The sequence below is a fragment of the Phascolarctos cinereus genome, unplaced genomic scaffold (assembly GCF_003287225.1).
Source record: "Phascolarctos cinereus isolate Bilbo 61053 unplaced genomic scaffold, phaCin_HiC Scaffold_3;HRSCAF=262, whole genome shotgun sequence".
Classification (NCBI taxonomy): Eukaryota; Metazoa; Chordata; class Mammalia; order Diprotodontia; family Phascolarctidae; genus Phascolarctos; species Phascolarctos cinereus.
In genome coordinates this window covers 92,347,223-92,419,311 of record NW_027555736.1, presented here as the reverse complement: position 1 = coordinate 92,419,311, position 72,089 = coordinate 92,347,223, and the positions used below count along the sequence as shown (strand labels likewise).

At 39.0% G+C, this 72,089-nt stretch overlaps 1 protein-coding gene across 2 annotated transcripts; it reads left to right on the top strand.

Moving 5' to 3' along the window:
• The first annotated feature begins 33,449 nt into the window (after nucleotides 1-33,449).
• On the top strand, nucleotides 33,450-61,616 carry KCNK18 (potassium two pore domain channel subfamily K member 18). 2 transcript variants are annotated; one of them, XM_020988253.1, is made up of 4 exons: nucleotides 33,450-33,603; nucleotides 40,333-40,799; nucleotides 44,600-44,746; nucleotides 60,740-61,616. In XM_020988253.1, the coding sequence occupies exons 2-4, from the start codon at nucleotides 40,421-40,423 to the stop codon at nucleotides 61,531-61,533; spliced, it is 1,320 nt and encodes a 439-aa protein (XP_020843912.1). In that variant the 5' UTR covers nucleotides 33,450-33,603; nucleotides 40,333-40,420; the 3' UTR covers nucleotides 61,534-61,616. The 2 variants fall into 2 exon arrangements, with proteins under 2 accessions (XP_020843912.1, XP_020843910.1); XM_020988251.1 differs by having other exon boundaries at nucleotides 33,450-33,681.
• Nucleotides 61,617-72,089: the final 10,473 nt, after the last annotated feature.

The following is a 72,089-nucleotide window of genomic DNA, read 5'->3' as shown; positions in this document are numbered from 1 at the left end:
GAAGCTATTCTATCCCCTAGCTCTCCATAAATCCACCTGCCATAAGAGGGGAAAATTGAAACAATGTCATTTGGTCTTCCTGTATTTAAGAGAAGGAGGTTGCCCTTCTCCAACCATCCAAAACACTAGACAGAGGGGAGCAAGAGCTAGGGGACCTGGGTTCCAGGCTTAGTCTTGCCACAGATTTGGCTTTGTAACTTTAGGCATTGCCTTACTTTTTCCTTGGTTTGTTGTTGTTGTTGTTTTTAGGCAATGGGAGTCAAGTGACTTTTCCAGGGTCATTCAGCTATTAAGTGTCTGAAGCTGGGTTTGAACTTGGGTCCTCCTGACTCCAGCCCCAAGGCTCTATCTAGCTGCCCCTCATCTTACTTTATTGTGCCTCAGTTTCCTGCTTTGTCAAATGAAGGGATTGGACCAGATGGTCTTTGAAAACTATCCAATTCTAGCAAGTTTTCATCGTAATTCTATTGTTATAGATAATTTTAAAATGCTAATATTTTAAATGCTTGTAGATGAATAAAAATACTAATTGGGAAATCTTGGGCAAGTTGCAAATCTCTAAGCTTCAATTTCTGAGCTTGTAAAATAAGTATTAGAAGCTCATCACTATATAGCTGGAAGGGACCACCTTTGAGGCCATCCAGGAAACTGAAACTCAGAGAGATGTCAGGAGTGAATTTGGAACCAAGGTCTGCCTACCTCCAAGTCTAGCATTCTATACAGCCTAAAGAGCAGCTTCCAAGGACCTTTCTATTTCTGACATTCCAAGGTTGAGGACTCACTAGAATGTTCATTGATCATTCCTCATTCTTGGTAGTTAGAGATAACCCCGCCCCCCCTTGCAGTAATTCCCAAACTCAGCTTTCTCCAGCATGAATGAGTGGGTATATGGAGGAGGAAATTCCAGATTCTCTTTTGGTGTTCTGGAGTTTCCTTCAGGTGAAGCTCAGTAGGGGTATGTGGAAGATACCTTCTGCCCTCTGCATTACTTCCTCCATCCCTAGATCAGTCTCTCGACCTCACTTCTGCTCTCAGCTAAGCCTTCAGGGTACTTGCTTGGTCCTAGTGACTGGATACTTGAGGGGTCACTACAGTTCAACAAACGTTCTTTAAAGCGCCTAGTCTTAACAAGGCATTCTGTTACACTCTGGGGGTGCATGGGTAAAGCATTTTGAAGGAATCCTTCCTCTCAAAGCATTTACAATTTAACATGCCCTTTGAGGGGAGTGGGGGGGATAGTGTCATACACTTCCTTTCAGTCTCCTGGGCCAACCATAATTATTATTAATGTTTTGTTTTACAGCAACATAATGTAACATGACAGATATTTATACAGTTTAATTTTTCAAAGTACTTTCACATTAGCTCATCACTGCCTGTGCAACTCTGTATACATATCTATGATGAAACAATAATACTAATGCCTTTGTTTACAAAGAGCTTTAACGAACATTAGCACTTTTGATCCTCCTAATCCTGTGAGGTAAGTAGGAAGAATATTAAGATCGCCATTTTACAGATGAGGAAACTGATGCTCATAGGTGAAGTGACTACCTAATGGTGGAGTCAGGGGTAGAACTCAGGGCTTAAGTTCATTACTCTTTCCCTTGCAATTGGGACACTCAAGAGGGAAATCTATGTGTGGTATAAATTTTATACACACACACCCACACACACACATCTGCATCTGACTCTTATTGCCCAGAACTCTATATCAGATGTACCCTCTCCTCAGAGCCAGAGCTCAAGGCAGTGGAGGCCAATTCTCTCCTTTCTCCTTGCTTCCCCTCTCCTCTCCTGTCCCCTCCCCTCTCCTGTCCCTTCCCCTCTCTTCTCCTGTCTCCTCCCCTCCCCTCTCTTTTTTCCTTCTCTCTTCTCCTTCCCACCTTTCATAAACACACACAGTACAAACCCACAACCCTCTTCTCTACCATTTCATGTAGCACCATTCTCACTTCATCCGCACCTGTGGTTGGCCTCACATGTCTCTACTGGAACTAGGGCTTCTGAAATTCCTCTCCAATGTCCCAGCCTAGTCCGATGACTTCCCTCCTCCTCCCCCCAACTCCAAACTTCTGAGGGCCCAGCCTCTCCTCCTCTCTTTTTTTTCTTCCTTATTTCCCTCTCTTCTCCCCTTCTACTACAACCCTCAACACACACGCTGGGCTTCAGAGCCTTTTGAGAAACTTGAGTTGGTCCCAGGACTGATTTGGTATTTGCAATGCAACTAGAACACCTTGGAGCAAGGTCCCCAGCCTGCCCACCCCGGTACTAATGGGGGCTGTGGGCATCTGAGACCATCCATTTCTTCAGACCTCGGATCACAACCCACTGCCCAAGCTAGGGGTCTCAGCTCCCTCTGGTGGCAGAAGCCAGGCACTTACCTTCCAGCCGTGGTTTAAGTCTTGAGCAAAACAACCTGCACCCTTTCTCCTCCACTCATCCCAAGAAAGCAGAGTCCACCTGGTGCAAAGAGATCCACCTGAGGTGGGTTCAGGCCTTCATAGGGGTATCCAGGGTCATGCCTGGGAAAGCACTGGCCCCACAACACCTGCTACAAAGGCTCCTCTCTGATTAAAGGCCATTGATTTCAGATCATAGACACGACTGTCTTCAATTTATGGGCATTAATCCTACCTAGTGCAGCCTAAGCGAGTGCTGAGTATTTTCCCAATTTTAGGTGGGAAATGGGGAGAAAAAAATAAATCCTGGCAAAGCTAAGAAGGGGGTAAGGGGGAGAGGACTATAAAGTATGACATGCTATATAAATGTGAACTATTCTTATTATTTATATATTTTTAAAAGTTCCATTTTTTTTCCTTTGACCTTTTTTCCTAATTGGTAATTAATGAAATCAAAAGGAAAAGCTGCAACTCAACCAGGAGATAATACCTACAGCCCCATCATAACTATTGCCTCTTTATCTGTCTTTCACCAATCATGGTATAGTTTAATGTAATATTTTAGAATTTAAAGCTAGGTCAGAGCTAGGACAGTGTTATTTGCTCTCCAGAGCATTATCATCATCATCCTTTAGAAAACCTACAGTGACCTACTGGCTGTGTCTGACCCAGGAGACCCTCCAGCCTTTTTTGCTGGCTGGTCCCCATACCTGGAATGCTCTCTCTCACCTCCACCTCCTTCCTGCCTTGCCTAGCTTCCTTTAAGACTAAGACAGCTCACTCTTTGACTCAGCAATGCCAGTTCTAGGTCTGTATCCCAAAGAGATCATAAAGATATGGAAAGGACCCACATGTACAAAAATATTTATAGTAGCTCTTTTTGTGGTGGACAAGAATTGGAAACTGAGGGGATGCCCATCAATTGGGGAATGGCTGAACAAGTTGTGGTATGTGAATGTAATGGAATACTATTGTGCTATAAGAAATGATGAGCAGGCGGACTTCAGAAAAATCTGTAAAGACTTATGTGAACTGATGCTGAGTGAAATGAGCAGAACCAGGAGAACATTGTACATAGTACCAGCCACATTGTGTGATAACTGACTTTGATAGGCTTAGATCTTCTCAGCAATGCAAGGATCTAAGACAAGTCCAAAAGAGTCATGATGGAAATTGCTATCCATGTTCAGAAAAATAATAATTTGTTCTTCTTTTCTTTTGTTGTTTTTTTTTAATATCTTCTTTCTGGGGGTTCCTCCCATTAGTCATAATTCTTCTATACATCATGACTAGTGTGAAAATATGCTTCAGATTACACACCATCTTGGGGAGGGGAGAGGAGAGAGAAGGGGAGAAAATTTAAAGCTCAACATCTTATGTAAGTGAAAGTTGAAAACTAAAAATAAAGACATTATTTAAAATTTTTTAAAAAGTAAAAAAATACTGACAGCTCAAATCTCACGTTCTGCAAGAGACTATTCCCAACCCTTGCCCCTTCCCTCTGAGATTACCTTCTACTCAGACTGTATAAGGGTTTCATGTTGTCTCTACCATTAAAATATGAGCTCTTTAAGAGCAAAAGCCATGTTTTTGCCTTTATTTGTATCCCCAGGATTTAGAATAACACCTGGAACATAATTAGGGATTAATAATTGCTTGTTGACTAACAGGAAAAGTTGAGGGCAAGAACTCCCTTGTGGAACCCAAAATACTTTTTAACCTCTTTGGGAAACATTTATGGGATGATTACGTACGCTGTGTGGAACTTAAGCTTGCATATACAGCAGAATATCCCCTATCTAGCAAAACCACATTCCACTACAATGTACTGGAGTTCTGGTTAAGTGACAGCTGGACAGAAATTCTTTCTTGTTTCAAGTCTGGAGGAAAACCTTTGGAAAACACATTAGTCCACTTTCCAACTTAGCAGGCACTGAAGACAACTGGTTGCTGTTTAGTGAGAAAGCAAGCAGTAGTAGGTAACTGGACTGAGGGGCAGACGACTTGGGTTTTTGTACCAGTCTTGTCATTGCTTTGATGTGTAACCCTTATCTATAAAAGCTAAGTCTTGAGTAGATGCAAGCCAAGGGCCCTTTCTGCTCTAAAGTTAATTTCAATTAAACATTTATTTAGTACCTACTATGTGCAAAGACATTGGGGATCATCCCTTTTGACTTCCAATTTTTGGGGGGCAAGGAATAGGACTGGGAAGGAGGAACTGGACCTGTTATTTCACTGATGTTGGGAATTCCCATTAATGAAAATCCCTCTATCAGTGTCAATGGACATCTGTACTACAATTCTAGTCTTCAAGAATTGTCTAGGGCATCAAGAGATTAAATGGTCTGTCCAGAGTTCCAAGTCAACCTTTTGGCACTCTTGATCACATCCTAACCCTGGGTACTCTGTCCTCCCCTGGCTTTTGTGACTCTGCTCTTTCCTAATTCTCCTTCTATTTGTCTCATTATGTTTATCCTCTGTTCCCTAAACTTTGGTATCCCTCAAGATTCTTGTTGTTGGCTCTTTTCTTTCCTCCTCACATCAGCTCCTATAGAGTCAATTACTATTTTGATGCAAATTACTCTTAAATTTATTGGTCTAGCCTTAACCTTAATCTCACATCATAAACTACCTGCTGGAAATATACACCTGATTGTCCAGATAGATATCTCAAATCCAACATGTTCAGAAACGAAACTCATTGTCTCTCTCCCCATCCCCAATGTACCCCTATTCCAAACATCTCTATTTCTGTTAAGGATACTGCCATCCTACCAGTCACCCAGATTTACTAAGCATAGGAATCATTCTCAACTCTTCTGTTTCCCTCATTCCCATATCCAATCAGTTACCAGTCTTATTGATTCTACCTCCACAAAATTTTTCAAATTTGTCTTCTCCTTTACTTTTGTTACCACTCTGATTCACCTACTCATCACCCCTTTCTTAGACTGTTGAAATAGCCTCCTATTTTGTCTCCTTGCTTCCAATCTTATCCTTATCCAGTCAATCCTATACATAGTTGCTGAAATAATCTTGAAGTATAATTCTGACCATATCACTTTTCTGCCAAAAAAAAATCAGTGGAGGGGTTCCCTATTGTCTTTATGATCAAATACAACCTTCTCAGTTTAGTGTTTAAAGCCTTTGACAATCTGCTTCCAGGTAGGCCCCTTTCCAGTCTTATTTTACATTGCTTACTTTCACACAGTCTACATCCTGGTCAAAAAGGCTTATTTCCTGTTCTCTGAATTGTATATTCCATTTCCTACCTCTGTGTCTTTGCATAGGTTTGCCTGTAAACCACTCTTTCCTCACCTTCATCTCTTAGAATCCTTAATTTCCTTCAAGGCTTAGCTCAGGTACTTAGCTTACACCCTCAAGGAAGCTTTTCCTTATGTAGCCCACCACACGATATGTTCTCTCTCCCCTTTTATTACCTTATATTTACTTATCTGTATAAATGTTGCATACTAATCTCCATACTCATCCCTAGTAGAAGAACATAAACTTCCTCATGTTGGATACTGGATTTTGTTCACTCTCTCACTCTGGGCTTATTTCTTTATCTAAGAAATGAAAGAGGGGGTGAGATAGATTATTTCTACCATTTCTTCCAACTCCACAGTTTTATGCATTTATGATTCAGAATTTTTAATTCTCTTAGATCTGAATGTGACCCACCATAACTAGAGCCATGAAAGTGATTGTGCTGAATACTGGCTAATTTCAGGATATACCTAGAATTTAGATTTTTCTGTTAAATACTCGATATTAGCTTATTTTATTGTCATTTGACTCCATAAAGTGGAAGCTAAATTCTGACTAATGATGGTGCTGGTAAAATAATTGAGTTTCTGCTAATAGGGGTTTTATTGAGCATCCTTGGTTCTTACTTCTTTTAGGAGGTTGGGCCTGTGCACTGGATAATTATTATGTCACTGTTTCATTTTAGATAGTGAATACCATATAACCCACTGAGGCCTTAATGGAGGAAGACTACCTGGTTGGAAGTCAGGAGACCTGGATTCCTGTCCTTTCTCAGTGACAGTGTGACCTTGGAGCAATACCTTCAGCTCTTACAGCCTCAGTCTCCTCCTTTATCAATTGAACTGAAATCCTAGGATTAATAAATTAGCAGTAACTAGCTTCTTGGAAGCTGGCCTTTTCTGAGCCTTCACCTTCAGGGCTGCTATGTCCCTGGGGCTACCAACAATCCTGCAATAACTATGTGTCAAGAGGAGGATGAACCCTTCTTGCCTAGCTCTGTCCTTACTTAGTCTCATACTTAGCCCATTTTCTCTAAAGCTCTCCTGGAGAAAGCCAAACTGTCCCAGGCCCCAAATGTGGCATTTGCACAACAATGGGCATTGAACACACCTATCAGCAAAGGACCTTGCAGAACTGTGTTTAGGCTTATAAATGGTTCTAACAGGGATCAACAGCCTATAATTAGAATTTAACAATCCAAGTGAGGAGTAATATGCACTCTGCAGGAGAAATTGGAGCCTTTTTCTTTACTTCTGCATATTTGGTGTGTAGATTGGCTTCCAACTAGCCTTCTACAATGACTTTCCCACTGAGGTAAACATGTCACAAATAGGAACAATGAGATCAACAATAATATAACACTAATACTATAAACAAAAGAAACACCACCTTCTGCTCTAGCGGAATGGAAATCACACTGTAGACAAACTCACATAGCTATTTAAAAAACAAATTACTTGGCGGAACGCTTCCCAGCTCTCCAAAATGCTATTTACCGCTAACTCCATTACAAGCTGAAGCCTGTCCCTGAAATGTATCCATCTCTGCCATTTCATGGCACCAGTTGTACAAAGCCAAGGCGCTGAGACAAAGAATGGAAGGCCTCTCTGTGTAGGAAGCTCTGCCTCCTTGTTCATTCACACTCCTTTTGATGTGCCAATTCTTTTATATTTTCTCCAAGATCAAGACATTGTCAAGACATTTATTGGAAAATAAAGCTTGTTTATTACCTCCCCAGCCACAGAATTTCCTGACATCTCACATGCCCCTTAGTCCTCTGAGAATGTGACAGACAGTGTGGTACAGTAGATGGAGTCCTGAACTTGGAATCAGGAATACTTGGATTTAAATCTCTCCTCAGGCACTTACTAGCTGTGTATCCTGTAGGTGAGTCATTTAATCTCAAAGAATTATCGTTTCTATCATTAGGGTTTCACTCAGTGACCTCTAAGTTCCCATCTAGCTCTAAATCTTTGATCCTGTGGGCTCTTCCTTGAAGACTCTATTTTTTTTTCTTCTTCTTTTGAAAAGTAGTATAAATACATGCAAGGATTTCAGGACCAAGAGTGACCTTGGAGATGATTTGATTTAGCTTCTTCAATTTACAGAAGAGTTAATGAGATCCACAGAAGCAAGGTGACTTGCACAAAGGCAGAGTAAACTAGCTCCCTAACGCTCAGTTCAGTTCTCTTTCCACCTTACTGCCATGCTTAATGGAATCCATTTGTCAGGGTCCATGCTAAGACTGAAGGATTTTGCAGAAGAGTTAGAGGAGTTGGTCAATGTCGACACTAATAGGCCATATTCAAGGGTAGACTCAAAAGAAAGGACCATATGTCTTAACTGGAGATGCCCAATGAATGGAATGGGAAGTAGAGACAAAAAGACAAGGATACTGGGTCATTCCACTCACACTCTCCATCTTCACAACAGAGCCAGGATTGACATCTCCAATCTAGGTCGACCTACGAATTCTCTCACTCAGGGACAGGGACTGAACCCTCCAGAGAAGAATTAGAAATGAGGAAGGGAAGGGATAAAATCAGGACTATAACCAGGGAGCCTTGGACACAATGGTCTTCAGGTCATGTCTCTAAGAAGAAGTTTCTAATGTTCTAACAAGAGGCTGCTCCTGGAACTTGGTACAAGACTATATAAACCAAGCTCTTGGTGGGACTCCTGGGTCCATTCTTCAGAGTAGCTTAGGTAGCTCTTGATTTGTGGCAACTCATTCAACTCCAAGGTCAAGGCCATTCCAGGATGAGAGAAGCTCGGGTATTTTATAGACACAAATTCTACTTAGGCAGGTCTTATTGGTTTCCCTAAGGTCACAAGGAGAGAGAAACCAGTTAAGAACTGGGAATTTGTAGCCTGGAATAGAAGATTTGGGGAAAGAGGTAGGAGTAGGAACGGGGAGAGGTAGACCCAGAGAAAGGAAGATGGACAGGAGAGGATATAACTATGGAATAGACATCCTGTTGGACAGAAAAGAGTAGGCCAGAAAAAAACCAGATTGTCCCAAACTATGGCACCATTATCTACCACTTTCTACCTGTATGACCTGTCATAAGCCATTTAACCTTTTTAACCTTCACTAGGACATATGGATCATCTGTAAAATGGGAATAATAATACCTCATCTATTTGAAAGCAGAAGTCTAGACTACATGACTTTTAAGTTTCTTACAGCTCCAAAGTTATGACTCTATGAATCACATATTTGAATAACAAAAAGGCTTGGAAAAAATGGCAACCAGATGTGTAGATCTTGGACATCATTTAACCTTTCTGGCCTTCAGTTCCTCATTTATAAAATGAGGGGGTTAGATTAAATGACCTTTGAGGTCCCTTACAATCCTAAGTATACGATCCCTTCATGATTCCAGTATAAAAGATGTACTTGACAGATCACACACTGACTTTCTAGAGACCACAAATGACCATCAGGTAAACAATGAAAGATGGACAGATCCAGTGACAAGACTTTTTGATCAGAGCTGAAGACAGTACAGATGTAATAAGATAAACTTGTACAGTATTGATTATTTGTGCGCTTGTAGAAAAACAGATTAGTATTTAGTTGGTATACTCTGCTTGCTAACCCAATTTTCATGAACACGAGGTCTAGTGGAATTTTTGCATTGTCCCTCTGTGTAATCTTTAAGCAACTTTGCTTTCTTCCTTTAACTTTTTTATCTGTAAAATAGGGAGGAGGATGTCTGATCTATCTATTGCACAAAATTATTACTTCGACAGACCTATGATCTCATCAATGTGGGTATTCTCTACTCCCAGATAGATTGCAACACATGAATCCCATGTAATTTTCCTCCATGCCATCCTGTAAGTGCTTTCTGGTAGGAGCAATAGCCTAGTCTCTAACCCCATGCCAGTTAGGTTAATTTTTGGTTTGCTTAGGGAACTAAAGGCTCGGGCTGTTGACCTCATTTCCTCATCATAGAGCATAGAATAGCCATGAGGGGCTCTGGGCTCTTTGATGCATGACTAGTGCAAAATGATGCTCAACTATGTATGTTTGTATTTTTTTTCTTTAGTGGCAGGTCTGGAAGGCAGGAGGAAAAGAATGTGAATATGAAAATAAATTAAAATTTAATTTTAAAAAAGAAGCCAGAGATTGCTATTAGTAATTTTCTTTGGAGTCAAATTTGGTTAATTACAATTGCAAAGTATTCAGCTTGGGCGGCTAGGTAGCACAGTGAATACAGGGCTTGGAGTCAGAAAGACCTGGGTTTGAATCCAGCCTCAGACACTTACTAGCTGTGTGACCCTGGGCAAGTCACTTAACCCTGTTTGTCTCCTTTTTTTTTTTCATCTGGAGAGGGAAATGGCAAATCACTCCACCATCTTTGCCAAGAAGACCCCTGAACGGGATCATGAAGAGTCATACACATCTCAATAACAAATTTAGTTTAGATGTTTTATTGTTGTTTTTTCCATTTACATTGTTGTACTCATTGTGTATGTTGTTTTCCTCATTCTACTCACTTCACTTTTCATAAGTTTATATCACTCTTTCCATGCTTCCCTGTATGCAACAAATTCATTGTTTCTTACACAGCATGTAGTATTCCAATATGTTCAGAGACAACTTGCTTAGCCATTCTCCAATTAAGGGGCATCTACTTTGTTTACAATTCTTTGCTAGTACAAAAAGGGTTGCTATAAGTATTTTGGTGTATATGGGGCATTTCTCATTGATCTCCTTAGGGTTCTATATCTGGGAGTGGAATCTCTAAGTTAGAAAGTGACTTTCTACTCATAATTCCAAATCCCTTTCCAGAATGGTCAGATCAGTTTATACACCTCTAAGGGTTTGGTTTTTTTTTTTTTTTAGCATATCATGGTTACTAACACAGCACTCAAGCTTTCTGTCTGTTATCCCTTGCTGTTCTTTTCTCATCATACATTTCCTCGATGATATCTTTTTATACCCCTTCTTATATGTGAGTTGACATTGCTGTCATTTACTTACACTCACTACACTCTCTGGGTCAACCATAATTTTCCTGATTTCCATTCTTTGGCAATTATGGTATTCCATAGTCATATCACAACACTAGAGGAATATTGGTGTATTAAAATAATTTGGGGGGGACGGAACAAGTTGGGAATACTGAAAACATAGTACAACTTCCTAAATTCAACCTAACCTGCTTTCTTATTCAATTCTGAAGCTAGGCACAGCAGATGGATTGTCCTGAGACATGTGTATTAATGGAATAAATCACTGGGCTGTCCATTTGCCTGCATCTCACAATTTGGGCAATAGGAATCCATCCTTTCTCATTGTTCTTGCTGTTTGGCTTATTCAGCTGATCTCTGTTGAATGGCAATGGATCTCTCTGAAGAGGATCTGCAGTATTCTGGGGCTTGATACCATCAACACAATGCCATCTGAGAGGAGGCACATGTGATGGACCTCCCCAGCTGTAGAGAATCCTCTTCCATTTGGTCGGATGACTTGGAGATGTTTTTCTCAAGCCTCCCTTACGACATTGCTACGAAGTGTCTCAACACCTCATAGTTTGTTGCTGTTGTTACTTTATACCAACTTATTGAAAGAATGGCTCACGTTTGCATCACCTTTAACCATCTCCTATAAATTATTAATCTCTGACTCTTGGAAGTAAAGGTACTGGCATGACTTCCACACATGGAGGTATGAGGCCCTCAGAGACTGTCATAGATTCTCATAACCGCCCCAAGTTGTAAATTTAACATCATCTTAGGACAGATAAGGGAGGTATAAGATCACATGAAGGGCAACAGCTCCCTATTGACTGGACTGTGAATAAAGTCTAGCTATGCTGTTTGGTCCAACCCCAAGTGGTGCAGAAAATGCATTATGTTTGGTCAACTGAAGGCCAGAGTAGATGGCAGAGAAGCAAACCAGGTATGCCTTTTCAGTCAGATAAAGCTTTTTCCAGAGGGAAGGGAATACTGAGAGTCTGTTTTCACATGCCTTGACTAACTATACCTTCAGCAAGATGCTTTTTAAAAGCAAAAGCTAATGCCTAAGATACTTCAGCTTTTCAAATATTCCCCATGGCTCTGGTCCCATGTGTACAAGGGGAGAGCAGAGTGTCTATCCTTCAAAGCAAGTTATCTTCACTTGTCTTTCAGCTTGAACTCCCAAAGTTGATTTGTGCTGAATGTTGAACCTGGAAAGTCCCCCTGGAGGGTGGCTGTTGAAAATCTCTACCAGGTCATCTATCAACTAAAAAACAGAACCAAAGACTCAAATATTACAGGGAATCTTACTGAATTCTAGTTCCTCATAATCACTATCTCTATACTCTGGAGCATGAAAAACAAATATTCTTCAATAACATAATGATAATGATGAAAATGACAGTAATGATTCAATTTAACAAAGTATTTGTTAACTACATATTATGTTCAAGTCACTCTCTTACCTATCAAGGATTCAAAAGCAATACTCCCTGTCCTTCTAATGGATGGGGATATAACTTGTGCACTAATAAAGAAATGGGAAGCATATATAAAGTAATACAAAGGAATTTCAAAGTTGGAGAGAATGCTAATAACTGGGATAAGGGACAGAAGGGAAAGGGCAGGAAAGAGCTCATGCAGGAGATAGCACCTGAAATGTGATTTGAAGGAAGCGAGGAATTCCACAAGGCAGAGGGGAGAGAAGGGTACATTCCAGGCATGGGAGCCACTTGTATACAGGCACAAGGGCAGAACATGGGATGTTTTTGTGTGAGTAAAAAGAAATTACCATTAAAACTTGTGGCTTCTAACTTTTTTAAAGTGGACTGAGTGATCCAATGTCTGTCCCCTATTGTAAGAAGGGAGATGGCTAGATTTGGGGTCTAAAAGGTCATGCACAAAATATTGTGTAGGAGAAGGTCCATTCCTTCTCTCCATGAATGTCTAGTGGATCTTTTGGAGGCTTGGGAGACCTCATTTCAGTTATCAGACATACTCAGTTTTGGTGAAATAGCTAAGCAGCCATTCATATATTGTACAATTTTCACTTGATGACTCTCAGATTCATGGATTATTTCTGAGCCTCAAACTCTTCTTCCATCTGTTTCAGGACATAAAATGCAGAAATATTAATTCTCTAGAGAGATCATTCCTCCTCATTCAACAACTTCTGCTTAAGAAACAGCTAAATGGACTAGGCTAGGGAATCCTGAATCATCAATATCCCTAATGATTTGACCTTACAGCTCCCTCTTGTGGCAGTTAGTGAAGCAGCCCATTTGAAGAATTTCCCTTAGATTTAGCAGTATAGTAGACAGCTTCTAAGGTACCTTTCAACGCTAACATTCAATGTACTTGAAATCGATGAATTCAAGAGTGCCCTTGCTTGGGGGCCAAGGCCCAATAAATACAGCGAAGATAGAAGTGGACAGCAGATCCCTCCTTTGACCATGAAAGAAACAGGGTCTGGGAATGTGAATAGTAGTCCTAAAAAGAAGACTTTAGGGAAACATGTCAGACAATTTCCCTTTTGGCTCTGCTCCTGACTTTCTGGACATGGATGCTATGACTCAATTACCGTCTCATCCTGGGACTTCCCTCAACCTCTGTAGCCTTTTCACTCTGAAACATCCTTCTGCCATACCAACCCCCTTCTCTAATTGGTGGATTCCTCTCAGGGTCTCCATTTTGGGAAGCGGCCAGGCTGACCAACTCTCATTCCCCACTAGGCTCTGCTTCTGACATCCTTGTGTGTCGTCTTCTCCCCATTACAATATAAGCTCCTTAGGGCAAGGACTGTCTTTCTTTTTGTTTGTGTTTCTATCACCAGCACTTAACAGAATGTCTGCTATATATATATATAAAATGTGTTTAATAAATGCTTCTTGCTTTGCCATAAGATCATAGATATTGAGCTATATGGGGCCTGAGAGACCATTTAGTCTTATGTCTATCATTTTGTAGATGAGAAAACCGAGGCACAGAGAATCATAGAGCTACTAAATACTTGAGGCAGAAACTGAAACTAGGTCTTCTTGTAAGTCTGGTGCCTTATCCATCACTCTGTCTCTTGTGCTTTCCTCCTGCTCTAGGACTGACTTCTTGGCTTGAGAATCTGCTCTGGCCAGTAGTTTGCTCAAATGTTTCAGGTCCTTGGATTTCATTGTTTCATAGATACCTTGTTACCAACCTGACCCGACTTTTCAGGTTATATTCGTTCCCCTTCCAATTGGGTCCCATCACCTCTACCCCCAGGCAGAGACTCTTGTTACTCCAACTGAGTATTTATCTCATTACCCACTTTAGGGATATGATAGCTCCATAAATTTGGTACAGGGAAAATCCCTCCCTATACTGCAAACAGAGGACTCCATAGAGTCCCGCACAAAGCTGCAGCAAGTACAGACCCAGGCCACTGAGAAGCTAGCAATACCTTTGCTTCTCAGAATGAAAGAAACTCCGGGTTTGGGTGGCCAGTGGAGTCAGTCATCCTGGTGCCTCTAACTTTTGCTGATCAGGCAGGTGGCTCCCTAAGATTTCTAGCTAGTTCCAGCTTTTTATAGAACTCCTCCCACAGGAACTCCTCACAGACCCTGGTAAGGTCACCTTCTTGGTGTTTCACGCAGTGGAGTAAACTGCTCACTAAAATGATTCCCCACTGGACAATGTGGAAAAGTTTTATAGGAACTCAAGAAGAATTCCTTCCCATTAGAGAGTAATACACCCTCCTCCATTATTATCTTTCTTTTACTCTACCTTTTCCTCCCCAAATTAACCAGTCCTTTTCCAGTTCCAGTAAGGAACTGTGATAAGAACCAGAAAGAACTGATATATTCCAAGTCAGCACTTGGCATAGAATATGGAATATCTCTGCTCTGGAATATCATTTTTTGGAGGGATCAATGACATCCATCTATAACGAATTAGTCTGGGTTAATGTAACTAGGGACGTGCACTATATGAAAGCTGAGTCACATCTTCATTCATGAGGAGGCATGGTTTATGTAAGGTTAAACTTGAATTAAGAAAGGAAAGAATGGGAACAAGCAGTTGTATGGTACCTACTATGTGCAAGGTACTGTGCTAAGCACTTTGTCATTGATCCTCACAACAACCCTGCAAGGTGGGTGCTATTATTATGCCAATTTTTGGTTGAAGAAACTGAGGCAAGAAGAGGTTAAGTAACTTCCCCCAGGTCATATAGCTAGTAAGTGTCTAAGGCAGGATTTGAACTCGGGACTTGTGCTACCAGCTATCTCCAGGAACAGCTGTGTTTGAAGCCAGCCTCAAGCTCTTACTAGCTATGTGTGAAATGGATAATACATATATGATTACCCTGACAAAGTTGTTGTGATGTTTAAATGAGATAATATATGTTGAGAGCTTTACAAAGCTTAAAGTACTCTGTAAGTCATTTTAAAAAAAATTTTATATTATTTTGAACTTAAATAAAACAAGCATTTCTACAACACAGTAGAACAGAAAAAAATGATTGTACATGAAACTACAAATCTATTTTATGCATCTTGCTATTCCTTTTAAATATAGAATAGTTATCATGAAACTTTCTCCCCTCCCCCAGAGAGGGCTACCACTGGACACACATATACATATTTATGCAAAACTATTCTCTATATATTTCTATTCCTTAGTTCATTCTCAGGATGCAGATAGCATCTTCCTTCATATGTTCTTTGTAGTTAATTTGGGTATTTATAATAGTCAAAATGATTTAGTTACTCAGAGTTCTTAAAACAATATTGTTACTGCATACAAGGTTCTCTTGGCTCTGTTCATTTCACTCTCCATTATATCCATGTTTTTCTAAGATCATTGAGCTCATCGTTTCTTATAGCACAGTAGTATTCCATCACAATCACATGCCATAACTTGTTCAGTCATGCCGCAAGTGATGGGCATTCCCTCAATTTTCTGTTCTTTTCCACCACAAAGAGAGTTGCTATAAATATTTTAGAATATATAGGTTCTTTTCCTTTCTCCCTAATAATCTCTAGAAATAGATCTAGTACTGGTATTGCTGGGAGTCAAAGGGTATAGGCAGTTTAATAATTCTTTGGGCATTATAAATATGCTATGCAAGCTTCTGTATGGATTGTGAATCCTTTGGGTTCCACATGCATTTTTATTTCTCTTATAATAAGCCTACTTTTCATGTAAGTTTCACGAAATTGTGATTGCCTGTTGACAGTAGTGATATTATGGGGTCAAAGAATATAGGCAGTTTAATAACTCTGGACATAATTCCACATTGTTCTTTAAAAGGGTTGGATCAGGGGGCAGCTAGGTGGCACAGTGGATAGAGCACTGGCCCTGAAGTCAGGAGGACCTGAGTTCAAATCCAGCCTCAGACCAAACACTTGACACTTATAGCTGTGTGACCCTGGGCAAGTCACTTAACCCCAATTGCCTCAAAACTGAAAAAACAAAAAAACAAAAAGGGTTGTATTAGTTCACATTTCCACCAACAGTGAATTAGTGTTCTAATTTTCCCACATCCCTTCCAACATTTGTCCCTTTCCCCTTCATTTTCTCCAATCTGATAAATATAAAATATCTCAAGGTTGCTTTAATTTGTATTTCTCTAATCAATAATGATTTAGAACATTTTTTCATATGAATATATTGTTTTGATTTCTTCACCAGAAAACTGCCCGTTCACATCCTTTAACCATTTATCAACTCAGAAATGGGTCATATTCTTATAGATGTGACAAAGTTCTTTATATTTTTCAGATATGAGACCTTTAACTGAGAATCTGTCTATAAAATTTTTTTCTCAATTCCTTTGCTTTCCTCCTGATCATGGCTATATTTCTTTTATTTGTACAAAACCCTTTTAATTTAATGTAACCAAAAGTATCCATTTTACAGCTCACACTGCTCTCTATCTCTTGTTTATTCATAAATTGTTCACCTAACCATAAGGCTGATAAGTAATATATTCCATGTTCCTCAAGTTTTCTTGTAATATCTCTATTTTCTATTTGTTTATTTATTTATTAAATATAAATTTATTTATTTTTAGTTTTCACCATTCACTTCCACAAGTTTTTGACTTCCAAATTTTCGCCCCATCTCACCCCTCCCTCCACCCCAAGATGGCATGCATTCTGAATATCCCTTCCCCTAGTCTGTCCTCTCTTCTATCTCTCCCCCTTCTCTTATCCCCTTCCCCTTCTATTTTCCTGTAGGCAGGATAGACTTCTACCCCATTTCCTGTATTTCTTATTTCCCATAGCATGTGAAAACATTTTTTTAAACATATGTTTTTAAAACTTTAGGTTTCAAATTTTCTCCCTTCCTCCCTCCCCACCCACCCTCATTGAAAAGGCAAACAACTCAATATAGGCTATACATGTGCAGTTACGTGAAACACTTCCATAGTAGACATGTTGTGAAAAACTAACTCTATTGCCCTTAATCCTATCCTGCCCTCCCATTTATTCTATTCTTTCTTTTACCCTGTCCCACCTCAGAAGTACTTCTGATTACCCCTTTCCCAATCTGCCCTCCTCTCTATCATCCCCCTGCTCTCTTGTCCCCTTCTCCCCCTATTTTCCTGTAGGGTAAGACAGATTTCCATACCCAATTGAATGTGTATGTTATTCCTCCTTAAGCCAAATCCTATGAGAATAAGATTCACTCATTCCCTCTCACCTTCCCCTGTTTCCCCTCCACTGTAAGAGACTTTTCTTTTCTGTTTTTTTGTGAGATAATTTACCCCATTCTACCTCTCCCTTTTTCTTCTCTGAGTATCATCCTCTCTCATCCCTTAATTTTATTCTCCAGATATGACCCCTTAATCTTCAACTCACCCTGTGCCCTCTATCTATCTACATATACATACATACAAACACTTTTTTTCCTTCAACTACCCTAATACTGACAAAGGTTGTCATGAGTTATAAATATCATCTTTCCATACAGGAATGTAAACAGTTCAATCTTAATAAGTCTCTTATGATTTCTCTTTCCTGTTTACCTCTTCATGTTCCACTGAGTCCTGTATTTGAAAGTCAAATTTTCTATTCAGCTCTGGTCTTTTCATCAGGAATGCTTGAAAGTCCTCTATTTCACTGAATGACCATTTTTTCCCCTGAAGGATTATACTCAGTTTTGCTGGGTAGGTGATTCTTGGTTGTAATCCTCCTTTGCCCTCGGAATATTATATTCCATGCCCTGGTCCTTTAATGTAGAAGCTGCTAAATCTTGTGTTATCCTGATTGTGTTTCCACAGTACTTGAATTGTTTCCTTCTGGCAGCTTGTAATATTTTCTCCTTGACCTGGGAACTCTGGAATTTGGCTACAATATTCCTAGGAGTTTTCCTTTGGGGATCTCTTTCAGGAGGAGATCTGTGGATTCTTTCAATTTCTATTTTGCCCTCTGGTTCTAATATCAGGGCAGTTTTCCTTGATAATTTCTTGAAAGATGATGTCTAGGCTCTTTTTTTGATCATGGCTTTCAGATAGTCCAATAATTTTTAAATTCTCTCTCCTGGATCTATTTTCCAGGTCAGTTGTTTTTCCAATGAGATATTTCACATTGTTTTCTAATTTTTCATTCTTTTGGATTTGTTTTACAGTGTCTTGATTTCTCATAAAGTCACTAGCTTCCAATTGCTCTATTCTAATTTTTAAGGAAGTATTTTCTTCAGTAATCTTTTGGACTTCCTTTTCCATTTGGCCAATTTTCTTTTTAGGGCATTTTCTCCTCATTGGCTTTTTGGACCTCTTTTGCCATTTGGGTTAGGCTATTTTTTAAGGTGTTATTTTCTTCAGTATTTTTTTGGGTCTCCTTTAGCAAGCTGTTGACTTGTTTTTCATGATTTTCTTGCATCACTCTCATTTCTCTTCCCAGTTTTTCCTCTACTTCCCTTACTTGCTTCTCAAAATCCCTTTTGAGCTCTTCCAAGGCCTGGGACTGATTCATATTTTTCTTGGAGGCTTTGGATGTAGGAGCTTTGACTTTGTTGTCTTCTTCTGGTTGTATATTTTGATCTTCTTTTTCACCAAAGTAAGATAATATAGTCTGACTCTTTTTGGCTGCTTGCTCATGATCCAGCCAATTACTTGAGTTTTAAACTCTTTGTTAAGGTAAGAGTCTGCTTCCAATGTGGAGAGTGTACTGTCCCAAGCTTCAGGGGTTTGTGTAGCTGTTTTCAGAGATACTTGTAGGGACCTGTAAATTTTCAGTTCTTCCAAGGTGGTATGATAAGGGGCGAGGTGTTTACTCCTTTCCTGGCCTGTGACCACAAGTATTCTTTTCTGTTCTGTAACTGTGAGGAGGGTTCTCTCCACAGCCACTACAAGCTCCACCACGCCAGCGCTCCTCCTCACCCCAGCACTGCTGCCCAGAACTGTGACCCAGATCCAAACACGGGCAAAGCAAGAGATTCCTGCCTCAGCACTGGCAAAGAGATCCCTGCAATTCCTCTCTGATCAGCCACTGGAGTCCCCCTCAGTCTGTGAGCTGGAACCTTGGGAAGCAGCTGCCCCCTGCCCCAGGGCCATGTGTTTAGGGAATGGAGCTGAAACCCCACCTTCCTTTCTGAGCACCGGAGAAACAGACTTTTCCCACTGACCTTCTAAGTTGTCTTTGGCATTGGTGGATTGAGGAGTCTGGAAACCTCCACAGCTGCCCGCGATTCAGTCCTCTGAGGCCTGCTCCAGGTTCCCTGCAGCCTGTGCACCCATGCCACGCGGCGCTGCGCTCCCAGCCTGGCAAGATACACCTTTCTGATTAATCATCCAGGTTGTCTTAGGCTGGAAATTTGTTTCACTCTGTCTTTTTGTGGGTTCCACTGCTTCAGAATTTGTTTAGAGCCATTTTTTGTGAGTATTTGGAGGGGTTTGGGGGAGAGCTCAAGCAAGTCACTGCTTTTACTCCGCCATCTTGGCTCCGCCCCTGTAATATCTCTCTTTATCTATTGGTTATATATCCATTTTTATCTTATCTTGGTAAATGGTGTAAAATTTTGGTCTATGCTCAATTTCTGCCAGACTGCTTTCCAGTTTTCCCAGTAATTTTTACCAAATAATGAATTCTTGTCCCCAAAACTTAAGCCTTTATACTTGTCAAATACAAAGTTACTATGTGTATTTACTGCTGTAAATTGTATGTCTACTCTGTTCTATTGATATGCCTTTCTATTTCTTAGCCAATACTAGATAGTTTTGATAATTATGGCCTTATAACATAGTTTAAGATCTGTTTCTGCTTTACATTTTTTCATTAGTTCCTTTGATATTCTTGATTTTTTGTTCTTCCAAATGAATTTTGTTATTGTTTTTTTCTTCTGATTTGGTAAACTCATTTTTGGTAATTTAATTGGGATGGCATTGAATATATAAATTAGTTTAGGTAAAATTGTCATTTTTCTTATACTGGCCCTGGCTAACCATGAGCATTTACTATTTTTCCGGTTATTTATATCTGATTTTATTTCTATAAATTTCTTTTTTATAATTTTGTTTATTTACTTCCTGGGTTTGTTTTAGCAGGTGTGTTTTCAGGTATTTTGTATTGTCTAGATTTATGTTAAATGGGGTATCTCTTACTATCTCTACTTGCAGGGTTTGTTTGTGATATATAGGAATACTGGTGATATATGTGTATTTACTTTATATCCTACTACTTTGCTAAAATAATTACTTGTCTCAACTAATATTTTAGTTGAGTCTTTGGGATTTTCCAGGTGTATCATCGTATCATCTGCCAAATGAGATAGTTCTATTACCTCATTCTCTCTTCTGATTCCTTTTATTTCTTTTTCTTCTCATTGCTATTGCTAGGATTTCAGTAGAATATTGAATAATATCGGTGACAGTGGGCATCCTTGTTTCACACCTGATTTTAGTGGGAAGGCTTCCAGCTTTATTCCCATTACAAATAATGTTTGCTGATGGTTTTAGGTAAATACTTTTTTTTATCAATTTAAGGAAAACATCCATTTTTACTTTTACTTTTAAGTATTTTTAATAAAAAGCAGTGTGGTACTTTGTCAAAAAAATTTTGCATCTATTGATATAATCATATATTTTTTTAACTTTTGTTGTTCATATAATCAATTATGTTAGTGATTTTCTTTATGTTAAACCATCCCTGGTTTAAATCCCACTTGGTCATAATGTATAATCTTTGTAATATATTGTTGCAACCTTCTAGCTGGTATTTTATTTAGGATTTTTTGCATCTATATTCATTAATGAAATTGGTCTATAATTTCCTTTCTCTGTTTTCACTCTTCCTATTTAAGTATGAGTATCATATTTGCTTCATAAAAGGAGTTTGGTGAGATCCCTTCTTTGCCTATTATTTCAAGCAATTTATTTAATATTGGAATTAGTTGATCTTTAAACATTTGATAAAATTCACTTGTAAATCCATCAGATCCTGGTGCTTTTTTCTTGGGGAACTCATGGCCTGTTCAATTTCTTTTTCTAAAATAGGTCTCTTTAGATCTTCTATTTCCTCTTTTGCTAATCTAGGTAATTTATATGTTTGTAAATATTCTTCCATTTCACTTAAATTGTTAAATTTATTGGTTTATAATATGGCAAAATAACTCCTTATAAATGCTTTAATTTCATCTTCATTACTGGTATATTCACCCTTTTCATTTTTAATACTAGTCATTTGGTTTTTTCTTTCTCTTTTTCAAATGAAATTAACCAATGGTTTAATCTATTTTATTGGTTTTTTCATAAAACCAACTCTTAGTTTTATTTATTAATTCAATGTTTTTTTAACACTCAATTTTATTAATCTCAACTTTAATTTTTAGAATTTCCAATTTAGTGTTTAATTGGAGATTTTTAGTTTGTCCTTTTTCTAGTTTTTTAAATTACATACCCAATTCATTGGTTTGCTTTTTATCTATCTTGTTGTTGTAAGCATTTAGAGGTATAAATTCTCCCCTGATTACTGCTTTTTCTATATCCCATAGGTTTTTATATGTTTTCTCCTTCTTGTCATTCTGTTTAATGAATTACTGATTGATTTTATGATTTGTCCTTTAACCCACTCATTCTTTAAGATTAGGTTGTTTAATCTCCAATTAGTTTTTAATCTATGTTTCTGTGGTCCCTCATTAAATATAATTTTTATTACATTATGATCTTAAAAAGGATACTTTTAATATTTCTGATTTTCTGCTTTTAGCTATAAAATTTTTAAGTCCTAATAAATGGTCAGTCTTTTTAAAGGTACCATGAACCACTAAGAAAAAGGTATATTCCTTTCTATTCCCATTCAATTCTTTCCAGATATTTGTCATATTTAGCTTATCTAAAATTCTATTCACTTTCTTGACTTCTTTCTTATTTATTTTTTGGGGAGAATTATTTAGTTCTGAGAGGGGAATATTAAAGCCCCCCACTATTAAAGTACTACTATCTATCTCTGCCTGTAATTCATTTAATTTTTCATTTAAAAATTTAGATGCTATAGTATTTGATGCATATAAGTTGATTATTGATATTGATTCATTGTCTATGATAACTTTTATCAAAATGCAGTTACCCATTTATCTCTTTTAATTAAATATATTTTAGCCTTAACTTTGTCTGAGATCATGATTGTTACCCCCTTTTTTCTATCAGCTGAAGTATAATAAATTCTACTTGAATCCTCCATTTTAACTGTGTATCTCTCATTCTTAAATGTGTTTCTTGTAAATAACATACTATTGGATTCTAATTGTTAATCCATTCTGCTATCCATTTATGTTTTATGGGTAAGTTCATCCCATTCATAGTCAAAGATATAATTACTATTTGTGAATTTCTCTCCATTTTATTTTTACTCACTATTGTCCTTCTCAGTTTCTCTTTTTACTTTATCCCTGTTACCTTATCCTTTCCCCTTATCTTTCTATTCCTTATTCTACCCAACCCTCTGAGTCCCTCCGTTATCCTTTTCCTTCACCCTCCTAAATCTTGATCTATACAACCTTCTAAAAGCCCCTCCTTTATCCTGTCCCCTAGTTCCCTTATTTCTTTATAAGTTTAGAAGACTTTTATACCCTTTTAGATGTGTATGTTGTTCCCTTTTTAACGCAGATCTGATGAGTATAAAGTTCCAACATTACAAGCCCTTTACCCCAACCTGCTTCTTCTGTATCAGTTCTTCCTTTCATGCCCCATTTTATGAGATAATTGCTCCTTTTTACCTTTACCTACTCAATTTTGTTTTTTAGAACCATCCCATCATGCAAATCTCATCCCCAACCTTTCTTTCAAACTACCCTAGCAATGATTACTGTCTTAAGAATACAGATAACATTTTCATATATATAAGAAGTAAACAGTTTGACCTTAATGAGTTCCTTATAATTAGTCTTTAGGGTTTTTCTTATATTTCTTCTGAATTATTATTGTTATGATAATTTATAGACCAGTACTTCACAAGGGGGCACACACAGCATAAGAGAACACAGATGGAAAATCACTTCAGAATCTTTTATTCTGTTGGAACCTGCAAACCTGGTTTTCTTTTAAAAGACAGATCTCACCTGGCTTCATCTCTCCCTCCTTCCAAGAGAAATCAGAGATTGCAATGGAAGAAGTCTCCTCTAAAAACACCAGCTCCAAAGTTCTCCTTGCTTTTAAATGGAAATGATGAGGAAGTCTGGTTCTGGGCAACATAAAACAAAAGCTTACCATCAGAGCCCAGGGTACCAGTGACCAAGATGAGGTGAGAACGTGGAGTTCATCCATAGCCATTTTCATTGACATATATAAAATATTTTGTAAACTTTAAAGCAATATATAAATGTCAATATATAAAACTTCAAGGTTTTAAAAATGTTTTATACACATTATCTCAATTGTTCTTCACAAGAACTCTGGGAGGTGGGTGTTATTATTATCCCTATTTATCTGGGCAGCTAGGTGGCACAGCGGATGAAATGCCCAGCTTGAAGTCAGGAAGACTTTGTGGTTTTACCTCACACCTGTCAGACTTGTAAGGATAGCAAAACAGAAAAGAATGACAAATGTTATGGGAAGGTGAGTGCTTTGGTGCCATGTTTGTGGACCTGTGAAATTGGTCTGGCCATTCTGGAAAACAATTTGGAACTGTGTTCAGAAAGTTATTAACATTTGCATACTTTTTTTTAAGTTTTTATTTTCTTCAGTATTTTTTTTTGTCTCCTTTAGCAAGCTGTTGACATGTTTTTCATGATTTTCTCGCATCATTTTCATTTCTCTTCCCAGTTTTTCCTCTACCTCTCTTACTTGTTTCTCAAAATCCTTTTTGAGCTCTTCCATGGCCTAGGACTGATTCATATTTTTCTTGGAGGCTTTGGATGTAGGAGCTTTGACTTTGTTGCCTTCTTCTGGTTGTATGTTTTGATCTTCTTTGTTACCAAAGTAAGATTCTATGGTCTGAGATTTTTTGCACTGTTTATTCATGATCCCAGCCAAATTGTTTGACTTTTAAACTCTTTGTTAAGGTAAGGGTCTGCTTCCAGTGTGAAGAATGTACTGTCCTAAGCTTTGGGAGTTTTGTGCAGCTGTTTTCAGAGATACTTCTAGGGACCTGTAAAATTTCAGTTCTTCCAAGGTGGTATGATCAAGGGTGAGGTGTTTACCTATGCTCTGGTCTATGAATGACCACAAGCCCCCTTTTTCTGCCTTGAAACTGTGAGGATTCCTCGTCTACCACCACTACAAGCTCCACCACACCAGCACTCCTTTTCACACTAGGACTGCCACCCAGAACTGCAACCCAGATCCAAGTGCAGGCAAAGCAAGAGAATCCTGCCTCAGCACTAGCAAAGAGATCCCTGCACTCTCCCTCCAATCAGCCACTTGATCCTCTCAGTCTGTGAATTGAGCGCTCCAGAAGCAGCTGACACCCTGGGCCTGTGCTGGGACTGGGATCAAGTTCATCTCTCACCATGGCCCAACAGACCTTTCCTGCTGACCTTCTAATTTGTCTTTGGCATTTGTAGGTTGAGAAGTCTGGAAATCACCACAGCTGCCTGTGATTCAGTCCCCTGAGGCCTGCTCCAGGTTTACTGAGGCCTGATCATTGCCTGTGGGCTAAACTGCGTTCCTCCCCCAGCCTGGGGCAACAGACCTTTCCAATCAACCATCCAGGTTGTCTTGGGCTGGAAAGTTGTCTCATTCTGTCTTTTTGTGGGTTGTACTGCTCTAGAATTTGTTTAGAGCCATTTTTACAGGTATTTGGAGGGATTTGGGGGAGAGCTCAAGCAAGTCACTGCTTCTACTCTGCCATCTTGGCTCCTCCCTAACATGTGCATACTTTTTGATCCAGCTACCAGGCTTATACCTCAAAGAAATCAAAAGAACCAAAGCAAAGACCAGTTTCTGCCAAACATGTTTATAATAGCTCTTTTTGTGAGAGCCCAAAATTGGAGGCTGAAGGGGTATCCTGTTACTATGGAATTAATGAATGTCTTATGGCATATTATGAATGTGGTGGATATTATAAATTACTATCTTGCATTATAAAAATTATAAAATGGACAATTTCAGAAGAAAGTGGGAAGATACTTAGGAATTGATGCAAAGAGAAGGGAGCAGAAATAGACAATTTATATAATGATGACATTATAGAGAAAAACAACTTCGAAAGACTTTAGAACTCTGAACCATAAAATGATAAACTAACCATGAATCCAGAACAATGAAGAGGAAACCCAACATTCACTTCCTGCCAGAGAGGTGATGAATTGAAAATGCAGAAAAAGGCATTTTTTTCCAGACATGGCCAATATAGAAGTTATGTATTATACTTTGTTTTTTAGTTTAGCTTTTTTTTTCCTCAATGGTAAGGGGAGTGGATAGTGGTGGGGCGAGATTAATTTTAAATATTTAAGAGAAAAACAAAAATAAACTATTAAAAATGTAAAAATCAATAAACAAATGGTCATTTATCAAAATTTTTAAATCTCATAATGGGAATCACATTCAATTCCAATAAGATGTTGAGAACAAACATCTTTTTGATATTTGGAATATTTCTTAGTAAAGAAGTAATATTCCATAAAACCATTGGTGAAAAGCAATACTTACCATAGATCTTTCATCATCAGATTTGTTTCCCTAGACACAAATATTTATAAGATTGCCATTTGCCTTTAGTGAATCTGAAAGGGCAACAATTCTCTTTCCAAATGTGTGATTGCTCACCACAGATAACCTAAAAAGAATAGTCTAATGTATTAGCTACCATAGAAATCAAAAGATCCATGAAGATTTACAATTTCATGAGTCATTTATAAAATCTGTAGCCAACACAATTTGTTTAATCTTATAAAATCCTAGCATTATTCTTCAAATTGAAAAAAATTATTTAAGTAGAATCAATAATCCCTTCGTGCCTTTATCACAGGGTAATTGTTCTTTGAAAGTATTTTGAAAAAATTCAAAGTGCTCTGTGAATGGGAGGGAGAAGACTTTCACATCCATGACGTCTGGTCCAAAGGAGCTGACTCTGCCCAGGCACTCTATTCAAGCTCTGTGTCTGAGCCCAGAGCTCTCTGACACTGCCAGTGACTCCAATTGTACCTTTGGTATTCAAGGACAGTCCGAGAGAGGAGCAGCAGGAAACTTTTCCTCTGCACCCATCAAGCCAAACTGGAGCTGGGCCCTTGCCAAGGGTGGAACAGCAAGGTGAATCAGAAGCAAAGGAACCAAGGTCTCCAGTCTCAAATTAGCTTTCAACTTTTCCTAATAAACCCAGGGGGAACTTCGAAGGATAATGTGCAGCCTGGGGCCTGAAGGGGAAATGGATTTGACCAGCTGTTGTGATTCCAGAATCTGTTGCTTTCATTTCCAGGTTTTCTTAATCTTTTTTCAGCCAGAGAAGACCACACCCCCTTAGGCTTTGGCTGGCTGGTGAAACCTATAGACTCCTTCTCAGAATAATTCTCTAACTTTTGTTCTTTCTTTTGTTTCTTTAATGAGGCTTGGCATTGCAGATTTAAGTTTTTCTATTCTATTCATTATCTGCTCTCAGAATAATGTTTTTAAATTTATAGAATTATAAAGGAAAACAATTGTATTGAAATAAAGGGTTTTTTTCTTATCCAAGTTCACAGATCCCCCAAAGTCTATCCAGGAACCCCTTATCCCAGGTTCAGAGCCCCTGATTTAAGGGAATGTTAAATGTTAATCAGACATTTTTAAGGAGGCACAGAGAACCTCAGAGCAGCAGTCACCAGTCAGCCAACAAATATTTATTAAGCATTTGCTATATGCCAGACACTATGTTAAGTGCTGGGCATATGAAGAAAGGCAAAGTCTCAGTTTAGGACTAACATTTTGCCATAGGAGACTGTCTAGTTCAAGGATGAAATAGCTGAGTTATGGTGAGAAAAGAGTACAGAAGCCTTGATTAACAGTAATGCTCAGGGGATTAATTGTGGGTGGCTGAATAATTAGATTTTTTTTCTTAACTGAGACTCAGTCAGGAAACCCTTCCAATACACCAACACTTCCCTCCTCTCAGGAAGCTTCCTTGTACATGACATTTGATCTTTCAACTCTAATTGTTTTCATTGGCTGTTCTCCACGTCTAGAATGCTCTCCTTCCTCACCTCCACTTACTGGATTCCCCAGCTTCCTTCAAGATTCAGGCCAAATTCAACCTTCTACAAAAGACCTTTCTCAGTACTCCAACCTCAAAGTGCTAGAGTCTCCCCCCACCTCCCATTACCTTCCATTTTACACAGTCCTTAGCTCGTATTATTTGCAAGTCTTCTACTCCACTAGGTAGTGTGCTCATTGAGGTTCCTATATGTGGTTTTACTTTTCTTTGTATCCTCAGAGCCTAGCACAATGTCTGACACTTAGTAATGGTTTACTTAATAAATGCTTGTTGTATAATGTTGTACATGCAAGATATGGTTGTTTTGGTTAGTTGTTTTTCTTGTTCAGTGGGGTAATGGAGTATGTGACGATCATGTAGAAAACAGAAGAAATCGATTAAACTTAAAAAAGAAAATTTCCTAATTTTAACCTTTGTTACTAAAATTCAAAGGCAGCTGTAATACAATTTAGCTGGTGAAGACCTTATCTAGAAAAAAAAAGGAGCTTTCCACTGGTGAGGATTATGGATGTGATCTGTGAATTCTTTCAATTGTAATTTCATTTTCTATGTTCAGAGGTTCTGGGCAATTTTCTTCTATTATTTCCTACATTATGTTTTTTTTTGTCCTGTCATGTTGTTCTGGGAGACCTATATGATCCTTAAGTAGTCTCTACATATTCTGTCTTCAAGATTCATATATTTTGCTTGTATAATAGACATGTTTTCTTTGAATGTTTTTGTTTTTTCTTCTCTTCTTCTAGATTTTCTTTCACTTCTATGTATTTGTATTTCCAATCTTTTTTCTTTCTTTTGTTTCTTTGGTAAGGCTTGCAGATTTCAGATTCAATTTTTTCTATTTTGCTCATTATTTTTGCTATGCAGGACATAAATTCTACTCTCATAATTTTCATTGCTCTTTTATTTTTTTCATTACTCTTTTAAACCACTCAGAAACTATGTGTTGTGGCTCCAGTGTCCTGAACTGCCCACTCTCTCTATTTCCTTAGTTCTTTGGCACTAGTAATTCAGAGCCTGCTGGCACCTGCAGTTCAGAGCCTGCTTTCCTTGACACTGGCAGTTCAGAACTACTTGCAGTTCAGAGCTTTGCAGCATTGGTGCTTCTGGGTTGCAGTCTCTAGCAGGCTTCTGCTCCTGAAAGGCTTTGGTTTAACTGGCTATCAAGGCCTGAGTTAACTTCCATGGTCTGGAGCTAGGGCCTCTATAGCACTGAAAGGAGGAAGGAAAGACCAGGGTATAAGGATAGATTTTGATAAAAGCCTGTGTTATGTCCTTGGATCTGTTAGTGCAACGTCAATGCTAGTAGCATGGGAGGTGGGGGAGAGGTGCTGATTGAACTCAGTGTCAGTGAGCTTCAGTTCCTGGATTTTGGTGTTTTTTTTAAAAACTTCTTTTGTATTCTTGGTGTCCTAGACCACGGAAACTGCTGAGTCGCTTTATCTTTGACACATGATTTCTTTTTCAGGGGGGCTTAAGAGGTCATGGGAGTAAGAGAAAATGTCTAGTCCATCATCTTGTTGCTCACATGACCTGGAAGTACCATGAGGGGGGTGGAATGGGAAAATTATGGAATCATAGAACTTAAGAGCATAAAGCATAGAGATTATTTAGTTCAAACTTCTCATTTTACAGTTGAGGGGAAAAAGGTCCAGAGATATGAATGAACTTGTACAAGAACATCCAATTGATCATTGGCAGAGTGAGATTTAAACCCAACTGCCTTGAATTCTCATTTTATACATTCATCAAATTGCTACAATTCTGTCAAAAGTCCTTTTAAGATGTTTTAGTTGGTTCTCCTGTGTTGCTAAGTATAATCTAGTAAATATTATTGAAATTGGCTTTGATGATGATTTTGCTCTTTCAGAATAAATATCCTGAATGTTTTTTCCCCTTGTGCAGGACTGGAGAATGGACCGAACATAGATTGAACCATCTCCAAAAGGTTGTAGTTATTTTTTTTCGGCTAAATCCCTCAAATGTTTGTTTTTGCATAGTGACCCTCTTTGTTCTAAAAGTGAAACAGCCAAAATTCCAGTTAATTGAGTATCCCAGCCAGTCAACATTTCCTCAGACATGTTGTACTTGGACTGAGAACTTCTCCAAAATAAATTAGGCTTTCATCACAAAGACAATTCACACATTGAAAAACCACACATTTGCAGCTGCCATGACCTGCTAGAATATTATAGAAAATGAGAGTCATTCAATATGAGAAAGTTCAATTAGATATAAATATGTTAGATGTTCACTGACCACCAGCTATGTACTATCAGCTACCAGTAGCTGGTGAAACCCCTGACCAGTGCAATACTTAGTTCAGGAAGTACACAGAGTTTCTAGGCCATCTCTAATAAATAATGGGTAGGGGCAGCTAGGTGGCGCAGTGGATAGAGCACCAGCCCTGGATTCAGGAGGACCTGAGTTCAAATCCAACATCAGACACATAACATTTACCAGCTGTGTGACCCTGGGCAAGTCACTTAACCCCATTGCCTAGACAAAAAAAGGCAAAAACAAAAAACATAAATAATGGGTAGACTTGCCTTCTGCTACTCTGTCCTATAAATCCTAGGAAGAAACTGGTTCTAAATTCTATGACAGACTTCATTGAAACAATTTAGCAAAAAATAAAAAATTGCCTTGTGAATATGTTTATCCATTTTCTTTCCTTCTGCTTCTGACCTTGGCTCTCAGTATGGGATTATCATTGAAATATTAAAATTTCATTCCTCTGTTTTCTCATTTACAAAATGAAGGGATGGGCTAAATGATCTTTAAGGTCCCTTCCAGATCTCATATTCTGTGCTCCTGTTACTCCTTCCTGATACTGTAATATAGGTACGAGACAAATTTGCATTTTGTATTTGGCAAATGGATATAAGGACACAGCATGGAACTTAGAAGAGATCTCTTTTTCTTGCATACCCCTTTTAGAGTAGGACATGTGTCTACCTATCTAAATCTGACCCATCCTTTAAAGTTCATTTCAAATATCATTTTCATCAAGAATCCTTCCTTGACACCCCTAACTCTTGGATTAACCTCTCCCCTCAACTCATCACTTTTTATCTGTACCACTTACTTGGCATTGTCTTGTGACATCTCTCGTACTGTTTTCTTTCCATGTTTGAATGTTCTTACTCTCTGACTAGCTTGTAAATACCTTCAGGAGAGGGACTGACAGTCTTATACTTCTTTGTATCTCCCACTATGCCTAGCACACTGACCATTAGATTGTAAGCTCCTTCAGGGCAGGGACTTTCTTTTGCTTCTTTTTATATCCCCAATACTTAGTACAGTGTCTGGCACACAGTAAGCACTTCATAAATGTTTATTGAATTAAATTGAATTAAATGAAGTGAAGATCTGTTCAATGAGACACAAGTGAGATAATATTGATTGTGTGCTTAGAGTTTCTTGAAGGAAAGTTACCTGGGTGAGAATCACTTGATGCCAGAGATAGAAGGTTCTCAGAATTCAGCTGGCCAAACTTCTTAAGCATGAACTTATTTCCTAAAATCCAAAAGTGATCATCCATCCTCCAACTGAAGATTTGGGAACTTTTTAAATTGTTATTTAGTTTTTCACATGTGCTTTGTCCAGTTTTCCCTACTAGATTGTAAGTACTTTGAAGAAAGAGATTCTGCTTCATATTTATCTGTATTTTCTGCAGAACTTGGAACAGACACTTATATGTAGTGAATATTGACTTGATATTTGTTGAATGAAGACATGCTCTTTCCTAAAGATTCTCTAGTTGCTATGCATAGTCACAGATGGACCATTGGGTATCACTTTTCCTCCCACCTCTGTCTGTGGTTTTGTTGCCATTAACAGAATAATGAAGCAATCCAAGGCCTTAATATTTTCTAAAGCTCTCAATTCCATTTAGCAGGGCATTAGGGTTGTATGTAATTTGTCAGTGTTTATTTTCTCATAAGATTTCTTCCACAGAGCCTAGGATGGAGAGTCTATGAAGCTGGATGCTCACTCCAGCTCTGTCACTCACTCTCAGTAAAACTTTGGCCAACCTTCTTTATCTCTCCTGGCCTCAATATCCCTGTCTGTACAATGAGGGTATTGGACTAGACTAGTTCTTAAAGTGAACACCATGAACTTTGTTTTTAAAAAAATATTTTTATAACACTATGCCAACATAATTGGTTTCCTTTGTAATCCTATGTATTTTATTTTATTTGTTTAAAAACATTATTCTAAGAAGGGATCCTCAGGCTTCACCAGACCACCAAAAAGGTCTGTAACACAAAAATATGTTAAAAATCCTTGGACTGGATCTTTTCTAAAATGTTTTTTAACTCTAAAGTTCTGTGATTTTTATAGACACTGACAGAAAAAAAGCCCAGGGCAGGAACATTTGTTGGGACTATTGTGCCAGACTAACTGGGGCCATGCACTTAAAAAATAAAAATCTGAAACAAATAAATCCTATGGTTACCTTCATTATTATGTCTACAAAACCCAAAATTGATTTCACCATTGTTCCTGGCACCAGCCTTGCACCTCCCTTTGTACTACTCTTAGTAATTCCAAATGTAACAGTGAGTGCAGAGCTAGACCAGGCTGCCGAAGGGTTGTGTGGTATAATGCATAGAGATAGATTAGAAACCACAAAGATTTGGTTCAAGCTTTACCTTTGACACCTGCAGGTTTTGTGATTCTAGGCAAGGCACTTAAATCTCTCAGGGATTTAGGCAACTCTGTAAGTTGCAGAAAAGGTACTACCTGCCTTGGGAGAGGGAATTTCCTCATTTGGGAGCGCCCTCTATCAATGAAACCCCAGGTCTAGTCCCTATTTTTGGTTCCTATAACACTAAAAACAAAGGAAAGAAATTGGCTTTCCTGTCTATGGCAAGGTCAGCATCGTTCTTCCAATCACCAAAGATCTACCTTCGTTTGAAAATTGCTCTCCTTCCTCCCTCTCATGCATGTGGAACTAATGCTTCACTTTTGGTCAGAAAGATTTTGATTCAAATTCCATCTCTGACACTTTTACTAGCTATGTGACCATAAGGAAATCACTTCACATCTTTGAGAATTGTTTCCTCATCTGCAAGATGGGAATAATAAGAGCACCTACAGACAGAATTGCAGTGAGAATTGAATGAAATGAGTTATACTGCTCTTTGGAAAGGATTAAAGTACTATTTAAATGCAAGCTATTATCTTCACTGTGATGGATGATTAAAGTACAAAAGGAAATGTTCTATGGGCCTGGAGACCTGGAAGTTTTGAATAGCTCACAAAATACCCTCTTTAGGAGTTAAGTGTAAGTATATCATCAATCTTCATCATCTTCATCATCATCATCATCGTCAATCATTACCATCACTGTCATCATCATCATAGCTAATATTTATATAGAACCTAGTATGTGCTAGGCACTGTGCTAAGCCTTTTACAATTATTATCTCAGCTGATCCTGACAACCCTGGGAGGTGAGTGCTATTGTTATACCCATTTTACAGGTGAAGAAACTGAGGGAAACAGAAGCTAAGTGACTTTCTCAGGATGACACAACTAGTAAGTGTCTGAAGCAGGATTTGAATTCAGGTCTTCCTGACTCCAGGTCCAGCACTCTGTACACTTGCTGGACCTGGCTCTATCCTACAATTTAAAACAATATTTTTTTCCGTGTGGCACCTGAAGACATCTCACACATTGGTGCCTAAGAACTGACTTCAGTTTCAAGGTATTCTGTATGCCAGCATTCACCCCAAAATACAGCTCACAAACCTTTCTGAAGTGTTCTTTTTTATTAACCAACAAGAGGGCACATTATTTCAAAGCTGAGGACATTTAATCAGTATGGCAAATCACATGACACGAAAAGATTCCCTACCTCTCCATGTATACATAGAATACTTCTCCCACAAATACCACAAGTGAGAGAAGGCATACAGACAAGATGAACAGGTGACATAGATGGAAGGCTCATACACATGGAGCATATGTGGCCAGAAAACCCATATCGAGAAGCATACATGCCTAGAATCTATGTGACCAGAGTATATGCCTGGATGGCACACACATAGGGATGGGTTTTGCAAGGTGACACATGAGTCTGAGGCAACTTACAACCCTAACAATGAAAAGCCCATGAGGTCACTGTGCTATTCTGTGTCGGGCATCATCATATCTCCACTTTCTATGACATCATCTCTTCTGGGCACATCCACTGGTCTCATGGTCATTGACACACCAAGCTACTATCTTCTTGGATGCAGCAATTAAGAAATTTTTCTCTGGTAAAGTAAATATAAAGCTCATTTAGTTCTAAGCCTAGGGCTATGACTTCAACACACCAACCCAGACAACCAGAAAAAGCTAGCTAGGTAAGTTAAGTCCATTCTTTTGACTGACTTCCTTCTGGCACTGACTCAAGGTCCTTGACAGTCACCACCTAACTTGAGGTAAGAACACTCCTTTTGACTCCTATATAACACCTGATTATTAGTCTTCATCCCCCAAACCCATGTGAAGGACTGCCCTCAGTCAAACCCCATAGTAGTTGTGAAGGGGCTGTAACAAAGAGGCTCTCCTTAGTTCTCATGATACTCCCTGAATGGCACGGGCAAGGGGAAAAAACAAAAGGGGCAAGCCAAACCAGTGGAGCCGCTGGGTCCCACCCTCCGAGCTGTGTTCTTGCTTCTGTTGCTACCTACCAGCAACAGAATCAATAGTCCTTATCATTTTGGCCAACACAAAGGGATTCTGAACTTCCCCAAGAAAATGGGTCTCTCTGCACAACCACCAAAGCTACCCCCTCCACAAATCTGGGAGATTATCTCATCCCAAATAAAAGAGATATCAAATACATCCACAAAGCTTTGGAATGCCTGGCAATATTTCCGACATGTTCCATTATCTTTAAGGACAGCGGTTTTGACAAAACCTTATTCCATAAATGTGGCCATGACCAATTAAAAGGTCAAAATGGTCCAGGCAGAGTCTAAGAAATGGTGGCCAAAGACAGTACCTCGTCACCAACTATTTAAATATTGGAAAATTTAAAGCAAAATTTGAAAAGTAGGGTCCAAAGAAAGTTTCCAGATGGGAACAGAAACAAAAGAAATCCACAGTTAGACCTGAGCTACCTCTCGGTCCACAATCATAGTATAAGCTACATCAGCAGGCTTACAGAGGCACGAAAACAAAGACAAAACACACACATACATACACACACACAACACGTCCCTTGCAGGAGGTACACACAGTTTACCAGGGATAGTGTGCTGTGGAATAGTGTATCTCTGTGGGGTTTACTGCATCACTTGGAACAAAGCGCATATAAGTAAATGCCAGAGAGGTACAGCTAAAGGAAACACTGTTTCAATCCTGAGTAGATCTCAAAGACAGATACTGGGTGAACTATTCACTAGGACAAATCTTGACATGATGACTGACCATTTTTTAGATGCTTTGAACTAGATTCTTACCACTCCAAAACAGTATTCCATCCATCAGTTACCAAGTTCTATTAATTCCATCTTGTCAACTTTCCCCATAGCTGCCCCCTGCCTACTATTCTCAGCTGCCACCATGCTAGCCTAGCTCTTTATAATTTTTTGCCTGGATTAGTATAGCAGCTTCCTGTTTTTCTTGCCTCTAGGTCCTTCCCACTCCAATCTGTTCTTCATATGGTTGACAGGTTTAATTTTATTAATACATAAATGTGATCTTATCACTCTTCTTCTCAAAACCTTCCAATGGTTCCCTGTTGCCTGCTGAATAAAGTCCAAACTTTTTAATTTGTCTCCAGCCTCATCTCCTCCTTCTCCCCTTCACACACTCTTCCCTTTGGCCAAACTAGACTGCTTGCTCATCCTCAAACACTTCCCAGACTTTCAACCTTCAGCCTTTTAGGCTGCTACTTATTGCAGATATTCCCAGGAAGTTTTTTTCTCCCACTCTTATGTTAGAATTGGCCTTTCTTGCCATGCTGTTCCCATGGTCTTTGGGGTCCTTGGATGCCTTACAGCCTTCATAACCCAGCTTCCCCGTTTTTTTGCTCCTTGGGGGGAAAGGCACTCTCATCTCCCTGGCTCATTTCTTCACAATTTACAGAGGCTTGATGATCCTTTTCCTACAGGGCTCCAGCCTTAATTTCCAGTCAACAGGCAGAATTGGTCCAGTTCAACTTTCAGGTTTCCAGGAGGACCTTTTAAAATCCCTACTTTGAGGTCTAGCTCCAACCCCCCCTTTGTGAAGCTTTCCTAGGCCACCCAAGCCTGGGGTGCTCTATTGTCATCTGAATTCCTCTAGCAGTTGTTTTCTATACCAAGCCAAGTCAAGTCAACAATCATTTATTACTACGTCCCAGGAACTGTACACAGAAGTGGATGATTTTGCAGTATTGATCATTCTGTAATTCATCATACATGGCCTGGTGACATCTTGTGTCTTGATTAGGCTTTCATATGCTTACAGCATGCCTTCCCAACTAAACTGTAAGCTCCCATGACTCTGACACTACCTGAGTGACCTTGGGCAAGTCACTTGACCTCTGAGGGCCCTCAGTCCAATCTATAAAATGAAAAGGTTGGACTAGATGACCTCTGAAGTTCCTTCCAGCTCTGCGTCTAGGATCCTCGCATATTAAAGGACAGGGATTATGTCTTATGATTCTGAATATTTCCCCTCCTGTTCCTTTCTCTGGACTTCAAAACTATGCTTCTATGCCAGGTACCTTCAGTCTCCCTTCAAACCCCTCTCTCCCACCTCATCCTTGCCACTTTTCAATTCCCTTTTATGTGGTGTCTTCTCCTACTAAAATGTAAGTTCCTTGAAGGCAGGAACTATTTTTGGTTTTGCTTCAATTGTAGAATTGGATCCCCAGCATTTAGTGCAGTGGTTAGTATATTTGTTGTTGTTATTGTTCACTCATGTCCAACTCTTTGTGACCCCATGGACTATAGCATGCAGGCCCTTCTATCCTTCACTGTCTCCTGAAGTCTGTCCAAGCTCATGTTCGTTGCTTCCAGTATATATCCATATTAAACTCTGCTGTCCCCTTCTTCTTTTGCATTCAATCTTTCCCAATATCAGGGTCTTTTCCAGTGAATCCTGTCTTCTCATTGTTTAAGCTTCAGCTTTATTATTTGTCTTTCCAATGAATTAGTCTAAATTAATTTCTTTAAGTATCAACCAATTTAATCTCTTTGTTGTCTGAGGGACTCTCAAAAATTTTCTTCAGAACCATCATTCAAAAGCATCAATTCTGTGGAGCTCAGATTTTTTTTTATATTCCAATTCTCATAGTTATTATATTACTTTTGGAAGAAGCATAGCTCTGACTGTATGGACCTTTGTCAGCAAGGTGATGTCTTTGGTTTTTAGTATTCTGTCCAGATTTGCCATAGCTTTCCTTCTAAGGATCAAATATCTTTTAATTTCATGGCTGTAGTTGCTATCTTCAGTGATCTTTGAGCCCAGGAATATAAAATCTGACATTGCTTCCATTTCTTCTTCCTCTCTTTGCCAGGAGGTGATGGGACCAATTATCATGATCTTAGTTTTTTTGATGTTAAGCTTCAAGCCAGCTTTTACATTCTCCTCTTTCACTCTCATGAAGAGGCTTGTTAATTCTTCTCCATTTTCTGCTATCAGAGTGCTATCATCTGCATATATGAAATTGTTGATAATTTCTCACAGGTAACCTTAATTCTGGCTTTTGAGTCATCCAGCTGTCATGTTGCATGAGATACTCCACATACAAGTGAAATAAATAAGGTGACAATGTATAGCTTCATCATACTCCCGTTCCAATCTTAAACCACTTAGTTGTTCTGTGTTTGGTTCTAACTTTTGCTTCTTGTCCCATATACCCGTTCCTCAGAAGACAAGTAAGATGATCTTGTACTCTCATCTCTTTGAGAACTTGCCATATTTTGTTGTGATCCTCATAGTCAAAGGCTTTAATGTAGTCATGAAACAGAAGTAGGTGTTTTTCTAGAACTCCCATGTTGTCTCCATAACCTAGTGAATGTTGGCAATTTGGTCTCTACTTCCTCTGTCTTCTTAAAAACCAGCCTATTCTTCTGGTAATTCTCAGTTCACATATTACTGAAGCCTAGCTTGCAGAGTCTTAAGTATAACCTTGCTGGTATGTGAAATGAGCACAATGGTTCAATTATTTGAACATTCTTTGGCATTGCCCTTCTTTAAGATTTGGGGTATAAATCTTTTCTAACTCAGTGGCTGCTGTTGAGTTTACCAAATTTGCTGGCATATTGGATGCAGCATCATTTTTTTAGAATTTTAAATATTTCAGCTAAAGTTCAATCACCTATACTAGTCTTATTGTTAGCAGTGATTCCTAAGGCCCACTTGACTTCATTCTCCAGAATGTATGGCTGTACATCAGTAACCACATCATGGTGGTTATCAATGATGTTAAAATCTGTCTTGTATAATTCTTCTGTATATTCTTGCCACCTCTTCTTAATTTCTTCTATTTTTTAAATCGCTACCATTTTTTTCTTTTATCATGCCTATTTTTGAAACATTCCTTTGATTCTAATTTTCTTGAAGAGATCTCTTGTCTTTCCCATTCTATTGTTTTCTTCTATTGCTTTTCATTGCTTATTTAAGAAAAGCTTATCTCTCCTTGCTGTTCTCTAGAATTCTGCATTCAGCCGAACATATCTTTTCTTTTCTACTTCTCCTTTCCCTCTCGTTCTTTATTCAGTTATTTGTAAGGCCTCATCAGGGAGTCCTTTTGCTTTCTTGCTCTTCTTTGGGAATTTTTTTGTTGCTGCTACATAATATTGAACCTCTATCTTTAGTTCTTTGGGTAGATCTCTACCAGATCTAATTCCTTTAATCTATTTATCACCTCCACTTCATATTCATAAGGGATTTTATTGAAGTCATACCTATATGATCTAATGGTTGTCCCTACTTTCTCCAACTTGTTTAAATTTTGCAATAAGAAGCTCATGATCTGAGCCGGTTAGCTCCAGATCTTGTTTTCACTGACTGTACAGAGCTTCTCTGCCTTTGGTTGCAAAGCATATAATCATTCTGATTTCAATATTGAGCATCTGGTGACGTCCACGTGAAGAGTTGCCTTTTGAGTTATTTTAAAAAAGTATTTTCTATGACCAGCAAGTTATCTTGACAAAACTTTATTAGTCTCTACCGTACTTCATTTTGTACTCCAAGGCCAAACTTTTCTGTTATTCCAATTATCTTTTGATTTCCTATTTTAGTTTTCCAATCCTTTATGATGGATGTGACACCTTGTGTGTGTAGAGTGTGTGTGCATGTGTTATTCTAAAAGATGTTGTAGGTTTTCATAGAATTGAACAACTTTGACCTCTCAGCATCAGCGGTTGGAGCATAGACTTATATTACTGTGATATCGAATGGTTTACCTGGGATTTGAACAGATATTCTGTCATTTTTAAGATTATCTCAGTATTGCTTTTCTCACCCTTTTATTGACTACGAGGGCCACTCCATTTCTTGTAAGGGGTTCCTTCCCACAGTAGTGTACATAATGATTACCTGAATTAAATTCACCCATTCCAGTCCGTTTAAGCTCACGGACACCCAAGATGTTAATGTTTAAACTTTCCATCTCCTGTTTGACTACATCCAGCTTACTTTGGTTCGTAGATCTTATATTCCAGGTTATTATACAATATTGATCTTTACAGCATCAGATTTTCCTTTTGTCACCACACACATCCACAGCTGAGATTCCTTTTGGCCTTAGCCCATTCACTTCATTCTTTCTGAAACTGCTTGTCTTCTGTTCTTCACCAGTAACATGTTAGACACCTTCAAAACTGAGGAGCTTATTTTCAAATGTCATATCAATTATCAGTTTAGTACTGTCCATGGGGTATTCTTGGCAACGATACTGAAGTGACTTGCCATTTCCTTCTGCGATGGATAACCTTTTGTCAGAACTCTCTACTATAACCTGTCCATCTTGAGTAACCCTGCATGGCATAGCTCATACTTTCATTGAGCCATGCAAGCCCCCCTGTCACAACAAGGCAGTGATCCTCGAGGGGATGCAGCAAGCACTCAATAGATGCTTGTTTCTTTTCTTTGTTCCTTCTCTATATTTCCCTTAGTGCTGGGTGCATAGAACCTGCTCAGTAAGTGCTTGTTGGTTGCTATCCCAAAGCCATTTGGGGTAGGGCATTAGAAACAGCAGGCTCAGAAGGAGCTCTTGTCTTCTATTCCCCTAGAAAATGGGCAGGATGCCCCATGGGTCTTTAACCAAAAACACCAAGCACCCTGAAAAGGTTAATCCTGTTTCTACCTGCCTAGTTTAGATTGGATGACCATTAACTCACAGAAGAGCTAGTGATTGATTTGCTGGGCCACCATGCCTCATGACTGAGTTTTCATAGAGGAGTTCTTAGATGGAAAGTAGACCAAGCAAGTCCACCTTCAAAGAGGGCCCTATGTAAAGTGAAAGCTGGCAAAGTATTGTGAATTATGAATCAATGAACATTTATTAAGCACCTATTATATTCCAAGCACTTTACAAATATTATCTCATTCCTGCTTCACAACATCCCTGGGAGTTAGGTGCTATTATTATTCCCATTATACAAATAAAACTGAGGTTAAGTGAGTTGCCTAAGGGCCCACAGCAAGTAAGTGTCTGAGACTGGGTTTGAACTCAGGTCTGCCTAATTCAAGCCCAGGCACTCTACCTAGCTGCCCAGATATTGCTAAAAAAGAAAGGTATGAAATAGACAAATGTAGTCTCAGACAAATACTCTCCACGTTGTGCCTCAACCTAATACCAGAGGCCTGACTGGAAGACAGGGTCCCAACCACAGATAATCTGTAAATAATAGTAAATAATCCCATTGAACATTTTGAGAGTTGAACTATAGACACCACCTTTTGGAAGCTAAAGCTGGGGAAAAAAAAAACCTCACCAGATTAAACTCATCCTTCTTAAGCTACTGGCTGTTAGCTACAAAGTGGGTCTCTGTCATCATCATCACAGCTGGCCAAATCAATAGCAATTTGGAGGCTATGGTGATGGCAGGCTGGGGTGTCATCTGACCAAATCTTCTTGATCTAATTAGTTGCCAGTAGCTTCCTGACTCCTCTGGGATATTCTCAACTAATGCACTGAAAGTGGAAAACTTTCCCATTCTTCTCCATCTTTGTGGGATGGTTCCGAAAGAGGAACAGGATGCTGCTGAACAGTCATCTTATTTTCCAAGCCCTGACAAGGACACACTCCAAGTCCCAGACGCAAAAGAGTGTGCCACCAGAAAGTTTCCTTACTTTCCGAGCACTGAAAAGGAGTCACTCCACCTCTCAAGGCTTCCAGGATTTGCAGATGAAACGACATCATCAAAAAGGAATTTCTGCTGCCGTGCCTTTGGGAACATCTTCCCACACCTCTTTTTCATCTCTGTCATGGTCATCTATGCCTTTCTGGGAGCAGTCCTCTTTCGTGTTATTGAGAGTGGTACAAATGACAGCAATGTTGAATTTGAGGCATTTTTGAACGAACTCTGGACTTTCTGTGAAAGAAATAAAGCAGGTATGTGAAATTCTGCTCTGAGAAGTGATTTCTGACCAGGCTGAACCATTTAGGGAACACTTGACTTTTTAAAAAGGTGTCCAAAGGCATGTATTTAGAAGGTTTTTGGTTTGTTTTTTTTTAAATGAACCTTTTTTTGTTTTCTTTTGCAGAGTTTAGTTTTCTGAGGTTAGCTCTCCACTGTCTTTAAATTAAGTGGTTGCTGTGGCGTTCAGCTGGTAGAATCTCTCAGGGATCCAGTCTGGGAATGTGGCCACCAGCCTTACAGGGCTGGAGGAAAGTGGGACTGCTTCTTTAGATGGACAGGTTTACAGACCCCTAACTATTTCTTGCTTAGCTTTCTGGCATGAGAATTTGTTGACTATTAGGTTATCCCAAGGAGAGTTGGAATAAGTCCCAGGAGAAAAGGCTGTTCTGAGTAAGCTGCCAACTCCCCTGGAGAGAGCAATTTGATGAAGCTGTCATCATGAAATATCAGAGCATTTACATGCTAAGGCTAGCTAGGAACTCTGGGGCCCATGAACAATCCATTTGGGGGTACTTGAGATCTTCTGGCTATTATGGTACAGGCTTAGTAGGGAAAAGACTTCTGGTTCTCCAGAAAAGTCTACCTGGAACACCCCACCCCCACCCCAAGCTCTGGATAATAACCCTTGGCTGCCCAGCTCTTGAGACGAAACAGAGTAGGGGTAGAGGGAATCAGAGGCAGCAAGCAGAGCCAGGCAAGGAAATGATTATGCTAAGAATAAAGGAGATCGGGTGGATGACCTCAAGACGTGGCATCATAGGGCCACAGATCACATACAAGGACTAATCTCTAATCTCTGCTGTTGTTAGGATGCTGGGCTTTGGTGCAAGAAACTGGCCAGAAATGCTTTTTCTGCTTAATATGTTCAGTCCTTTCCTCTTTGTTGAGTTCAAGGGAGGATTTCATGGTGAAATGAGGGTACTCCTAGGTCTACTATTGACTTGTTAATGACCTTGAACAAGCCACTTTGGTGAGGTTTTTTTGGGAGTGGGGTTGTTTTCTTGGTGATAATTCCTATTAAATACTTTGGTCTCAGGAAAGATAGCATTATGTGATAGAAAAACCAGGTTCTAATCCTATATCTGCCATGATGGCCAGGACTATAGTTCCTAAACTGGTAGGGACCCAATAGGACTCTTCCCCACCCATCCTACCCCTCTACCCTGACTCCATTTTACAGACGAGGAAGCTTGAGACCTAGAGAGAGGTTAAATGGATTTGCTCGCTGTCATACAGGTAGCAAGTAGCAGAATTGGGATTATAACCAAAGCCTCTGACTCCAGATCCAGGACTGGTATGTTTGTTAATTTGTTATTCTTGTGATATCTCCTCCCTCTAACTAGCACTCTGTAACTTGAAATAAAACACTTCCTGGGCCTCGTTAGCCTCATCTGTCAAATGAAAAGCTTGAAATGGAGAGTTTCTTAGGACTGTTTCTTCTCCACATACCTACAGCAAATGTGGAAGTCCTTGGAAGAGTCAAAAAGCACCTACAGATGTCAGGTCTTGTCAGTGTCACAAGTAGGGCTTCAGGAATGCTATTCCTCGGGTTATCTCCTTTTCTCTAAGAACAGGACTGAATAGTCTGAGGTCATGACCCGAGCTGTGACCTTTCCCCTTTCAGACTGGGGTTGGAAAAGGTGCCTTGTGAGAGAGGTGGCTACTGAGCACCTTCTCTGGAGTTAGATGACCTGGGTTGAAATCCAGCCCTCTACTGTGGGGGAAAGTCCCTGGATCTCAGTTTCCTTATCTGTTCAATGAGGGCAGTTGGACTAGAGATGGGCCCTTCCAAGTCTACATCTATGATAACAATGATCTCCCTATGTGAGGAAAAAGAATCTGCCTAATGGCTATACTACTGGCCCTTAGGGAGATCCAGCTTTGTCTGGAATCTGCCCTAGCTGGATGTCTATGACTGTGACATCCTGGCCCACAAGGGTTCAGAAGAGCAAAAGTGGAGCATAGGAGCAAGGTTGGGTGGGTGACATCTGAGATTCTTTCAATCCACTCAGACAAGGCTAGAATAACTGGCCAGATGGACTGGCTGAAAAACCAGGAAGCTTTCTTTAAGAGGCTGAAACTTGGATAGTATCTGGCTGTGCCTGTCAGTTGAATTCCGAAAAAGAAAAAGTCTTTGTTACTTAAATTCTGGCTTTGGGACCCCCCAAAAGGAGCAGATACTGTCATATCCAAACATAATTACTGAATTCAATCAGTCCTACTATTTTGTCCAAACTTGTGTTTTCAGGGATTTGGGGAGATCCTGATTAATAAACTCCCATTTCCTAATGCAGATTTGCAATTCTTCAGCAGTTTCTGGCTAAAAAAAAAAGTGCTCGGAAGCACTATGAAGCTAAATAATTTGCTTAGGGATCACAGCCAGTGAGTGTCCAAGGCAGGATTCAAACCTAAGACATCCCGACTCTAAAGTCTCCCCCCCCCTTTTTTTTTTGTCAGTATACCATATTGCCTGCCTCTTTTAGTGATAATTCACTCCTTATAAATGATCATTTCTTGCATCCCAATTCCAGGTGTGGCCTCTACCCTTAGCCCTATTCTAGCTTCTTGAATGAGGTGGGAGTCAGCAGCTCTATTCCTTCTGATGAAGAATCATTAAGCCTTGTTGTTTGTCTTACCACTGCTATCCTAAAGTCATCCAGCCCTTGCCATCTGACCTGACCTTTACCCTCCAGATCCCAGGCACAACCCCAGGACTGACCACAGCTAGACCTTTCCACCACCCCGGCAGCTCATGTGTTGTCTCCCCCATTTAGAGTGTGAGCTCCTTAAGAGTAAATACTATCTTCACTTTTGTGGTTGTTGTTGTTTCTATCGGTTTTGTTTCTAATAAGTGTTTAATAAATGTTTGTTTGTTGTTTTTTTCCCAATCATTCACTCATTACTTCCTTCATTCATACAGGCAGGTAGGTGGTGTAATGGACAGAGTGATCAGGAAGACTCAAGTTCAAATCCAGACTCAGACACTTACTAGCTGTGTGACCCTGGGCAAGTCATTCTACCTTAATAGGGATAATAATAGAGTCTGCCTCACAGGGATGTGATGAGGACCAAATGAGATAATATTAACTTATAAAAGCACTTAGTACAGTATTTGGCATATAGCAGAGGTTTAACAAACAATTTCCCCCTCCCTTATTTGTAGAAATCACAGAATTTATAGAAATAACATATATGCATATATGTGAATATACAAATGCATGTGTGTGTGTGTGTGTGTGTGTGTATGTGAATGCTATCTCCCTCCCTCATTTGTAGAAATGCAGGGGACTTGCATTTCACTTTTTGCAGATTTTTTTGATCCTTACAACCCTATTGAGGGATGGAAAAACTATGGTTCAGAGAAATTGGCTTCCTTAAGGTCACACAGCAATATGGTGGCAGGGAAGGGGTTAGAATTTGATCTCCTGATTCTGGCCAGCGCTCTTGACATTTAATTCTTAGGGCAATCCAAGAGTCAAGAACAACATAAACTGTATTACCATTTTCCCAGGGCCTTGGGGAACTGCAATATATAGTCATTGTGTGGTTAGTAAGGTTTGAGTCTTGGCCAAGTACAACGTGGAGGCTGCAAACCTCCATTCTGGTGGTGTTAATAGCTATTATTGTACATTTGCCAGTCCAGTGTCTAGGAAACAGACATTTAACTGTCCTAAGGGGAAGGAAAAACTCTCTGGGAAAATAATTCTGCCTCTTTGACTAGTGGAGGTCATGAGTTGACTGTTCTATCTCACTCGTCCCATTTCCTCTATAGGATCAGAGAAAGAGAGAAAGACGAGCTTCATGACAGTGACCAAAAAGATGATACAGGATGAAGTGAAGCATGACTGGCTCATCAGCTCCAAGGACTGGTCATTCATGGAATCCCTGTTTTTCTGCTGTACTGTATTTACCACAGTGGGTAAGACCGAAGGCCCTGGGTCATAGCCTCCAGGCTCAGTTCTAACCTTTGAGAAGAAAAAAGGGAGAAAACAGAAAACCAGGATCTTTTCTTGGGAGAGGCGTTGATGGATAAACAGCATTTGTTCAGCCCGTATTATATTCTAGGCCTGGGGATGCAAAGATGAATGGAAACTGAGTGTGCCTTCCAAAAGCTTCTATTTTTAGTAGAGGAAACAATATATACTTAGAGGAGTTTTTGCTCTTGTTTTGTGGTCCAGATTTATGATGTCATTGATATGGGGAATTCCCAGTGAGGAAAATCTCTCTACCACTGCAGGTCAGCAAATAGAGCTTTAGAAAGTTTCATAGAGACACTGAGAGGTTAAGTGATTTGTCCCTGGAGTCATCTAGCCAGTGTGGGAGATAGCACTTGAAACCAAGTCTTTTCTGACTCTGAGGATGTAGATCCATACACTCTTCTGCTTAAAATTTCACTATTTAGAGCTGAATTCCTTTAGCTAAAAAATGTGATTCTTGTTAAAAATAAAGGTTCCCTCTTTTAACCCTTGTTAGCCATTTATATTCTAATGTGAATGTGTTTCAGACCCTATCTTAAGAGCAGTTTTCTGGGATGAAAAAAAAGGCCCCATCAAGGAAATAAAAGACAGAATTGGAAGTCTGAGGGTCCTAAAGATAAACTTTAAAAACTCAAGATTTTAGATTTAGGTGTTAGTTCTACCACTACTTAGTTCAAGAATTAGATGTTAGTTCTACCACTCCTCATTTGATGCTGTCATTCAGTAATGAAATTAGGCCTTGGATTTAATCCCATATGCTTAAATTATTTTGGGACAGTGCAGAGTAGTTGAAAACCTATTGAACTGAGTGAGATTAAGGAGGCCTGAATTCTAATCCCAGTCAGGTATCTCCTTCCTGGGTGATCTTGAGTTAATCTGTTCCCTTTCTGAGGATTCCTCTTCCTTCCATTTCTGGCAGTCTGTGGCCATGGAGCAGCTTTGTGACCAGGACATGTTTCATCCTATTTGTGCCTTAGCAATTTTCCAGGTTAACCTGACTCTGCTCACAGAACCAATACTGCACTTTCCACTTTCCACTCTCATTTTTTCTTCTTCATGGCTGGTCCTAAACTGCTCCCCCTCCCCCATTACTGCCTGCCCCCCCCCCCCCCAATTTACTGTAACTGGGAATGTCCTGATAGAGCACTATCTAACCTTGCCTTCAACTTGGGAAGAGACATTCATGTTTAGATTGGCCTTTGGAAACCCCAGGCAAATTCCTATAGTGCCGGAGGGTTTCCAGAGGTATGAACAAAATTTTGTAGCTGACAAAGCTTGTCTTTGGCATCCATTGATTTTTGATTTTCAGATAAGTGTCTTCTTCCCACTGGTAACATCCTCTGCCTCTCTCAGAGGACTTTTACCTGAATTCCATTGTCTGCTCATCCAACTGTCTTGTCAGGCAGCCTCCTAGGAGTGTTTGATATATTAAAAGGGGACTTTTAAATATGGAAAGGTTTTTTAAGACCCAGAGTAATACATGTAGATGACCTTCAGGGAATTGATGTTTTGGGGATGAGGGCCCCCTTGGTGCTTCTTCCAATTACGTGGAGTCAGTGCTTATCTGCTCTGCCTCTATGGAAGGGTGGAACTATAAAGCAGTCAGTTTCATCCTCCCTTGTGAGAAGATGAAACTTACAGTTTTCCTCTAAGTCTCCAACCAATGAAATGTTGTCCAGTTTAACAACTGGAGACCATTTCCCTCTTTGCTATTTGGTAAATACAAAATCACAGAGCCACAGAATCTCAAAATTGAACTGGCTCTTAGTTGTCATCTAGACTCTCATTTAATGTTGAGGAATCTGAGGCTCAGAAAGAGAGGGAAATCATTTTTGGAAGTTATCTGGATGGTTAGGGTAAGACCTGGAGCCTAGGTTTTTTGATCCACGGTCACTTGCCAGTCTGGACCTCCTCTGAGCTATTCTCTTAATTTTCAAAAGCACTTGTGAGTTGGATCCCTAGATATATTGCTACTCTCATGTTCTAGGGATATATGGTAGATATATGCCCCCCTTAAACCATGGCACATGAGTCCCCATCAGTGTCCTTCCCCTTAATATTCAAACAGTGGGAACAATTAGCTCATAGCAAAGGCATTTATGCATGATAAAAAAAAATCTATAAAACATGCCTATCATAAGCCTGCAGTATACTTTCCCAACAAATACTTGCAGTATCTATGGGAAGAGTGGGTACAAACTTAGATTACAGTAGTAATGAGGGACAAACATGGGGAGTTCATGTGGCCAAAGCAACTCAGGTGTCTGATCCTGCAAAATGCTGGTGTCCTTTCTTTCCTTGTGGAGTCCTCATGCAGCTCGCCCACTGGGTACTGTGTGTCTGCTGGGCAGATTGCTTAGCTGGGATTCCATTACTCTTAACTTGATTCTTGCTCGCCAGGGCCAGTTCTCCCTCGAATTCACTGTTCTCTTCTCTGCTGACGAGGGTCACAATTCTAGAAGTTGCTACCCTCTTTGAGTCTGCTTCTATATGTCCATACCTCTCTAGAGTGTGTCTGGTCCCAAATGGATTGTTTCTTTTTTTTTGTTGAGTAGCTTTCCTTCAAAGAATCATGGCTGATGAGCATAGGTGGGGAAGAGAAAATCACCTTCTCTTCTCCCCATACCCCTAATCTCTGGTATGGACGTAGGGGTCATATTCTATCACAAAACTGCTTTTTTCCTGACACATACCCCCCAGATTTTTAAGGGCCACCAAGGATGTGAGAAATCCTCTCCCTGTCATTCCTTGCTCTTTCTAATCCAATCAAGGAAAACTCCTAAAGGTGTAATGGGATATTGATTTCAGCTACCCTTATCAAAGAGAAATTTTTTTTCCACATTTCATAAAGGGTTAATAGGGTGCTGATATATCCTTTAACATACCAATGAGTCATTACCTTTGGTATCTGCTTCTTTATTTCTGCAATTATATCAAGAGGGGGTGGGGAATCAATTGGTCACAGACCCAACTATGTACCCTATACTAGTAGTGTACACATGGTAACAGCAGATGTTTTCTGTTTAAAGGCCTTAAATTTCTTCTGAAATGACAGTACTCACAAAAGCCACTTCTTCTGATGGACTAATTTCCCTGCTCACCTAACTCACCTAGCAGAGTCCCCCAGGAAACTGTGAAGAACACCACCCACTGTGGGCAGGGCTATAGTACTTGGGATGGGTGAACTCCTAGTAAGACACTAAGCAGAGATTAAGAGGACATTTGGCCTCATAGGGGAAAAACATAAATAATAAGAATAGCTAGGATTTACATAATACCTATTATGTGCTAAGCAATATACTATGCTTTACAAGTATTATCTCATTTAAGTGTTGCAACAACACTGAAAAGGTAGGTGCTATTATTATCCCTATTTTATACATGAGGAAACTGAGGCAGACAGAGGTTAAATGACTTTGCAATGGACTCAAACTGGATTCTTGCCCAGCACTAAGTGATTTACCCTTTTTTTTAACACAATGGGGAAAAAAGTGCCAGAGGACCTTTAGTGAGATAGCTGAGAAGGAGGCCTGAATTAGAGTGATCCTGATGCTCAGGGAAAGATGAGACTTTTCTGAGGCAGAGATGACTAAAGAATAATGGAGATTTCAATATTTTCCCTCTTCCTCTCTCTTTTCATCCCTGTTACCATGATACAGAATCTCATCACCTTATACTTATGTCTCATTGCCTGCCTCTCTCACTCCAGTCTCTCCCTACTTCATCCTGCACACTGTTGACAAATTAAACTTTTTAAAATATGGACTTTTTCATATCACTCCTCTGGTCAGAATATTCTAATTGTTCTTCATTGCTTAGGATGTCAAGTCTATGTTTCCCGGGCTGGTTTTCAAGGCTGTCCCAAATATGGCCCTTACCTATTCCATCTAGCCTGATTCTCCATTCCTCACTCCCCCACACACACCCTCAACTGCAGTCAGATATCTTACATATCAACAAAACTCATTCTCCTCCTCACTTTTGCTCATGCAAAGGTCTCTCTCACCAGACCCACCCCATATCCATTCCACTTACTATCCTTCAATATACTACTTCTACCTTCTCAAAGTACTCCACAGGAGGAATCCTGACTGGCTACAACTCCTGGGTGACTTTTAAAAATCAGTTTAATCAGTCCATGAAAAATTCGGACTCAAAATGAAACTCAGCCTCCCGATGAAAAGCGTGGAGTTGGAGAAGAGACAGCTATGGAAAGCTACGCGAAATAGAGAAATTAGAAGTGTTTGTAGATGCCGCCATTAGAGGAAGGCAAGGGAACTCAGGAAGGGAGCAAGGTTACTAGGACTGGAGAGTGTCACAACAGATTCTGTGTTGCTGATGTCGTCCCCTATTTCAGACAATTGGCCCAATGCGGTAATCCTATATCTCCTTTTCCCTCTTGGGCTTCCTCATGAAAACATGAAATCTATTTCACTGGGCTCAGGAAAAGTCTGTTTTTTATTAGTTTACTTTCTTTGCATTTACCTTGACTTTGTAGGCAGTGTTAAGCACAGGCCTTTGATAATCTGGGTATATCTATTGGAAATGTAGGTGAGAACACACAAATGAGGGAGGACATCTGCAGAGAAGAGATGGAGGTCAATCTAACACAGAGCTGTTTTGCCAGAAGCTCTGTCTCTCAGTGAGGCCCAGAGGGAGTGAGACAGAGACAGACAGACAGAGAGAATTGCAGATACTTTGATACAACTTTGTACAGCAGAGGAGCTTTCATAGACAATACCCATCTAGGAAATGAGTTAATTGTAGGGTGAGTGACATGAAAATAGGAGATATTAAACAACCCAGCTCACCACCCTTCACCACCACTGCTATATTATTAGGCTTTAGAGTTATGAGGGACCTTATAAATGATCTAAACTAAAGCCTTCATTCTACATACAGATAGCAAAATTGAATCTCATTGGGGTATGGTGGTGGTGCAATGGATAGAGCACTGGCCCTGGAGTCAGGAGGACCTGAGTTCAAGTCCAGCCCTAGACACACAGCTTCATAGCTGTGTGACTCTGGGCAAGTTACTTAACCTGAATTGCTTCACCAAAAAAAAAAAATTAATCTCTGAGTGTTTAAGTGACTTGCTCAAGATCATATAGGTAGTTTCAGAAGGGGGGTGGGGCTCAAATCTGGGTTCTTCCTGACTTCAAGTACAGCACTCTTTCCTCTAAACTGTGCTGCCTCTGATGAACTCATATTGGTTCATAATAATCACCATTTCTTTGACAAGGTATTTTAATAATGTGGTCTAAAACTTCGCCCCAAATAGTCCCACCCACTTGTGTTTGTTCAATATCATTAACTCTTGTCCCAGCAGGCATGGAATGGCTGTGACCCTTATCATTTGAGGAAGTATCCACAATAATGAGATCATGGAGTCTTATGTTCCTGGAATCTTACATAATCACAGGGTTTTAGAGGTAGAAGCAACTTGCCCATTATTACATAGCTAATAAATCACAGAAGCAATCTGCTTTAGGACCACATTGGAACCGTAAACCAAATTTCATTGATACAGCAGTATGTCATGGGATAACTAGTTTAGGAACTCTAAGACTTAGATTCTAGTGCCAGTTCCACTTATTTGCTATGCTGCTTACTGCAAGCCATGTACTGACTTCATTGTTTTCACCTGTATGTTGTTCAGTCCATTTCAGTCATGTCCGACCCTTTGTGACCTTATTTGGGGTTTTCTTGGAAAAGATGCTAGAGTGGTTTGCCATTTTCTTCTCCAGTTCATTTTATAGATGGGGAAACTGAGGCAAACAGGATTAAGTGACTTGCCTAGGGTCACACAGCTAGTAAGTGTCTGAGGCCAGATTTGAACTCAGGATGATGAGTCTTCCTGACTCCAGGTCTGGCTCTCCATCCATTGCAACACCTAGCTGCCTCATCATCTATGTATCTCCATCAAAACTTTCTTTATGGCAAGCTTATCAGGTTCCATGGGTTCAGCTACCATCTGTAGATAGCTAGAGATAAACCTAGTCCTCATATCTCTCCTGAGTGCCAGTCTCACATCTCCATCTTCCTACTGATCACTGAGAACTGAATATTCCATAGGCATTTCAAACTCAACGTGTCCAAAACAGAACTCATTATTTTTTTCTTCTAAAACCATCCTTCCTCCTCTCTTCTCTATTTGTGTCAAGGGTACCACTGGCCTTCCAATCAATTAGTCAATCCATCAAGTCTTGATTAAGCATCTATTACAGCCAGGTAAGTGTTAGGCACTGGATATACAAAGACAGAAATGAAACAAGTCCTTGCCTTCAATCAGCTTACCTTCTAATGAGGAGGAAGGATGTACGTATAGGGACAGCTATATAAAAAATTCAGGTATTAGATATATGCAAAACACACATAAAAGTAGATGTAAGGTAACTTTGGAGGAGAAGGCTCCAGCCGCTGGGACAGATTGGGGGAAGGAGAAGGGACCATCAAAGACCTGCAAAAAAAAAATTTGTGCTTGGATACAATCTTGAAGACCACCAGGGATTTTGAGAGGCAGAGCTGGGGAGGGAGAGCATTCCAGTGAAAAAGTCCCATGCATAGACAGAAGATAGAATGTCCTCTGTAAGAAACAGCCAGGAGGCCAGTATGCCCAGACCATAAAGTACATGGATGGGAGCAATGTAAAAGGCTGGAAGGTAGGATGAGGCCAGGTCAAAGAAGAGTTTATATTTTATCCTAGGAGCAAAAAGGAACCACTGGAGTTTATTGGGGGGGAGGGGTGACATGACCTGATCTCTATAGGAAAAATCACTTCGGTAGCAGTGGGAATCATGGATGGCAGTGGAGAAAGACTTGAAGAGAGACAAATTAGGAGATGATTACAATAATCCAGGGAAGAGAAGATGAGAGCCTAAACTATAGTGGAGGCTATTTGATGGGAAAAAATTGGATACAGAGACAAAGTGGTAAACCTTGGTGACTGGAAGGAAGCTTGTATCTTTGACGTTACAAAGGGAAGCTCAGAAAAGGGGTGGGTTTGGAATGAAAGATAATGAGTTGTATTTAGGATATGCTGAGTTTGAGATGCCCATGGGACATCCAATTCAAAATGTTCAATAGATAGTGGAGACATGTGAGATTAGGGCTCAGGAGAGAAAGACTAGGGTTAGATGTATAGATTGAGGAGACTGCATGGGAGATGATGAGACTAGTCACTAGAGAGTGAAGAAAGTAGCCCAGGACAGAACTGTGGCAGCCACCCAAAGGAGTTTAGAAGAAAAAAAGAGGAGATAAAGTCTAGGTGATTGGTATAGATAGCTTTTTATGTAATTAGGGAGCATAACATAGGTGATGATCCAGTAAAGGGGACTGAGAATGAGCAGTCAGGTAGAAGGAAAATCAGGAAAGAGTTGTGTCAAGAAAACCCAGAGAAAAGAGAATATTTTTCTAGGAGAGAACAGTCAAAAGACTGCTACTACAGAAAGATCAAAGGATGAAGACTGAGAAGAAGCTATTCGATTTTCCAATTAAAAGGTTGTCGGTAACTCTGAAGAAACAATTTCATCTGCGTGGTGAGGACCTGAGCCCAATTTCAGAGGGTTTGAAATAGAACAAGAAGAGAAAAAGTGTAGGTAATGAGTTGTATTGTGTTAGCTGTGTCCCACTCTTTGTGACCTTACTTGGGGGTTTCTTGGTAAAGATATTGGAGTGGTTAGGAAAAGTTTTTTCAAGAAGTTTGGCTGAGAAGGAGAAGAGAGCTATATGACAATAGCTAGTAGGGATGAGAGAATCCAGTAAGGGTTGGGCTGTTTTTTGTTTTGGGGGCTTTTTTTAAGGATGGAGGAGACGTGGTGAGTTTATAGGAAGCAGGGAAGGAACCAGTATGCAGGGAGGGATTAAAGATGTGGGAAGTATGGGGGGAGGGAGAGGGAGAGAGAGGGGGAAGGGGAGAGGGAGAGAGATGGAATAATAGTCACTCAGTTTCACAGTCTAGGACCCAGTCCTAGTCTTTCCTCTCCATTATCCCAAATATCCAATCAGTGGCCAAATCATGCTGACTGCACTTCTACATCTCTCACATCCATTCCCTTCTCTAAACTGACATGGCCCCCACCCTCGTTCAGGCCCATATCACCTCTCGCCTGCACCACTATAACAATCCTCCTGATCTTTGCTTCTAGCCTCCCTTCTATTCACTCTCCACACAGCTACCAAATTAATATTTCCCAAACATGAGTGAATATCTGACTCCTTTGCTCAGGAAGCTTCTGTGGCTCACTGTTGCTTCTAAGGTAAGAAACAAAATTCTGTGTTTGTCACAGAAAGCTCTTCCTTGGCTCTAACCTATCTTTTCAGGTTGGTTACCCATTACTCACCATAGCACACACTACATTCCAGCCAAAATATTACCTAGATTCAACATCCCATCTCCCAGACTTTGCATGGGCTTTCCCCCATGACTAAAATGATGTTCTTCCTTCTCTCCACCCCTTGAAATCACAAACTCCATCCAACGCTGAATTTAAGTACCACCTCCTCAAAGAAGCCCTTTCTGATTCTCCTCGGTATTAGTTCTCTCTCCCCATCCCACATAAACATTTTATTTTGTATGTATATTATATTTAATTATCTGAGATCATGTGTCTTCCTAGTGAAAAATGTAAGCTTTTTTTTTTCTTTTTGGTGAGGCAATTGGAGTTAAGTGACTTGCCTAGGGTCACATAGCTAACGTCAACTGTCTGAGGCCAGATTTGAACTCAGGTCCTCCTGACTCCAAGGCTGGATCTCTATCCGCTGGGCCACCTAGCTTCTCCAATTATAAGCTTCTAAAGGGCAAGGATGTCTCACTTTTGTCCTTCTACCTGAAGTGCCCGCCTCAGTGCCTGGAGCAGTGTACATAATGAGTCCTTATCAAATGATGAGAAATATTTTTGGAAATTGTCAAGTACCATGTGCATATATTATGTGCACATATATTATTTATGGTCCTGAAATGATTTCTTTTAGGCTCTGGGCTCATTCAGCTGGAAGTTAATACCCAAATTTTTGTCTTTGATTTCCTTCTCTTTCTACATTCTCAGCTTTCATAGCTCCAGTCACTCCCACAGTTTCGCCTGAAATGCATACATGAATGCAGAACCTCTTACTTGCTTGAAGGTAGCTCAAACTCCACCTTCTCCCAATCTCTTTCCCCTCAACTATTTTTTTCTTTATTCTTTATATGTTCTTACTTATGGTATGTCTCAAAAGTCTTGATATAATTTTAAACTAAAACTTAAATATATAATTAACATAATATAATTAATTATGTGTATTACTAATGTGGCATTATATTCTAAATGTATATTTGATGTGAATGGAATGTGATACAATAATTATGTGACAAGTGCATCAATACCTTAAGCCAAAAGCTTAAAACTGCACCAAGACTTTTGGGATACCCTATACACGTACGGGTAGCCTACTCCCAATGGAATGTAAACCCCCTAAGAGTGGAGACTATTTCATTTTTGTCTGTAGCTCTCCAGAGCCTAGCACAGTGCCTGGTGAATAGTCGGTGACTAGTAAATGCTTGTTGATTTATTAACAAACACCAGATCTATATTTCCATTCTGGTCTTTCACACTCCAAATGCCTCCAGTACCTGGAGGTCCTACCAGCACCTCAAAATCAACATGTTCAAAGCTGAGCATCATTTCTTTCTACACAAAACCACTCCTCTTGCCTTCTCCTGCTCTTTCTCTCTCTACAGCCATCTGGTTCACCCACTCTGGTTTATCTTTGCCTTTGAGATCTGATCAATCACCCAGTTTTCTTGATTGTGCCCCTGTGCTATTTCTCGTATCTATCTTCTCCTGGAGTCCCACTTGGACGACCCTTTAACCACTCCCCTGAATGATTGCAACAGCTTCCTGATGGGCCTTCCTGCCTCTACTCTCTGCATCTATTCCAATCCATCCTCTGTACTGCTGCCAGATGAGTCTTCTCACATACACATTTGGCCATGCCATTTTTCTACCCCAAAATAAGAAAAGCTAAGAATCCATATAATACTTTAAGATCTACAAAGGGCTTCACTGCATTGTCTCATTTGAGCTTCACAGTCACCCTATAAGGTAGGGTTCTGTAGATCTCATTATTCCCACTTAATAAAGGGGGAAACTGAGTCCAGAAAGGTTGAGGGATTTTTCCTATGGCCATACAGCTAGTATAAAATCCAGGATTCAAACGCAAGTCTCTTCTGACTCTAGGGCCAGCCCTCATTCCATTACATTGCCCATCCCTTCCTTGGCAGTATGATCTCACTTTTCCTGTGCCCACCAGGTGAAGTTCAAACTACTTTGCCTCTACAATATGCCATCATCTACCTTTCCAATTGGATGCCCAGTTGTTCCCTTCCCCAACACATAGAGTTTTGGTCATACTATACAACTTTCAATTTCACAGCCTGTGCATTTCTGACTTTATGTCTTTGATCACACTGTTGCCTATACGTGGAATGTCTTTTTACCCCTGACTTTGCCTAAGAACTCCTATCTCTCTTTAAAAGTACAAATCAGATATTATCTCCTTCATGAAAACTTCCCTGAGCCTCCTGGTTTGTATTTTTTGTTTTTGGTTAGGCAATGGGGTTAAATGACTTGCCCAGGGTCACACAGCTAGTAAGTGTTATGTGTCTGAGGCCGAATTTGAACTCAGATCCTCCTGAATCGGCCAGTGCTCTATCTACTGCACCACCTAGCTGCTCCCTAGCCTTCTGGCTTGTAGCAAGACCTCACATAACACTTGGTTTTGTATCAAGTGTTAATATACTTGTCACATAATTATATTACATTATATCACATCACCATTATATTGTGTTGTGTTGTGTTGTGTTGCTTTATGTAGTATTGTATTATATCATATCATGTCACATCACATTACATCACAACATATATCATATTTCATTATACTCACTTCTATTAGGGTGTTATATGGATCAAATCAGAAAGCATTAGTAGGATGCTTTATAAAACTTATATAATTATGTAAATGCTAGCTATTGATATAATACTAATATATATTAATATCACATATTATGACATTACATTTATTGGATTGTATTGTTTGAGTCAGCATGAGATATGTAGATATTAGAGTCAAGAAGAGACCTGGGGGGCAGCTAGGTGGCACAGTGGATAGAGCACTCGCTGGATTCAGGAGGACCTGAGTTCAAATCTGGCCTCAGACACATAACACTTACTAGCTGTGTGACCTTGGGCAAGTCACATAAGCCCATTGCCTAGCCAAAAAAAAAAAAAAGAGAGAGAGAGAGACCTGGGTTGCCTCTGAAAAATAGTGACTGTGTGATTCTGGACAAATCACCTCTCAGAGCTCTAGGCAATTTTCCAAAACAGGAAGGTGATGACCTGCTATGGTAGAGAGAGGTTCCTTACCTGGGAGTTCCCCATACCAATGAAATCAGAGGCCCACCCCCTGTCCCTTATATGATAATGCATTATAGCTTTTTGTATTGGTCTCTCACCTCTTTGACTGTAAATTCCATGAGGGCAAGGACTATGTCTTACCTACGTTTCGTATCTTCTCCAGCACATAGCACAGTCCTATATATGCGCACAGTATAATAAATGTTGAATTTATCATTGAAACCTATATCCTTGACAGAGAGGATTGTATGTTGGCTTAAGAAAGAGAATGATTGCTTAATGAGGAATGTTTCGAAACAACCACTCAAAAAGCAAAGACAAGTCTGGATGGGAAAGGGGGTGTATGCGTGCATTTCTTTCCCAAAGATAAAAGAACACAAGATTCAAACCAACTTTTCTCTGTCCTCTAATGGAACGGCCTTAGTGTCGGTCTTAGTTAAAAATCTCAGAAGTGATGATACGTCTCACTGTAAATTCAATTAGGAGATAGCTTAACATCTGGTAATCATCCCAAACCAGATGATGGTAGCTCATTTTCTTCAGGGCTTACAATCAATATTTGTACTATTCAAGCCCTCTGATAATACTTCCTCCTGCCCTGCTTTGGGCTGCATTTCCTGACGCCTGTAATGCAGTGCTGTCATTAAGTTGTAGACAGAAGCACCTGCCAGCTATTGGGCTTGTCAATTGCTGTTTATTCCCCATGTCTGAGGCCACTTTGCATTAGGAAATCCTGCTTTCTGGATCCAATTAGTTGCAAAGACAGTATTGAACAGGAGCAGTTTAAGTGAGGTGGAAGAAGTGAAAGCTCCGGAATGCATCAATGCATTCAAAGAAATATCTGATTTTCCTTTATATGCTTCTGTATCTAGTAATTATGTGCAATGGTCCTTTCCAAGGCGATCCTTCGAAACTCTTCCACTTCCCTGCTGAGTTTTTAGGACTTTAGCCAGACAGCTAGAAAGATAAGACCTTAAAAACCCTTTATTTATAATGAACTAGGTCTACCATCACATCCAGGTAGAAGTGTCAAAGGGGACCCACCCCAGTGTGCCAGAACGAGATTAAACTGTAGTTGGGAAATACTTAACAAAATAAATAAAAATACAGTAATGTGTCAGTAATGTTCATATGTGATTTTCAAAGTTAATACATGCCTGCAGGAATCTTTATGTACAGTTTCATGACCTCTACTTCTATATGAGTTTGACGTCCCTGGTGTAGTGAAAAGAAAACAGAATTTACAGTTAGAAAATCTAGGTGTTAGTCCCAGATCTGGCACTTACTAGCTGTGGGCCTGTGTACACATCACTTTACATGAGATAATGTGCATAATGTACATGAAACTCTCTGCAAGTGCTACACAAATGTCAGTTATTATGATTGTTATTATCATTGTTATTATCCTTTGAGGCTCAGTTTCCCTAACCATAAAACAGTGATAAAAATAGTTAAAATTCTTATCTCACAAGGTTACTTTGAGAAAAGCACTGTGTAAAGTGCTAGATAAATTGAGATAATGTTATTTATTGTTGTTATTTAAATTCTGGTCTAGGGTAGCTAGGTGGTGCAGTGGATAGAGTACCAGGCCTAGAATCAGGAAGATCAGAGTTCCAATTTGGCCTCAGACACTTACTGCGTGACCTTGGACAAGTCACTTGACTGCTATTTGCCTCAGGTTCATCTGTAAAATGGGGACAAACTGGAGAAGGAAACGACAAACCACTCTAGTGTCTTTGCCAAAAATAGCCCCATGGATAATGTCCATAGGATGACATAGAGTCAGACATGACTGAATGACTGAAAAGCAACAGAAAGACCAGGTGTGGGCTGCCTTTGTTAACTTCACCCCACCCCATCCCTTTACATTATGCTTGTACAGCCCAGTCAATTTAGTACTTTCCTATCCATTATTTCCTTTGATTCTCATAACGACCCTATCATGTAGGCAGAGCAGAGATTACCCTAATCCAATGAATGAATGAATGAATGAATGAATGAATGAATGAATGAATGAATGAATGAATGAATTTATTAAGCACGTACTATCTACCAGTCACTAAGCTGGAAACACAAATAGACAAGCAAGACAGTCCTATTGTAATAAGAGGAAACAACTTTTGTAGGGAGTGAGTGGTGACCAGGGAGGAGAGATCTGGTCTAGGAAATCTAACAATGTTAAGTGAAGTAAGAGCCTTGGCATCCTTTCCAAATCAGGGGAATGATGATTTGATAATAGTTCCCACAACAAAAAGTGGAAAAAGGAGGTGACAAGAGGGCACAGGATAGAAGATGGTCTGGGGGGAGAAGACTGATAGGGACTGTGGCCTGCTAGAGACAGAGGGCTTTCACCAATCTGAACAGCACTCCTTCAGAACTCAAGTTCTGGAGACAGCAGCAGCATAGATGGCATTGGGGAGGCTAAGCTAAAGATGGCTGGGGTGAAATATTTATATGTGGTACCTATTCATCACAAGATATTGTCCTAGGCCCTGATGATACAAAATGACAAAATGAAATGGTCTCAGCAGCTAGGTGGTGCAGTGGATAGAGCACCTGGCCTGGAGTCAGGGAGACTTGAGTTCAAGTCTGGCCTCACACACTTACTAGTTGTGTGACCCTGGGCAAGTCACTTTACCTTATTTGCCTCAGTTTCCTCATCTATCAAATGAACTGGAGAAAGAAATGGCAAGCCACCCCATTATCTTTGCCAAGAAAACCCCAAATGGGGTGACGAAGAGGAGTCACTGAACAGTGACTGCTGTCAAGGAACCTACATCCTACTGAGAGGATACAACATAGGTTAAACAGTATCATAGATTTATAGTGGGAAGGGACCTCAGAGGCCTTCAAGTCCAGTCCCCTAATTTTACAGATGAGGAAACTGAAACACACAAATAAAAGTTCCAGGGTCACAGAGCTAGCAAATGTCTGAGGTGAGATTTGAACCCAAGTCTTCCTGATTCATCCACCATACCTGTGTCTCTCTATGTAAATAGCATATGAATAAGGAGGGTGTACTAACATGGAGCAGTATTAGCAAAGACTTCCTAATGGAAGCGCATGAGCTGACCGCTGCAGGAAGCCTGAGCCTCTCTTGTGCCCTTATCCCTTTCACCTTCATCATAATTATTATGTCCATATCTTGTCCTAGTTCGTGAGCTCTTTGAGATCAAAGGATGGTGTCTTATTTGTCCTTTCGTCTTCTCCAACTCATCCCCTCACAGTACCTAACACAAGGCTTCACTCATGTAGACACCAGTAAACAGATGTTAAATAAATCACTCATAGCTGTAACCTCTGGTCTGGATTTCAAGATTTGATTCACTTGGGAAACTAATTTTTGAAAATTTAAACTCAGTTTCTTCCAATATATTTTATGGAAAAAATGAGAACATTTACCACAAGCTCCCTTTTCTCTCCTCTTCCTCATATTCTATCACTCAGGTGCTTTCTGCTACTATCTCCTCCTTTAACCCTGTTCTACATGATGGAATGGCATTACTCCTTACCAAGACCAACCCATCTAGTAGTTCAAGTTATCCCATTCCATCCCATCTCCTCTACCAAATTGCTCCCTGTCATTCCCATATCTATCTATCTACACACACATGTATGTATGCATACACATATGTATGTATATATACACATGTGTGTATGTATACACACATATGTGTGTGTTCAATAGATATAAGTTTATATGTGCTTATGTGTAGATATATGTGTTTGCATATACGTATATATGTGTGTGCATAAAACTGAGAGATGGAGAGATTGAAGAATGGGTTTAGAAATAGTAAGGCTTAAAAAGAAATGGCATGTCTAAAGGACGTCCATATAACAATGCCCAGAAGGCAACTAAGTGATGTGGGAGTGAAGCTGAGGAAAAAGATTATTAAGAGTTACTTAGATTTGGGAGTCATCTGTGTAGAAATGCTCATTAAACCTATGAGAGCTGATGAGATCACCATAGAGAGAAGGATGCCCATGACAGCACTATAGTGGATATCCATACTAAGGTAATTGGGATGTTTGGGATAACGAAATTGGGTTTGAATCCGACCATCAAAAGGAAATCACAATGCTTCTCCTAAACTACTCTTGGCATATCTGCCAGAGACCATGCTGGAGGTTGAGACAGAATCTGGCCCAGCACGACAGGTCTTAGATTCTAATATTATTAAATCAGTCTAGTACCGATCTGCTATTCTGCCTTCCTGGGACAGCCTGTTGGCATACAAAGACTTCTCCCTGCCTTAGTCTCTAAAATAACAACTGTTGAGGTGAACTATAAGCATCCTTTGCTCATTGCCTGGGAAATTCCAAACTTGCAAATCTGGACTGCAGATCTGTTAAAAAAAAAAAAAGGAGCATGCATGTCCCTGGAAGTAGCACTAATGAAGGCCACCACATCTTCACACTTTTTATAACTCATGTCTTCAAGGTGATTGTGTTTTATGTGATGAAGAGGGGTAGGGGGAATGGTAAAGGACTCTCTTAGACTTTTTGTAAAACAAGTCTTCATGTCTCTTCTGTTTTTAGGTTATGGCAATATCTATCCCAGAACAAGACTTGGAAAAATTGTGTGTGTGCTGTATGCTCTCTTTGGGATACCTTTAATGTTCTTGGTTATGACAACTGTTGGTGACATCCTAGCATGGATCCTGTCTACGATTTACAGTAATTACAAAAATTGTCATATCCTTAATTTCATACTATCACAAACCAGAGGGCATAGAAATACAAACATGAACTCTGATCCTTCCAATCACGTCCTTCCTCATACTGAGGTAGAAAAGTCAGGCCATAACTTCAAAGTGCAAAAAGACAATAAAACAACTCGTAAACATCCAAAGGAACAGCAGAATATGGAACTGTTCGAAAAGATTGTGAGGAGAGAGAATGAAAACATGTTGTATGTCACTCCTCAAACACAAAGGAGCATTTCATGTCCTGAGCTGGGGGAGAATATAAAATTATATCACTCTAGTCACAAAAGCTTGAGAGATGTAGGAAAAATAGTTCATCACTTTGATATCCCCATTCTAATAATTGCCTGTATTGTGTTTGCCTACATCTCCTTAGGAGCAGCAATTCTACCATTTTGGGAAACTCGATTGGACTTTGTGACTGCATTTTATTTTTGTTTTATAACATTTACTACAATTGGGTTTGGGGATATTGAGTTGGACAATACCTCTCACTTTCTCTTGTGCTCCATATATGTTATTGTTGGCATGGAAATTGTCTTCATCACTTTCAAACTGCTCCAGGACAGATTGTTCCATGTTTACGAAACCATCGTAATATTTGTCACAAAATGGGAGGCTGACTAGCCAATAGAAAAGTGAAGGGGATGCTGGGGTTAATTTGCATAACTCTACAAGGAATTTAATATTCATTAAATCCCAGAGTTGGAAGGGACCTTAGAAATTATTGTCTTCATTGCTTTCAAACTGCGCCAGGACAGACTGTCCCATGCTTGCCAAACCATCATTGTCACAAAATGGGAAGTTCACTAGCTACTGGAAAAGGGAAGGTGTTGCTGGTTCGTTTGCATAAATCTATAAGGAATTTGGTATTCATTGAATCACAGAGTTGGAAGGAATTTTAGAAATTATCTAGACTCAACTCCTTGCCTAATGTAGTAATACTCCTCCATGGTACCTCAAGAAGTGACTATAATTTTTGCTTGAAACCTTCTTATAATGAGGGGCTAACTCCTTTGCAAGTAGTCAGCCCATTGTATTTCAGACAGTTGTTATTATGAGAAAGTACATATGGCTTCTGTATCCATACAGAATAAGTTATCTGTTCTTCAATATGACAGCCCTTTAAATACTTGAAGCCAATGATGCTATCTCCCTAAAATAATCTTCTTTTCAGCTAAGCCCCTCCCCTAATTACTTTAATTATCTATCCATCATATAGCAAGGTGGCAACTCCTTGATCCTTCAAGACTGTGGCATCCAGAGCTGAATACAATACACCAGTTTACATTTCACCTGGATCTGTGTTGATTCAGTGGTATTATAAAATGATATACCATGTCATAAAGAGCAGGTGGCATGTCCTGAACCAATATTTATTTGTGTCTTTGTGTGTCTCATAAATTGGGAAAACAACATGGTATGGTGGTGAGAGCACTCAAATTGGAGTCAGAATACCTGGATTCAAATCCCAGCTCTATTACTTTCTCCTCTGTATGGTGTTGGACAAGTCATTTCCCCTCCATGGTCTCTATTTCCTCATGTGTGAAAGGAGAGGGTTGGACTAAATGACCTGTAAAGTCACTCTCAGGTCTGAATCTATGATGTCATCATCCCTGGGTATCAGGATATATTAATGATTATGGACCCAAAAAAGCATTCTTTTCATTCTCCAACATTTAGTTGGTTTCCTCCTTTTAGAGATTGGATGTAGTACTCAGATGAAATTACCTTTACCCTTTTGCTTTTGGTATGGGAAAATATTTTCACTTTTAATTCTCTAGGAATATGTACTTTCATTTAAATTAAAATTCATATAAATAATTTTCTGTCTTTAAAAAAAAACGCAAGCAGTTATGGAAATTTCCTGTCTTGAATGACCTGCATAAATGCATATAATAAACCTGGTGGCATCCTATTATTTATACATTACCACTGATTTCACTGGGCAAAGCTATTATTTCCCAAATTAATGCAGCAAAATTTCACACATACCAATAGTCAAAGTATATATTATGGTATTGAGATAGGTTTCAACATTAAGGACAAATGCTATTCTTGAATGAAAATCAAGATAAAGCACTTTTTTTTACAATTAAATTTTTGAAAACATCTCCTGGTATGTTTTTTTCAGAAGGATGAGGAGAAATTGGCACTTTTTAAAGACACACTCCTTATATTATGAGACTAGTATAATGGTCATGAATACAATACTTCATATGGTATCATGCTTTAAAGAGCTCAAAAGTACATAGTCCCCAAATTCAGTAATGCAGCATAAGAAATGGGGGGCCAAAGACATGGACTTTCATTTTTCTGTTCTAACAGGTTGAGCCCAGATTGCAAAGCATTTTTTGCTTGCCTCTGAGATACTGCTTTGCAGACTTCATTTTTCTCCCAATTTGTTGCTGCATGCTACTTTCACTCATTTGCTTTGCTGTTTTTAAATAAATGTATATTATCAGAGAGGGGTTAGCTTACCCTTGTCTTTTTAGGTACTGAGTCCTGAGGGAATCTTTCTATGATTGAACTTTGCTACTATGAGTGAGGAGAAAAACTCTATGAACAACATCTATGTGTTTGGACAAACTAGCCAGTGCCTGGGTAAATATTGATCTTTTGTTCTGAGGTAAAGAATGACATGAATAAATGCCAACAAAAAATATCCAGTTTGGGAAAGAGAAAGCAATTGCCTCTCTATATTCTTTTTTTGCTGCTCCCTTTCTACTCTAGGCCTTATTAGTAAAATACATATATATATATATATATATATATATGTATATATATATGTATATATATATACACACACACACACACACACACACACACACACACACACACACACATACATATGTGTATGTGTGTATTATGGCTGTTACTTTAGTATTTAATATACTTGAAAGATCAATGATTTCATAGGTATGGGTTTTCCCTCCAACAATGTGGTTTGCCACCCTTATTTGACATAATAGATAGTCTTGAAATGTTGCTTCGACCAAAATAATTAATATATTGGTGATGAATCTCTCCAAAATTAGCTAAGCTGGTCCTTGGACACAGAGTCATAACTAGGAATCCTGGTACTCAGGACAAATTCACATGAGCAGCATCATGGCAAGTCTACTCAACAAATTTTATCCATGATTGACATTTACTAGAGAAAGAGTTCATGGAAGTTAAGGATACCACAGGGTTCAAAGAGGGCAGGGATTGGGGTGGAGAAGAAGATGGTAATACAGGTCCTTAGTATATCAAGAAGAGAAAGTGACTTGGATGTTCACTAATTACGGCAAGATGGATCTGAGCAGGAGAGAGTGAACCTTACTATCACTCTGCGGGGTGCTTCCTTCATTTGCTAATCTGTTGTTAGCCTGGGGGAGCAAAGCAAAGGAACTTAATTTTGTTCTATGACTACTAGAGCAGGGAAAATGGGGATGAGCTAAGACATAAAAATGATGTTGGAGTGGTAGTATATGTTGCTGCTTATTTTATGCTGATAAGGAGATTAGTTTAAAGATGGAGTCACTTGTGCCAATAGAGGATTTATATATGTGTGTGTGTGTGTGTGTGTGTGTGTGTGTGTATGACATATATATATACATAGAGAGAGAGAGATCTCTTTGCCTTCGCTCTCCATAGTTTCCTTATCCCCTCAATTCCATATCTCTCTTTGCCAACAAACACAATGAATTACCTCCGTCCTTCAAATCACTTTTACAGTGGTATCACACACTACCTTGAGTTATCATTGACTGTCTAGTAATGAGAATGGGTTGCCAAGGGAAACTGTGGTGGTTACTTTCCTGGAGGTCTTTAAAGCTAAGAGAGGTACTTTTATAGTGAGTGACACTATTTAAATCAGAGGTACATAACCTTTGTGTGTGTGTGTGTGTGTGTGTGTGTGTGTGTGTGCGCGCGCGCGCGTGTGTGTGGCAGACCCCTTTGGCCATCTGAAACAGACTTATCAAATATTTTTAAAAACAAGTTCATGGACCCTCATTTAAGAAACTTGATTTAAATTGAGTCCTACTTTGACTTAATGAATTCTAGAAGTCCTATATACCTCAGGAAGTCTAGCATTTTAAATCAAATAGTCTTCTTAATCATTACCAGACCTATACTTGAACCATTTCCAGGTTAACAGGGCCTGTCAGGTCTTGTCTTCTGCCAGTGAGGCCTTCAAGAGCCCAAGGTCACCTCTATACAATGATGAGACATTAAAGTAGGACTTGACTGTACCAGCTCAATGATAGACTATATATTTACCATTTGAGCACCAGTCTAGCAAAGTTCAAAGAGAATTACCACTGGGCTATGATTTTTTTTGTTATAATAACTCTCAAAGTCTATCCACTAAGTTGCACAGAAGCTGTGATCCAAGAATATGTAGGGAGTGAGCACACTAACGAAATTACACATCCTTGAAGTACTGAGATTTTGTCTTTGTATTCTCAACCCCCAGCACAGTGCTTGGCACACAATGGGGACATAATAAATGTTTGTTGAATGAATGAATTTCCCATTACTCATTGGCACAGCTGCAGTTTTCTGTTTTCTGTTCCTGCGTCCTAATGCCTTATTGATGAACACAACTTTAAGTATTTTGAAATAATGGAAAAGAAACAAGCACAGAATTAGATCAGGAGACTCTGATCAATCCTAAACCTGAATGAGAAAGCCCACTTTGTCCCACCCACCTTCCCACTCCCCTTTTCTCAAGATTTGCATGAGACTCAGTAAAGAGTCACCAGTTCCATTTTATGTGCTATGAGAACTAGTAACAGGAATAGTCAGACACTTCTCTGGATAGCTTTCTTTATTTCATATTGTAAGTGACCTACCATGTAAGGTGTGAACGTTTATATGAGTTGTCCAAATGTATAGACAGGTGACTTAAGGGGAGACAGTGATAGATATATCTAGAATCTTGCCTACCCTCCAAGGGAGACTGTGATTTCTGTACCTTGAGGGAAGCCATTTTATTATTGAGAGAGAGAGAGAGAGAGAGAGAGAGAGAGAGATCAGAAAAGAATTTTATCTATCTTCTCTTTTTTTTTTTCAGAGATGCTATTTTGTCTTTTTAAAAAAATTTTCCATGATTTATTTATTTGTTGAACTCCAAATTTTAACTAGTCCCATCTTATGGAACTCTACACAGAAAATGATAGTTTTCACTTTTCTTTTTTTTTACTTCTTTTTTTATTAATTTATTTTGATTGATCAACAATCACTTCCATATGCTTTTGAGTTTAAAATTTTTCTTCCCCTTCCTCCCCATCACCCTCCCCAAGACAGTGTACAGTCTGATATAGGCTATACATGTACATTCCTATTAAACATATTTTCACATTAGTGATGTTGTAAGTAAGAATTAGAACCAATATGAGGAATGACCAGAAAGAGGAATCAAAACTCAACAGAAGGGGGAAAAAATAGCAAATAGTATGCTTTAATCTGCATTCAAATTCCATAGTTCTTTCTTTGGATGTGGATAGCATTTTCCATCACAAGGCCTTTGGAGATGTCTTAGATCCTTGTATTGCTGGGAAGGGCTAAGTTTATCAATATTTGTCATCACAAAACGTGGCTGTTATTGTGCACAACTTTCTCCTGGTTCTGCTCACTTCACCCAGCATCAGACCATACAAGTCTTTCACAAGTCTTTCCAGGTTTTTCTGAAGTCAGCCTGTTCATTATTTCTAATAGCACAGTAATATTCCATTACATTCATATACCACAACTTGTTCAGCCATTCCCCAATTGATGGGCATTCCCTCAATTTCCAATTCTTTGCCACCACAAAAAGAACTACTATAAATATTTTTGTAGATGTGGGTCCTTTTCCCATTTGTACGATCTCTTTGGGATATAGCCCTAGAAATGCTATTGCTGAGTCAAAGGCTATGAACATTTTTTATAGCCCTTTGGGCATAATTCTAAATGGCTTTCCAAAATAGTTGTGTCATTTCAAAGCTCCACCAACAATGCATTAGTGTTCCAATTGTCCCATATCTTCTCTAACATTTAACATTTTCTCATTTTGTCATCTTGGCCAGTCTGACAGATATGATGTGGTACCTCAGAGTTGTTTTGATTTGCATTTCTCTAATCAATAGTGATTCAGAGCATTTTTTCATATGACTATGGATAGCTTTAATTTCTTCATCTGAGAACTGCCTGTTCATATCCTTTGATCATTTATCAGAGAATGACTTGTATTCTTATAAATTTGACTTAATTCTCTATATATTTTAGAAATGAGGCACTTATCAGAGACACTGATTGTAAAAATTCTTTCCAAATTTTCTACCTTCCTTCTAATCTTGGTTGCATTGGCTTTGTGCAAAAACTTTTCAATTTAATGTGATCTAAGTTATCCATTTTGCTTTTCATACTGTTCTCTATCTCCCTGTTTGGTCATGAATTCTTCTGTTCTCCATAAATCTGATAGGTAAACTATTCCTTGCTTTCCCAGTTTGCTTACAGTATCAGCCTTTATATCTAAATCATGAAGCCATTTTGACTTTATTTTGGTATATGGTGTGATATTTTGATCTATGCCTAGTTTCTGCTATACTCTTTCCCAGTTTTTCTAGCAGTTTTTGTCAAAGAGTGGGTTATTATCCCAGAAGCTTGGGTCTTTGGGTTTATCAAATAATAGATTATAATACAATTTAAGATCTGGAATGGCTAGGCCACCTTCCCCTGCATTTTTTTTCATTAGTTCCCTTGATATTTTGGAACTTTTGGTCTTCCAAATAAATCTTGTTATTATTTTTTCTAACTCTATAAATTTTTTTTTTGGTAGTTTGGTATGGCACTGAATAAGTAAATTAGCTTAGGTAGAATTGTCATTTTTATTGTATTAGTTGGCCTACCCATGAGCAACTGATATTTTTCCAATTATTTAGATCTGACTTTATTTGTGCGAAGAGTGTTTTGTAATTGTGTTCATAGAGTTCCTGGGTTTGTTTTGGGAGGTAGACTCCTACATATTTTATAATGTCTACAGTAAGTTTAAGTGGAATTTTTCTTTCTATCTCTTGCTGTTGGGCTTTGATGCTAATATATAGAAATGCTGATGATTTATGTGGGTTTATTTTATAGCCTGCAAATTTGCTAAAGTTGTTTATCATTTCAAGTAGTTTTTTACTTGATTCTCTAGGATTCTGTAATTATATCATCATATCATCTGCAAAGAGTGATAGCTTTGCTTCTTCTTTGCCTATTCTAATACCTTCAACTTCTTTTCTTCTCTTATTGATGAGGTTAACATTTCCACTATATATTGAAACAGTGGTGATAATGGACATCCTTGTTTCACATCTTATTGGAAATGCTTCTAGCTTCCCATTACATATAATGCTTGCTGAAGGTTTTAGATAGATGCTATTTATTATTTTAAGGAAGACTCCATTTATCCTATGCTTCTAGTGTTTTTAATAGGAATGGGTGTTGTATTTTGTCAAAAGCTTTTTCTGCATCTATTGAGATGATCATGTGGTTTCTGTTGGTTTGTTGTTGTATGATCAATTATGCTGATAGTTTTCCTAATATTGAACCAGCCCTGCATTCCTGGTATAAATCCTACCTGGTCATGGTATATTATTCTTGTGATAAGTTGCTGTAATCTATTTGCTAATATTTTATTTAAAATTTTTGCATCTATATTCATTAGAGAAATTGGTCTATAGTTTTCTTTCTCTGCTTTGACTCTTCCTGGTTTAGGTATCAACACATATTTGTATCAAAAAGAATTTGGTAAGACTCCTTCTTCACCTATTTTTTCTAATAGTATTGGAATTAATTGTTCTTTAAATGTTTGATAGAATTCACTTGTAAATCCATCTGGCCCTGGAGAATTTTTCCTAGGGAGTTCATCAATGGCATGTTCAATTTCTTTTTCTGAGATGAGGTTATTTAAGTATTTTACTTTTTTTCTGTTAATCTGGGCAATTTATATTTTTATAAAATATGTATCCATTTCACTAAGATTGTCAAATTTGTTGGCATAGTTGGGCAAAATAATTCCTAATTATTGTTTTAATTTCCTCTTCTTGGTGGTAGCTTCACCTTTTCATTCTTGATACTAGTAATTTGGTTTTCTTCTTTCTTTTTTTAATTAAATTAACCAAAGGTTTATCTATTTTATTGGTTTTTTCATAAAACCAGCTCTTAGTTTATTTATTAGTTCAATAGTTTTCTTAATTTCAATTTTATTAATTTTTCCTTTGGTTTTCAATATTTCTAATTTGGTGTTTAGTTGAGGATTTTTAATTTGTTCTTTTTCTAGTTTTTTATGCCCAATTCATTAATCTCCTCTTTTTCTATTTTATTTATGTAAGCATTTAGAGATATAAAACTTCCCCTAAGAACTGCTTTTGCTGCATCCCATAAGTTTTGGTATGTTGTCTCATTATTGTCATTCTCTTGAATGAAATTATTGATTGTTTCTATGATTTGTTGTTTGACCCAATCATTTTTTAGGATTAGATTATTTAGTTTCCAATTATTTTTTAGTCTATCTTTCCATGGCCCTTTATTACACATAACTTTTATTGCATCATGATCTGAAAAGGATGCATTTAATATTTCTGCCTTTCTGCATTGGATTGTGAGGTTTTTATGCCCTAGTACATGGTCAATTTTTGTGTATGTGCATGTACTGCCAAGAAAAAAGTATATTCCTTTCTATCCCATTCAGTTTTCTCCAGAGGTCTATCATACCTAACTTTTCTAATATTCTATTCACCTCCTTAACTTCTTTCTTGTTTATTTTGTGGTTAGATTTATCTAGTTTGGGGGGAGGGGTTGAGGTCCCCCACTGGTATAGTTTTGCTATTTCTTCCTGTAACTTCCTGAACTTCTCTGAGAATTTGGATGCTATACCATTTGGTGCATATATATTTAGTAATGATATTACTTCATTGTCTATGGTGCCTTTTAGCAGGATGTAGTTTCCTTCCTTATCTCTTTTGATTAGATCTATTTTTGCTTTTGCTTTGTCTGAGATCAGGATTGCTACCCCTGCTTTTTTTACTTCAGCTGATAATATATTCTGCTTCAGCCTTTTACCTTAACCTGTGTGTGTCACTCTTTTTCAAATGTTGTTTCCTGTAAACAACTATTGTAGGATTATGGTTTTTAATCCATTCTGCTCCATTTCTTTTATGGGAGAGTTCATCCCATTCACATTCACAGTTATGATTACTATCTGTGTCTTTTTCTCCATCCTTTCCCCCTTTTATGCTTTTCTTTCTCCTTTTTCTTTCCCCTTCACTAGTGTTTTGCTTTTGACCACTGCCTCCTTCAGTCCCTCCTCCTTTTATTATCCCTTTCCCTTTTCTTCCCCTTTACTTTACTGCTTCTTCCCTCCCTTCTTCTCCCCCCCAACTTTTCTTTCCCTTTTTCCCTCCTACTGCCTATAGGGCAAGTTAGATTTCTATACCTAACTGATTATGTTATGCCTTCTTGAGCCAAATCTGATGAGAGTAAGGTTCAAACAATGCTCACCCCTCCCTTCTTTCCCTCTGCTGTAATAGGATTTTGTGTCTTTTCCTGTAATGTAATTTACCCTCCTCTGCCTCCTCCTTTCTCAGCACATTTTCTTAAATCAGATTAATCCACTTACTTGGATCCATTTAACTCACTTGATCAGATTTTTTTTATCACTACATCAAAGTCAACTTATAACCACCCCCTTTATGTATACTCCTTTAACATGATGTAATAACAATATGGTTCTCAAGAATTACAAGTGTCATCATCCCTTTATGAGCTGGAGAAGGAAAAGGAAAACCATTCTAGTATCTTTGCCAAGAAAACCCCAAATAGGGTCACAAAGAGTTGGACATAACTGAAACAACAGAACAACAACTCATGAAACCAAGAAAAAGTTTTTAAAAATTAATGAACCTCAATCCTATGCAGTCCCTCTCTGCTTCAGAGCAAAGCATGCTAAGAATCACACAGGTGGAAAACCATCAACAAATTTGAGTTTGACTGGTGGTACTCAAAATGTGACCTCTTGTATAATGGCTAACTAGTGGAGATATTTCTGGAGGAACTGAATTATATTAATCAGCATTCTTGCCTGATCTTGACATTCATATCTGAAACCAAAAGCAAGAGGGAAGGTACAGCTACAATGAAGAGTGGTTAATAGGAGAGGCAGAGAAAAGAGTTGGTAGAGTAGGTTTTCTTATAAACTCTTAAATAACTACAAGAAATATTATTGCACAAGACATTTGGTCATGATGGATTGTGAAACTAATGACTGGTAAAAAGATCTGCAATAAAAAGTTTGTGGCCAATACCAATTGCCAAGGAGAGTGGTGTAGAGAAATTAGAGAAAAAAATTAATAAGATCCTCCAAATCAAATCAAAAGACATTTTTGATTTCAGTGCAAAGGTGGGGAAAACTGAGGGTGTTGAGAAATATAAGGGAAAGTATGGTTCAGAAGAAAGAAATGAGAGAAGTCAAAAACTTGTAGATAATACAGAAGCCTCATACCTCTGTATTATGAACACTTTCTTCAAAAAAAAAGTGGGTGCCGAATATGGCAAATATGAAGTAAAGAACAAAAATGCATTTTAACAGACAGGGAAAGACTTACTACAAGTCAGCTGTCTGCACATCATGAGATGACCATCAACTTGTCAGTACTAAGATTAGAACTTAAACAGAAAGAAAGGTAGTAAGAAAAATGTATGGTGTACAATTAAGACCATTTAACCTTGAATTATTTGAAAAAGCTATTGGAAATTTAAAAATGGGAACTGAACAATAGAAATGACATCAACACTGACTATAATAATTTCATCCATTTGTTAAACTAATATAAATTAATTTCTACACAATTAAGAGATCAAAAGGACCCCAGAAGGCACCTTAGTAACAAATAACTGTTTTGCTTACAAAATGGAGAAATATGTCCACCAAAGAAAATATCAGTTTAGAAGCTCATCTGTAAAAGAAGGATGATAAGCAACTATGAGTAGTATCATGTAATTAAGCAGAGAGAAGCAATGGAGAGCAAAACCAACCTAGAGAAAGCTTGGCAAGATATCAAATTAAGCATGGTACTCCAAAGTCATTCAAGGACGAAAACAGAAATAAGAATACAAATTGAGAGAAAATGAAAATGATTTACAAAATCTAGTACAACAAACTGTTTTCTTGA

Excerpts from the sequence above, each read along its gene's own strand:
- KCNK18 (XM_020988253.1), top strand. The coding sequence starts at position 40,421 with ATGGTTCCGAAAGAGGAACAGGATGCTGCTGAACAGTCATCTTATTTT. Across the intron at positions 40,800-44,599 it reads CTGTGAAAGAAATAAAGCAG|GATCAGAGAAAGAGAGAAAG; the intron begins GTATGTGAAATT and ends TTTCCTCTATAG. Across the intron at positions 44,747-60,739 it reads TACTGTATTTACCACAGTGG|GTTATGGCAATATCTATCCC; the intron begins GTAAGACCGAAG and ends TTCTGTTTTTAG.